Source organism: Apaloderma vittatum, unplaced genomic scaffold, assembly GCF_000703405.1.
Source record: "Apaloderma vittatum isolate BGI_N311 unplaced genomic scaffold, ASM70340v1 scaffold19792, whole genome shotgun sequence".
Taxonomy (NCBI): Eukaryota; Metazoa; Chordata; class Aves; order Trogoniformes; family Trogonidae; genus Apaloderma; species Apaloderma vittatum.
In genome coordinates, this window is record NW_009702196.1 from 1 (window position 1) to 53,192 (window position 53,192).

The window sequence follows — 53,192 nt, forward strand, 5'->3', positions numbered from 1 at the left end:
GCTCTGTCACTGAGGGAGGTCAGGCTCCCACCGCCCTGCCAAGGGGGTGGCTGCGGCCCCTTCGCAGCCTGAAGCAGCAAAACCGAAAAAGCCCTTTTAGTTTATTTCCAAAGGGTGCAGATGGCCTTGTTTTCATTTCTAGGAGCTCTGGGTAATAACGTGCGGCGCTGATGTAGCACTTTTGCGGTCGGAACGTTGTAAACTTACGGATAGCTTTTATAATACTGGTATACAGCGTGCGTGGGATCGTCCTTCTCACCTGGAAGGAGCTCACGGTGCCTCCTTGCCTTTCCCATCTTGCACAGTGCAATGGCCGTGTGGGATTTTGACGTGGCTGTTGCTCAAGAATTAGTTTTTCCGCTTTGGCAATACTGTAGAAGCTCAGAGGCAGGCGGGGGAGCTCCTTGTGTCGTGGTGAGACGTTTGTACCTGCTGGCTTTCCCTTTCCAAAGGGTATTAAGAATTTAAGATGGATGGTATGCTTCGTTGTACCTCTTGTGGATAATTCCGAGGCTGTATATTGAATGAACAGACTCAGAGTAAGTATTGCATCCAGTAAATTTTCATGCTGTACATTCTTCCTTGAGAACCTGAAATCTAACTGTAGGCTGCTTCAGATTTAGCTTGTGACTGCACCCAGTACCTGAGAGGAGTATTAACAGTGGCAGTATGAAATCTGGTTTGAGACATGCTGGTTTTGCTTAACTAGTTACATTAATGAATACATTTTTTCCTTTCACTCTGTGGGGCACCAATAGAAAAGCCTTACAGCTTTTTTGTGTGTGTTTGTATTAGATGGCATTGTTGAAGCCATGTACTTAAAAATTTCAGGAAAAGGAGACAGAACTGTTGTTAAGTGAAGCTTGGAACTAATAGGAAATTGCTTCTCGCTGCACAGAACTATCAAAAGGAAGTATAAAATCTTCTGTCTTTAATCAACAATAATCAACCCTTTTAGCTTGCCTTTTACCTAGTGTTATTTAACTGTTTATCATGATTTACAGTAAGGAACAGGACTATAACTGAATCATTACAGCGAGACAGGTTGATGCGAGTAGGATGAGCTGGGCTTCTCTCTCTTACTGCTCAGACTGCAGCTTGCACTGCTGAGGATGTTGAAGAAAGGCCTTTTTTTTTCCCCCTTGTTGCTTAGGGTCTGGTGTGTTTGGAATTTGGACCTTTGGTTGCGTATGATTGTATATTAACCCAAACTGTTCAACTTCAGGGCTAGTCAGATGTCTGAATGCCATGTTCGGAACAAAGCCAGGGTTGCGAAGAACACGAGTAACTCTGACCTTCATTTTAATTATCTCGGTCACATAATGAACCAAAAATAAGTGATAGATGTTAGTGTTTGGAGATAAAATTCTTTTTCTACTCATTTCTCGTTTTTGAACACTTACGGAGAGAAAACCAAATGCAGTTACAATCCCTGCCTAGTGTTGCAACTCCCCTGGTCAGGCAGGCCTGAGATAATTGAACCCAATTAATACAAACCCAGTCAAGTCTGGGCTTTTTTGTTAGTTTGTTTATTTGCTCAATATTCTGCTTTGGCAAATCTGACAAGGTGTTTCTTGCTGTAATTGCTGAGGTCTCAACTTTCTTTTCCATTCTCAGTTTGACTGTTTGGGTTAGCGTTGCTATTTTTCAGAAAATATACCAATACTTGGGCCATTCAGTGTGTTGTTATCGCTCTTAGGGCTTTTTGAAACTATAAAGGTGCAACAATCAAATCACCTACTAAGTGACTTTTATCTAGAGGATATTGTTTACTCTCACTTGACTCAGGGTTTTAGTCAAGATCTCAAAACTCTGTTGAGATTTTTCTTTTTTTATTTGAATTTGATCTCTTACTTTCAATGTCAGGTACCACAAGGCAGGACTGTAATTTAAGACACACTAATAAGAATCATACCTAGCAATCAAAACCACGCGGAGAATGCTGGCCTGCCTGCATTTGTGATCCCTTTTCCCTCTCCTGCTTATTTCCACTTTGGAGTACCACTGACACGTGGCTGCCAGGCTCGGTAATCATCCAGGTGTACTCTAGTTTTTGCATTGTGACTGCTGGTGGTCTCGGGACATGAAATACGTTTGCAAAGGGAAGGATCCTCCCTCTCCTTGTGAAGGCCTGAAGCACGTCAGACTTGCACACAACCTAATTTAACCGTAGCGAAACGAGTCGAGCTGAACCGACTTGCTTTATCGGAGCAGTGTCCAGCAGGCTGCTGCTCAGAATTATCTTTGCTTATTCCTGACCAAGCTGACTGGCTCTGGTCTGCTTTCCACAAGCTTTGTGATGGGCTGTCTCTCCTGGCATAGTGGGAGAAATGTGTAATTTCAGGAGAAACAGAAAATCAGCTATTGTTGGGACAGCAATGAACCTGGATCCGTGAAGGGCTGTGCTGGTACGGAACGGCTTATGGGATTTGGCTTGGAGTTGCTGCCTTGTCCATCTGTATTGATTTAAAACTCGCTACGAGTCCGAGGTGCTGTTATTTATAGATATTGCCAATCCCAGCATTAGCAATGGAGAGGTGTTAACGGTTTTGTCACCTCAGGAAAACGTCCTCTGGTAGTTTCAACCCCTTCTCTCTGGGGAAACCAAGTGGGATAATGGCTTTTTAAATTCATCTATGCCTGCATACTGTTGACATCTTGTGTGAGTCCTGTTTCTGAGCTTCCTTTTGCTGAGATTCCGTATCTGAGGCCTTGAGTAATTTCCTGCTTGCTCAGCTGCTTTGGCCCTCTCCTCTGCCGCTTTGCGATACAGTTGTCAATTGATTCTTGATTGATTGTTATTTTGGCAAACGAGGGAAGTGTCGTACGGCTGCTCGGAGGTTAGAAATCTGCTGCCGAGGCACAGCCGCCGGCCTGCCCGCGGGGGAGCGGGCACGAGGAGCCTGTCAAGGTCTGCCTCGCTGCCCGCGTTGCTCTTGCGTCAAATCGAGCCAGTGCTTTTTCCTGGGCTTTCCGAAAGAAACATTTCAGAGTGATCTGGTTCCTGTCCCCGGGAAGGGAGACGTCGTGTTTTAAGCACTAATCCCAAAGAGTCTTTTTTTGGTTGGTTGTTTGCTTGGTTTTTTGCTGTTTATCAAAACCTTCCTTGGAGGAGAAATTGTCCGCAGGCGCACCAGGGGATTTTGGTTGGTTGTTTCAGGGATCAACAAGCTTCTTGCCCGTCTCCTCAGCTGTCTGGTGAGGACCCTTTGCTCTGTAGGCTTAGGGGTTAAAGTATAAACATGTTTCAGGGTACGACTTTTTCCTGGCCCTGATGTGATTCCACTAATAGTTCTTTACTCACAGCTGCTTATCGCTGTAGCAACTTATTTGCATACAGGTTCAAGCAGTCCCAACTATGTTACACTCACCCGTGGTTGTTTACATGGAAATTTTTTTTAAAAAAAGAATAGATTCTCTTTACCGAATTTTTGGAAGTTTTCAGATCCCTAAGAGCTGTATGGTTCCTGCGTCAGAGGACTCTTACGTGGTACCGTGGCATTCTTGCCCTCTCACCTTTTAACCTGTGTAGGGTCTTTCACATCTTAAGGTGGGAAAACATTGTACTCTGTATATTTTTTCCCAGGCTGCGGATTTTGTTCTCATTAGCACGTTCTCAGCTCTTCTGCATTATTTAAACCTGCTCTTTTAAAAGCTTTTCTTAAGTGTATTTTTGGCCTGGATGACTTGTCTCTTAATTTCTTCTAATTTTCTGATTGTCTTCTATAATATTTTCTAATATTCTACCAGTATTTTCCAGTATATTTGAGGAGGTGATAATATCCTTGCTGTTGTTTAATTTTGCCGTATGGGAATGGGACTAGCACACTAAGAGCTGTGACTATAACTAATGCTAAGCTTTGCCTTTTTCCATCCTTCATTTAATGAAAATCTGGTCTGGAAGACTCTGTTTTCCTCAGCTACATGTTAGCAGCTTTGCCTTTTGGAAAGATACTTAAAATCCATTTACGTCTATCTTGCGCAGAGGTGAAAGGAAGGATTTTTATTTCAAGTTCTTTCAGGAACCTGAAAATAGAATCACTTGGTTTGTTTTGGGCTGTGGTTTAAGCATTTTATCTGGAAGTTATTAGGGAGAAAAATCTCTGGGACAATTTGCTGCTCTTGCTGCCTGTTTGGTAATAACAGCAGTGATAATATTCAGGCTTAGGGCCTCTTGTTTGGGCTGTTCTAGCTCGTAGAAACGCGAAAGCGTGGAAGGAAAGTGTGGTACAGCCTTTGTTGTGTGGTTGTGGTTGCAAGCAGCAAAGATCTGGTGAGCAGGGCTGTTAGTAAAGCCAGCGGTCGCTTTGACACACGCCTGCTCTGTGCAATGCGCTCGACGTTTAAACGCCGCTTAGAAAAGTTTTGTAAAAAAGTCTTGTAAAACTGCGCCCTAAAACGTGGGAGCTTCGGCAGCTCGCTTGTGCCGCTTGAACTCCGGCTCCGGGCTGGATTTGCCAACTTTTCTGGTCTGGTCAAGCAGATGTCTGGGATCCTGAGCTGCCCGGGCGAATTCCTGCCGGACAGACGCAGAGAACTGCTTCTGGGGTGTCCATCTTTCATCTCTGAACACTGGCCCGTCCTCACGCGTGTCTACGTTCGCTCGCTTTGCTGTACACCAATAAAACTGTGGCTTCATCTGCCGCCCCCTTTCCGTGTCGGGGTGGGTGTCACTGGGGCTGGTTCTGGGGTAACTCGTGCTCTGTCTCTGCAGCAGGATGTTTGGCTTCCTTCAGCACCCGCCTCTAGACACTGAGCAGCGATGATACCTCAAAACCGCGGGCGCCCGAGTGAGAAGTGTCTTGCTGCTGCCTTACACTAGGAGAATGCGGTGGACTTTCTGCGAAATTTTATATTTCCAGAAGGAGCAGTATGGGGTTGGTTTTGAGTTTGGGTTTTTTTCCCCTCTTTAGAAGTAAAGTGTAAAATTCTCCAGCTTCTGGCTTGGTTGCGCCTTTTCTTTTTAATCTTTTAATCTTAAGCTTCATAAATTGCCCGAATTGGTGATTGTTGACTGAGAAGCATGTTACTAATTATCAGAGATGTAGAAAAGAATTTCATACTCAGATTTTATTAAATTAGAATTGCCTTTGTTTCAGATCCTTTCAGATCCCTTACGTACTGAAGGGAGGCTAGTGCAGGATAATGAAATATTTTGTAGCATTAACGCAGTTGTAATATTTTGGGAATGAACAAAAACGATAGGCAAATACAAACGTTTGGATAATCCTTTTATCTCATTTTGCTTTCTGATATGTCATTTACAATAAAAGACAAATTGTGCTCATACACTGAACTTCACTGGCTGTACAGCTGGGAAAGTACCGATATAATTTTAGAACTCTGTGATTTGGGGAGGGGGCAGGTTAGGATGGCTGGAGAAACCACTCAGGGCAAGAAAGTGCTCGTGGGGTCGTTCCTTGGTGCTCGCAGTAGGAAAGGTCGTGGAGTGAGATGATGTTAATGCAGGCATGAGGTTCATTTTCCTGCAGAGAGAGGATTTTTCTGCTACTATCCAAAGGCCGGAGCTGTGTCTCTAACGTGCAGTGACTGAAGGGACAAGCCTGGTTCTCTTCTGTGAGAGTTTCTTTTCAGACTGGAGGAGTTTTTGGTCGGCTTTAGTTAAATGATGACGTGTATGTATCGTTGGAAAAGACTTTCCTGTTGGGGTTTGTTGTTCTTTCTGGATTTTTTTTTTTGGTTAGAATCATATTTGTGGGATGATGTCGATCCTGCCGGTGCGGCAGGTGGTTACGTTACGCGCGTGACTCACGGCGTCGCGCCCCGTGGCACCGCTGCCGTTGCCCAATTGGCACGAAGGGTTTCCCAAGGGCCTGTGGTAATGGGCTGTTGGATGACTTAGTCTAATGAGCGATGTTTTGGCAGCCGGGCCGAGTGCAGTCCTTACCTTTTCCTCCTTCCTGCTGCGTGCTGCTCCCTCCGGAGCACATCCTCGGGGTCAGGGTGGGCAGGACACGCGGGTCTCTCTGATGATGCTCTCGGTTGAAAGGAGCGATCCTGTTCTTTCCTTTCCTCCAGCTCCAGCGCTTCTCTGAATCACAGTCAGCTTTGCTAAACCTCACAGAACGCGTTTTCCTTTCTTTTGTCGGCTGGGCCTTCCTAACCACGGATGCTGAAACGCTTCCCTCCGCGCTCCGTGAGCACCGGAGTCGTGGTTTAAGCCAGAATAATTCAGGCTCGCTGCAGCTGCCCCAAAACTCACCCTGCCTCACTGGGAGGGAACTGCCCTGTCACCAGTGTTGAGCACATGCCTGTTATTTCTTTACAATGAGCACTGTTCTGGCCCTTTCAGGGCAGCTTTAGGTTGTGGCTTGGTAAAGCAAAAAAAAAGCCCCAAAATCTGGGTTTCTCACAGTCTCTTTCTTCGTAATATTGCAACAGGCACCAAAGTTGTCACTAGTTCTACAGCTGTTTTTTCCTGTCTTCAGTCAAAGGTGTGTAAGAGCTGAGCGACCTGTTACTGTTGACCTTTAAAAAAAAAAGAAGAAAGAGATGGATGTAGCTGTATGTCCTGTGTGGAAGGAGCTTAAATAAACTCTGACGAGTTTGTGCTGCCAGCTGGTAAATACAGTAGAAGTGCAGGACATGCTGGGTAATGAGGCACCATTTATTTGCTGTTTGAACAGACTATCAGAAAAACTCTTGTCTCTCCATAGAAAGCAGTCTCTGTCTAAAGGGGGAAAAGAAGAATGTTTTCTGGAGGTGACAGGTTAGGAGTGGAGCCTACATGTGTGGATCTTAAAGATACTTACTCCCAGTGGCTAAAAACCAGAGACTGGCTATTGCTCTTAGGATAAATTCAGGAGTTTGGGGCTCTAGCCCATGTGCTTCTTACAGTAACACGGATGTCTGGCAAGGGTGTTTCAGCTTAGCAAGAAATACTGGATGTGATAAGAATAAACTGAAGGGTAAAAAAAGCGTAAAAAAAATTTCCCAGGCAATACTTTGTTTGATCAGGACTGGGAACTCTGAGTTTCAGGGAGGTTGGCTGGTTCTTAAGGGATATCCTAAAGCTACTCCCACTTGGAATTTCTGGTGTGACTTTTTCAACACCCCCTGTCACTTTGAAAGACATCTTTGAATTTTGAGGAGGTTTTCAGGGGTTTTAGGCTTGATTTCGGTAACTTTAACACTTGGATATGAACCAGAAAACAAATAGCAGTAGAAGCAGGAGTAAAATAATTGTGAAATGACTGTGTTATTTATACGTTTAGGTGGCTGTCAATGCACACATCCCTCCGGATTATCTTCTTAGGATCTGTGAGAGGCTTGGACCCCTTTTAGACAAGGAAATCCCACAGAGTGTCCTGGGTGTGCAGACCTTGCTCGGTGTCGGCCGCCAGTCTCTATTAAGAGCAGCAAAAGGTAAGATTCTCCATTTATGTGCAACTGAATTTTGTGTTAATGATCAAACCCTCCTTTTGATTTGATTATTTTACTTTTTTGTTGCATTTACACATGCCTTTGTCTAAAATAGCCCAGCTTTCTATACATTGTTTTAAGGCTGGTTTGTCCCATTTGGTCTGTTATTTGATTCTCTGGCTGTGGGGGCAGATGTGTCAGCTTCAAGGGTAGGGAGACATTTAGGGCAGCGTTTAGAAGGTGGCAGAAGGTGAGACTGTGTTTTTTTCCCAGTGAGAATTCCTGCTTGTCCTTGCTTAAAGTTAATCTGAACAAAAGCCATCCTTCCTTTCGGTCCTACTCCTTTTGAAAAACTGCTCTGCTTGCGATAGTGATCCCTAGAGCAGAGTTTTGTGTTGTAATAAACAAATCTGAGAGCCATCTGCTGCTAAAGTGGTTCCTCCCTTCCCTCCTCGCTCCGTGTCCCTGCCCCTTCTTCCCCGTCGGAGTCGGAACTCCTTTGCCCCTGCGATGTGCTGATTCAGCGGCCGAATATGTTGCAAAATTTGTTATCGCTGTGGTAGTGAATTCGATGAGCTGGCGGAAGGATCGGAGAGCTGGAGGTGACGTAGGCAGCAGGAGCATCGCTCTGGGAGAAGAGCAGGAAGCAGGACCTTCCTGTTTCAGGGGCAGTTGAGCACTTAATTTACTGCATCCTGTGAAGTCACCCTCTGGTGCTGACTAACAAGGGCTGTCGCATTCTGCTGAGCCACTGGCTGTCACCCCTTTGCAAATGCATTTCCATACACAAAGTTTGGGGACCGAGTCTTGTTTTGCCTGCGCTTTGCTGTAATTGGGTGGAGAATTTCAGGTTTCCCGGGAGGCCTGCAGAGAAACGCTCCTTCATTTGACATTCAGGTTGCATCTTAGAAGAAAACAGCAACGTGATGGAGAGAGAAAATTAACATTTTTGTGCAGGGAAACGGAAGTTTCTTAGATGAATTAGGGGACAGAGGATAGACGAATCGCTGAAAGATGTTGTGCTTCCTAAGCCATGTGATAAATTTATTGCAAAGAGATCTCTACTAGATTTATAAGGGTTTTTTTTCCCCTTCAGGAAAAAGATGCTGTGACATTGTGCTGTTTTGTGTGTAAGTCGCGCTGACTAAAATGAAACAGCATAGCTTTTCCAAACCTGACATACATGGGTTTCCTCTCCCTCAGGTTGTGGACCAGTATGGAGTTTCCATTTACCATGAACACTTGTAGCTATTTTGATCTGTTTTAAAAAGCACAAATGCTGTTTTTAACGTGTATCATCGTGATACTCTGTGGTACAGTTTGGGATTTAATCAGAAGATGCTCGCGGAGTTTGAGTCGCATCAGGTCATGCGCTTCATGTTCCGAGGTCTGAAGAGTGATGGACAGATCCACCAATCTGTGGCACTGTCCTTCTGTTTCAGCTCTTATTCACCGTGGAAGCTCATTTCTCTTCTTCCAGATGGCCAGAAATGGAAGAAGTCCAGGTCTAATTTCTGAGGCACTCTATGAACAGTCTCAGAAAAATCACTATTGTTCTGGAGAGAAGGCTCTCTGAAGCCAGTTGGCAGCAGATAGCTGGAGAGCCTTGAAAGCCTTATTTTTAAAAACAGTCTGATTTTTTTTTGGGGGGGTGGGATGCGGAGGAGAATCTGAAAGGAAGCCACGTTGCCACCAATTGCAGGAAAAAGATTTACTGAAAAAAAATAAAAATAAAAAAATCTCACTTCTGCTTTCAGGGAGCAAATGTGAGTGTGTATGGGTGTTTCTCAGATGTACAGCTCATAAAGAACAGGTCCTGTATATGTTGGGACTGCAGAAGGACTAAAAACAAGCTGAAGTAAGTTCAGCCCTGCCTCGGTACCAAGTGCACCCACTTTTGTCGTTCTCTTTTTCTTTCCATCAGTTAAGCCTCCTCAGTCGCCAGAATGAAGCAAAAATATGCCGAAACCATTTACAGTCAGATTGCTTAGGAACTAGAAATCAGAGCAGCAATCTTCTTGAAGTGTTAGATCTCTGACGGGCGGTTTTAAAAAGCCAAATCTTGTTTTGGGGTGCTGGGAGGGGTGCTTGATGCTCAGGGTTCTAAGAAGAGTAGGTCAGTTGGACTCGCTTTGGCCGATTGTTTCACTAACCTGCCGTTACTCTTGCTGGTGCAGACTTCAGACACACGCTATGGAAGGGATCTGCGTTTGCAGCTCTTCACAGAGGCCGGCCTCCCGAACTACCTGTAAATTATGGGAAACCACCAAACGTGGGTGAGTTTTGAAACACATTTAAAGTGGTTTGGGTTTTTTTTTTGTCTTTTCTTCTCTGTATTTTTATTACTCTTCCAGCTGAAAGTTGTTCTTACCGACTGAAATGCTGCTGAGGGTTTGCATTAATGGCTTTTTTGACATTTCACCATGAGTTAGTCTAAAAAAAGGTTTCTCACTGACAATAGAATCACCCTTTTTCTATTATTCAGGCTTGGCTCCTCTGTAATATGTGTGCACATGTTTAAAACATTGTGGCCACGTTGAAAAGCTTTGCATGTCGGCTTCCCGTTTGGAGCGCAACATGCTTGAGTATTATTATTTTCTTGCTGCACCTACTTAATATGTACATATGCTTATAAAATTGAATAGACATGGTCACAGGAACACGTAGACAATCTTTTCCTTCAGGAATCCTGGCCAGAACAAAGCGCCTGGCTCCTGGGGAACTTGTTGGAGTCCAGAATTCGTTTTCGTTTGATTATGACGGGGAAAACTGCTTGCAACACCCCTCTCCAAAAAGGAAATAATCTCCAACCCAACATTTGTGTTCCTTCAGTTTCAGTTGTCAGATAAAGCACTTGTATGAAACTCAGATATCTGTAGGCATTCAGCTCACATGTCATCGAAGAGCATTTTGCTCAAACTGAAAAATATTTTCCTTGTATGGTCTGAACTTTCATTAACTGTTCTTACAGCAAACAAATTTCATTCTTGCAGGCATAAACATAAGTCCTGCGGGTTGTGATTTGTTTCTTATTAGGGTATTTTATCTGTATTTACTGTCTAAGTGTTTGTGCCAGTGTGTGGACTGGTCCTGGTTTATTAGGGAATCCGTCCACGTACGTTTCTCCAATCCCTTTGGAGATGTAGGGGTGATGATGATGATGATGATGATGATGATGGGATGGCAGTCTGCCGTGTCTGTTCCTCTGTTTGCGCTTCTGCACTTTCTCCTTACTAGAAATTAACCTTCGTCAGAAACAAAAGTGACGGAGCCTGGGCTGTTTGGGATTGGAATCGATAGGAAGCTTTGCATAAGCTCCGGGGTGTCGTGGTGGAACAGCCAAGTTAAATATGGGTCACCTGTACAAAAAAGAGTCGGCTCTTTGCCTCAAACTAGTGCGCAGGGACCTCCTGCTTTAGTGCTCTTCCTGCTTGGGTCAGATAATTCGTGAGTCATACTGGGGACGTGAAAAAAAGAATGATTTCCATATATTACTTGTGTCTAGTTACCCTTTTAGGCAGGTTCTGCAGTTGGTTTGCTGTTGGCTGATGGACTGCTAATATGCTAAATTATATATTGAGTGCAAGCACTCAACTTCTGAAGTTGAATTTCTGTAAGGCCTCCTGGGTTGATTCTTTCCTAAGAGGAGAATCAGACCGTGTGGTTTTGGAATGTGTGGTTTTATTAACGAACGATCCGAAAGATTGGAGTTGAACATTGGTCATGCCATCCTGACAAAGGTCTGTGCTGCTTGCGTGGTGACTATTTAGTGACCTAGAGAGCAGAATGATTTGTCTGTGAATTTTTAAAGATGTGCAAAGGTGTTATATGGAAAAAAGGTCTTTTGTAGTCACGGATTAATTTTTGTAGGTACTGGCTCCTGAAAGAATACGCTCCTCCTTGGTGTTAGTACATAAACTACTAGTGAGAGAGGAAAACCTGCATAAAGATTGACAAAAGTTCACTTTACTTAAGGTATACGGGAGATGGGAGTTGGGGTTTGGGATTCCCCATTATTAATCCTGACGGGGAAGTCCCAAAGGTATTTTTGTGCAAAATGGGTGCTTTTTTTATCAGGTGAGGAGTAGTAGCCCCATTGTGTCTTATTTTAAAATACGAGATGAAGAAGCAGGCCCAACCTCTTGAATATTTTGACGTGATTGCGAATTCCCAACTTAGTCAGACTGAGTTTTCCGGAGTTACTCGCTGAAGTAATGAGCACCTGTAGTAATGTGTGTCCGGGAACGAGATGGAGCGATCGTGTAATTGCCCCTGTAGACTGGCAAATAAGGTACAGAACTAGCAGCTAAAAGTATTCTTAGATTGTTTCCCTTCAAGTGATAAAGATTTAAGCTTCTCACCATAAATATGTTTTTCTGCGGTGAGAAGGGAATTGCTTGAGGTTGCCCTCCCAGCTGGAAGAGTCACCAAGAATTATTCAAATATGTCAAACCCCTCCTTTTGGATGCTACGATTTTGTCGGGATTTATTTGGTTGGTTGGTTGGTTTTTGCACAAAGTGAGTTGGAAAGAGGGCTGTCTTCCCTCTTCACTGGAGCTGTTTTGAGTAGGAAAATCTTTATGTGGGTAACTTGTTGGTGAAAATAAAATTGGGAACCGGAAAGCTCACAGCACCGTCTCGGTGAACAAACAATTCAGCTGTACAAAAATGTGCAGTTAAGGTGATCCAGCTGCCGTCGGCCGGCCAAAAAGCAGTGCCGGCGAGGTCAGAAATCGATGATATTTCTCCGCTGTGAGTGATTTCCATGAGGTCAGCAGCTCGGGAAGCTGGAACCCTTTGTTCTTTTGGTACTTTTAGTGGGTCTCGCTGGCTTGGTGGCCGCGCACCCACTCTGTGAGGAGATATTTTACACATGTGAGCCAACCGTGTTTATTCCTCAGCGTTCTTAGGAAATGCAGACTCGTGTTAGTTCTGCGAGCTGCGAGTGGTACCGGGGCTTCCTGAGGGCTCAGGCCCCACAGTGAGGCCACAACTTACTCACCACGCGGAAATTGCTCTGTCCTCACGACAAAGTCGCAGCGTTTATTGCACAGGGTGAGATAGTATGAGGTGAAGTCACCGCCCCTAATGCTACAGAAACTAGTTTTAAACCAACGTTTGTACCAATATTCTGTTGCCAAGTCTTCTTGCAAAAAGTGGAGGGAGGCGAGGAGGGAAAGAATTCAAGCAGTTTGAAAACTGCAGCAACTACATGACTTTGTCCGTGCTGAAATGTTTTAATTCCTTCTGAAGCTGTGACTTAAACTTTGAAATTCGTGACGCCTGAGGATGGTTTTTTCTTTGTTTTCGCTGATGGGTGGCATCTCTGCAGCCAGGGAGTGGCCGTTCTGGCAGCCGGAGGTGAGAAGCTTCGTCTGAGAAGACAGCCCTTCTATTTTGGGGCCAAACAAATTGATTTTTCTTAACGAGAAGACCAGATACTTTCCCTTCTTTTGTGTGTGTGAAATAACACCAGTGCAGTTTGGAAAGTTTTTCCTTGCAGGGGATAGCAAGGAGGTGGACGAAGCTGTTATGGCAACTATTTAGATGGGTTGCTTTAATGTTTTTAGGGCTGTTATGGTTCTAATTCTCTGTGTAAGAATTGATTTATTTTTTGTTTTTTAAGTGCTTTTAGGCCTTACGAGTACAATCGCTTCATTGTACCAAAGAACACAAACTTCACGGGGATTTTTGTCACGTGTGGATAATTCCCTGTTTAGATACTGTGCATTAATCTTCTACTGAAAAAATATGAGAACTGAAATCAGGGATGCTTGCTCTGTTTCACGGCAGCTTTTTAACTTTGGAGTTTCTTCTGAAGGCAACAATAGCTTGTGGAGTGTGAGAAGACCAAAATCACAGCTTTGTGCGTGTGGCACACCCTGAGCGTTTCCATAGCGAGGGTCACATACGTTAACTTCTTGCTACTTTTTTGTTCAAAGGTGCTGTTGCTTTGATAGAGATGGCACAGCAGTAGTTCTGGATTTCTCTGAAACTTGTGCTTGAAGCATTTCATAAGCTGTGCTTTTCATTTTGTCGTTATCCAGCGGAGGAGGCTTGGCCTCGTTGCGCAAACGGGGGAAACGGACTCGGGAAAAAGTGAAAAAATCGCTTTCGCGTCCTCTGAAGCTGAATCGATTGCAAGTGTGGGAATCGAGCGAAGCTCGGTGCCGCGTGCCAAACTGAAGGAGTTGGGTGCCTGACTCTTCGTGACACTTTTCAGGGTTTCCTTCGTGTGATTTATAACAAACATCCCTGGGAAATTTTCGTAAGGATTGCACGGGGATGCTGTAGCCCCTGGGAGGTGTTGAGATTATTGGGAATATTTTGAAATGCACGTATGCCTTTTTGATTCACGCAGTTCTTTGCGTGGTTTGGGAAAAAAAAAAAGCTCAGAGCTGTTTGAAATAGTTTGAAGGCAGGTATGTTGTTATTATGGATTTAAATGAGAGGCACAGGAGAATTAGCGTGTAGTTAAACGGCTACGGCTCTGTGTTGGCATAAGTGTCCATGGTGGGGGGGAAGGAAGCTGTAATATTTGTTAAGAATTTAGCTTTTAAGCTGGCATACTCTAATAGTAAATGAAATAATGTGTAGGCAGGCCTGGTGGTACCTTTGTGCAGCATTTATTGCCACGGGATCTGTGCCCTCCTGTAGTAGGTGGGGGAGGAAAAGGGATTAAAGATTTCATTTTTACTTTGTTAGGGGAGACAGTTTCATTTAACTGTTCCAACATTGTGTATCAGTTGAATAGTAGGTAGATAGTAAATCAATTTGGTTTAGTTACTTCTTTAGTACTGCTAAATATGTGGTTTTTACATGACAGACAAATATTGACTGAAGGTGAGGTCACGCTGAGAGCCTGAGGAGTTTTGCAAACATCTACAGCTTTTATGCGACTTTCTTTTTTTTCTCCTACGTTGTGTTTCAGTTGCATCGAGGGCTTGAAAACGGCCCAAATTTGAGATCGTAAAACTGAGAAACAAAAAATACTTTCTGTGAATCTGGAAACAATTTATTTTCCTTGCCCAGTTATCTCTTTCCTTGTGTATAAATACTTAAATCTTAGAGATTTGCAGAAGTGTGTTACGGGTTCGTGACCCTTTGTAATGGTGCTTCTTGACTGTGTAGATTATTTTTTTTTTAACCTGTTCCATAACCTTTTTTTTGCATAGATAGGCAATGATACGACCATACAGTTAAGAAAACGGATCGACTTGTTCACTGCATTTTTAAATTAAAGTCCTGAAAGGCACTAAAGAACTTGTGGTTCTCCTGTGAAGCCCGGCCCACTCCAGTGTGCAGGAGACAAGATAAGAGGTTTCTTCAAGGAGACCCAACAAAACCCCCGCTGATAGCGACTGGGGCTTGAAGTGCCCTTGAAAAAAACCCGTAAAACTTTAAAATCAGAAGGTCCAGTGGTGTGAATTAGGATGGGTAAAATTAAATGCCCCAAATGATCTCAGATTATGCAGTGATAAAACATTAGGATGGGAGCTGTCTGTGTTCTGTGATCCGTGTTTGCTCCTGTTCTTAACTAGTTATCACCAGCGAAACTGCTCCCGGGGCTTTGTTACGCGACGGGTTTGGGCATTTAGATTTCGGGCTGTTCCTGTAAGCGCTCCTAGGTTTCAAAAATAGGAAATAACTGGGTGGTGTTGCAGTTTCTTCTTGTGCCTGCCATTCTTTTGACTGGGGCTTTGTTTTTTTTTTCCAATCACGTTGCAGTAGAAATGCAGCGATGTTCCTGCTGCTGATTACGAGAAAGGTTTTGGGAGGAACGTGGAAAAACGTGGATCCTCACGTTTGACCCAGAACCCATTCCAAAGAAGGATTTCTAACACAAAACACTCCCACTTTGAAATGATTATCATGCTCCAAAACCAAATTTGTTGTAATTGTCTTAAGGAAACTCGATGTTGCTGCTGATAAGTTTTCCAGATCCATATAGAATAAATGTTGCCTGTTCATGAACTGAACGCTTGGAACAACTTCTAGTTGTGATGAGAGCGATATTTTGCTGTAATTTTTTGCATAAAAAGCAGGTGCAGCGTGGTAGGTATTGAAAGGCTTCGTCAGGAGTGGGCTTTCTTCTTACAAGACTGTACAGAATGTTCTAATAAGGTGGAAGAGGCTCAGATTTCTGGATTATAATAATAAAGCTGCTACCAAATGTGTTTAATTTTTTTTAACTTGGCGTTCTGGACAAAATTCATATCTTAGTTTCTCCTCGTTTTTGTTTTTCTCTCCCAGTAAATATAATTTCTGCCAGGCAATTAACTGGTTGTGGACGTTTCAGCCACTTGTTTCCAACTTCCACCTACCAACACATGAAAATGCACAAGAGGATTTTGGGACATCTGTCATCTGTTTATTGTATAGCCTTTGATCGCAGCGGGAGAAGGATTTTTACAGTAAGTTTAAAAATCGTACTTCTCATGGAAGCCTTTGCTGTACGTGGTTTCTTTCTTTCTCGAGTCCTTGCAGCAGCCCTGTAGTCACTCATTGAGCTGCAGACACAACTGCCAGAAAAAGAAGGGAAGAAAAATTGCGAAATGCGCAGGAAACCCATCTCTTTCTGTGCCGACTTTCACTTCTCACTTGTCTTTGTATTTTCAACTCGCTCGCTGCTCCAACAGACTGAAACTCAGTCAGCGATTTGCTTCGCCACGTAGAGCCTTACAGCCGGGTTGTTCCGGGCCAGGGCTTTCAACCCCGCCCAAGACATGAGCTCGTTTTTCTTTATTTATGATCTTTATTTATGGCACCTGCGGTATTCTGGGGTTTGGAATTAATTTGCGTGCTGCTTGCTGGGTTGAAATCTTAACAGTTCTTTCTAAAACTACATTTTACCTTGTGGTAACCTTGGAGATGCTGGCAATCCTTTCCTTGCATTTCAGTAAAAACTTGATGATAAATGGAAGACCTTGTTACCTCATTGGCAATTTGCTAGGTTTGGTTTCTAGAATTTGTAGTATGTCAGTGAATACATGAATATTATTTTTCAGTTTTTCTCCAGAATGTATTAACATACATTTGTGTAGTGCTGCCTTTGCTTTTTGTTGTGCATATTTAAAAATCAACGGATTTTTCAAATTAATAATGTATCTTTTAACTGTTAAGGCTGATCCCTGCCTTGTCTTTGTCCTTGTCTCTTGTCAAGAGTTTAGAAACAGATTACCTGGCAGACTAATTGCTGCTTTTGTGTTCTTGCTGGCTTCTCCACTTTTTATAAATCAGTCAGATAGAGATGTTGTTAACGGTAATTACTCTGGGTCATAGTCAGGGCCTTTCTGGTTTTGTTTACACCATTAAAAAAAAGCCTTTCTCATCTGCAGTTGGATGAAGAACCCAAAGCGGTTTGTGTTTGAAGTGAGGCGCACTTAATAAAATGTAATTTAAAGCCAAATGGTGTCGGTATTGCTGTTAGTTTTATTGTGTTACGTTCCTGAACATCTAGTGCCAATCCTGGCTACTAGTAGTAGTGTTCTTTGTAGTATCTGAGTAGTGGAAAGGTCTCTGAACTGTCTAAAAATGCTTGGCAATATTAGCATTGTCAATATTGAGCTCTGGGAGCGTGCAGAGACTCTGAGCTTCTTCAGACGCTCGAGTGCTCTTTTTTTCTTAAAGCTGAAGTCTTACGGTCACTTTGATTTTACTTCTGGCTTGATCCAGCTTGCACAGATAAATATGTCTTTTGATAGTATGTAATGAAACATTTTATCTGCTTAAATGGACTTTCATTGTTACTGAAGTGCACTGAGAGGAGTTGCAGAGCAGCGATAATCCCATCTGAGTGTGAAAACATGAGACGGTGGCTTCTGTTTCATAAATATCTAAATCCCTGACCCCGCAAGATGATTCCCAAACGCCGATAGTTGTGTCTCTGTGGAGTCCCACTGAAATTTTTCTTCTGGCACATTCGAGACACAAGGGTCCTTCAGATATTTGTTCTCCTACCGCGCACCTGTGTGTTACGAACCCATAAACCCGTCATTTTTCCGTAATCCTTGGAAATTTTTGTGTGGCCTTAGGGGTCAGATGATTGTTTGGTCAAAATCTGGGCTACGGATGACGGGCGCCTGCTCTCGACGTTGCGAGGCCACTCGGCTGAAATTTCCGACATGGCCGTTAACTACGAGAACACGCTGCTCGCCGCGGGCAGCTGCGACAAAGTCGTCCGAGTGTGGTGTCTTCGAACCTGCGCCCCCGTCGCGGTGCTGCAGGGCCACTCAGCTTCCATTACTTCCATACAGGTAAGGAATGACTTCTTGAATTCTTATTTTTCCCCCCTCTCAGCCTTTAACTGTGTGATCCCATTGCTGCTTCCTCAGATCTAACGAACACACGGTCGCTCAGCGATCACCCACCTGCCGACATCTTCGGTGGTTCATAGAATCATCGTAGAATGAATCGTAGAATGATTTAGGTTGGAAGGAACCTCAAAGATATCTAGTCCAACCCTCTGCCATGGCAGGGACATCTCCCCCTAGATCAGGTGGAGCACAGCAGCTCTCCCCACGGTCGTGTGTTTGTGGAGAACAATTATTTTTCAGAAGAATGGCATCAGCTAAAGATCCTCACTCCATGTTTCTTACTTGCTCGTTGTCTTAATGTGCAAGGATCTGCTTGGGCTATCGTAGTGTACGTAGATGCTGCAGCAGCCGCAGGTGAGGGTTTGCAGAGAGTCTATGCTCATGCCCCTGCAGTTTCGGTTGTGAGCAACAGCAGAGCAGGAAAAAAAAGAAAAAAAGACTAAACTGCCAGCACTCGGCTCTCTGCTGGTGGCACAGTGCATAATGGCTGGTAATTTGCTGTTTATTTGCTTTTAAAAAGCCACAACTGCCAGGCAGAAGCCTCCAACAAAACAAAATTCCAGCCTAAAAAAGCCAGTTTGGCAGGTTATGCCGGTACTGGGGAGGACGAGTGGTGACATTTGGCTCCCAGTCCCTCTCTTGTGGAGCCTCTCGCTGCCTTTGGTTCCCAGCACTCTCCTCCATCACGCCCTGAGTCCCCAGGAGTCTCATTTCTCCCCCTCTTGCCTCCGCTTCCACCTTTGATTTCAGCTGTGTTGCAAGTTGCTTACTTTAAGGGGATTGTTCTGGAGACACATTTTACAACCTGGAGTTGTGTTTGTGTATTATTTGTATGCATCCCTCACAAGCTTTTGGTAAAACTGGTAATTCAGAGAATAATCACAGTCAGTCCTGCCTTTCTGAGGGAACGGTGATCCAAGTAGCAGGTGGCCAGAGGATTAGAGGTGTCGCTGCAGGGATGAAGGTAAAGTGAGAGACTTCGGTGTGAAAATCTTTTCTGCTCCTCAGAGAGGACGAGAAGAGGGAAGGAGTTGGGTGCCCTGCTTGGGCGTGGATGCAGGAATCTTTTTTTGTCTTTGTTACCATGTTTGATCCAGTTCTATCCTTCAAGGCAGCATTTCCTCATCTTGTCGCCCCATTGAAAGGGTCTGGGTTGTTTCATCTCTCCAATTTACTAACTTCCCTGTGGTAGAAGCAAAGACTTGCTAATCGAAATGTAGCATTGTCCGTTCCTCGGCTTTATTTTTATGGAAGTTCAGATTCTGCGTTTCTCTCTGTAGAAAGCTACAGAAAGTTCTTGAAAAAGATTCTTGTCCATGTCCATTTAGGAGTTTCCAGCATGCAAGGGGAGAAAGAAATGAGCTTGTTTAACTGCTACAACTTTTATTTTTAGTTCTCTCCAGCAAGGAAAGGAACAACGCGATACCTCACTTCTACTGGTGCTGACGGAACAATCTGTTTCTGGCAGTGGCATGCTAACACTATGAAATTTAAGTAAGACCCTTCAGAAATTTATCATTATCTTAAATAAGGGACGAGTTTATTTTGAGTTTTAGCATGGAGGGGAGTGCCGAGATAATTAAATAAGGGCATGTTCTGTCTCAGGAAACGAATTTCTTGGGGTATGTTCTCCCACAGACAGTGGGAGCTTTCCTGGGTGTGTTGGGGAATCCGTGGCCTTAAAACCCAGAGGAAGGCAGAGACCAGGGCTATTATTTCTGGATTTTGTGCTTTGCAAGCCAGTGGTGTGGAGAAGCTTTCGACTTTTAGGTTTGGGACTAAAGCCTTGTCCAAAATGTACAGGCAGAAGAATTTATTTTAAATTTGCTTTTAAACAGAAGAGCACACGTACATAGATGGCATCAAACCCCCTCTTATCAGGGAGTAAATGCTGTTAGATTAACGTTTGCCAGGTTCTGTTTTAAATAGGTTTGGCTGGGTGGGTATCGGGGTAAATAAGTTCAACAGTCTTTTCAGTTTAGAAAAGGATGGTTGAGGAGGAAAACTACTAAAGTGAAAATTCCAAAATAAAGAGATTTAGGATGATTGTCCCTGACGTGCTGAGCTGCAGTGCGCTGTGCTTGTAGAGTGGCATCAGAATAAAGTCATGAAAAGTAAAAATTTATTTTATTTTTTTTTTTGCACTTAGGGATCGCCCTGTAAAGTTTGCAGAGAGGTCCAGGCCTGGCGTTCAGATATCTTGTTCGTCTTTCAGTTCCGGTACGTATGCACTGTAGGGTAGCTGGAAGCATTTTGTGAACTGTAATTCCTTTGGTGACAGGTTTTTTTTTTAAATACAACTAGTATTAAATCACAGTCTTAACCCTTTTTTCAGTTCATTTATAGTGCTGTCAGACTGGGATTGCTTGAAATTTTCCATGTTAAGCATCTGCCCTAAGTTGCTTTTTCTTTCTTTTTTTTTTTTCCTAAAATTTAATTTAAAATGTCTTGACCAGACTGTGCTTTGTTTTTATTTTTTCACATCAGAGATTTTCCTGTGTTCCCATCCTTTTAAGGTTTTATCTTGTAAGGTTTTGAACAAAAAGTTCTTGAGATCTGGCAGGCAGGTGACCTCTGTTCAAAGGCCAAGTTCTGGGAGGATCCGTTGAAGCTGTTCGAAAATGTCAGCTTAGAATTTTCAAAAATAGTGACTTTTATGGAGTTCTGTAATTTCTCATTAATTTTTACTATTTGGAATTGTGAGCTCCTCTAGAGCTGTGTGAGCCTTGCCCACGTGTAATAATTAAAATAAATAGTTAAAACTGTTTTGATCCACTGAACTACTTGAGTGCCCTTTTTGCAAGAAAGGGGTTTGATCGCTGGCTCCCGATTCAGCAATAATTCCTGTTGATGTCAAATAGATACTGAAAATACGCTTAAATGATTTTCTTTGTTATTTACCAGTGAGAACGTCAAACTGTTCCCCATCTGATTCTCCCTGTAGGCTGACGGGGAGCGTTGTGGTAGTTTCTGAGGGGAAGCAGGATGGTTTGTTGGATGAACATTGTGACTCGCAACCGTCTCTTCCTTGGGTCAGAGAAGTTTGCAGCTGGAAAATATTGTAGAGCTCATGGTTACGCTAAAGATGAGAAAACACAGATCAAAGCAAAAATTGTCAGAGTTAACTGCTTAGTTCAGGGCGTATGTTCTGATGACGTCGAAGTTTTCTGTTTGTAACTGTACTTTGCTGCTCTGACAATAAAGCAGGAATTAAAATGAGCTGTTCCTCAGGTGGCTTTTCTTCTTCACCCTGTCTTTCTTAGGTGGCATGTTCATTGCAACAGGTAGTACTGACCACGTGATACGAATTTATTATTTGGGCTCAGAATCTCCAGAGAAAATGGCTGAGTTAGAATCTCATACGGTAAGAGACAAATTAGAAAGCAAATTAATTTCTTTTTTTTTTTCCCCCACACTCCTCTTTTTCTTATTTCAGGAGCTTAGGTTTTGTGCATCCTATTCGTCTTATTTTTTGTTTCTAGAGTTGAGCAGGCTCTCAGTGCTGTGGTATTTAAATGCCTGGAAATTTGTGGTATGTTTATTTTCAAATTCCTCTGAGGCAGGAGATGCGTGCAAAAATAATGCTTTATGTATTTCATTCCCCCGGGACACGGAGGGACTAGATGATTCTGTCCTATTCTTGAAAAGGGTCTGCGTTGGAATGAGAAATTAAAGCAGTTTTCGTGCACGATGTCATTTTTCCTCCCAAAGTTAATTCTGGTTTTAGAGTGTGTGGTGAAACTTTAGTTGACGATGGTAATTTCATTTCAAAAATGAAGCGAGCTTGAAAGCAGCCTTCCTCAGGTAACACTGAGAGCTTCTCGTAAAAACTCAAACAATTTTAAATCGCTGTACAATGACTTTCAAGGTTAGATTTCAAGCCTGAGTCCTGGTTGCTTTTATTAAAACCATCGAATGTCTCATTTTTAATGAAACCCCGTAAAGAAGAGTCACTAAAACCGTATCAGATCTTCATTTCTTAGTTGTTCCGACGATTGCATTATTTATTACATTTAAATTGATTCACTGAACTTCAGCTGGACTCACGGGTCTCATGTTTAAGTCTCAGAGTTCTAAGCCAATGAAATTTAACAAGTATTTTGCTCAGAAAAGGAAAAAAACTTCTATACTCGGCAGTTCAGGTCTGGAATAAACTGCAATTCCTTTAAATTTTGAAAGTCTACTCTTAATGCCACAGGCTACTCTTAATGCCACAAACTTCCCAGGTTGGACTCTTGGTGATCAGGAACTGGAGACACGAGTGGGAGTAGAGATACCAAGTGCTTGTAGCCAGCGTGAGCACTGAGCGAAATAAAAGAAGGCAAAACGGTGCCTAAACATAACGTTCGTTTCTCGACAATTTGAAAGTGGGAACGAAGCCGAGGGTTGCGTTTTGGGATGAAACGTTTTGACGCGCTCTAACGTGAGGTGTGAAAAATCGCAAACGTGCTATGGTGGTGTCTTTGAGCTCCGCTTCCTCGGTCCCGTTGAGTGCCCGTGAGCTCCTGGGGTTCTGTTTCAAGGTTTAACACAGCGTGCCTGGGGAAGTTTTACCTCCCAGCGTGACTTTTCTGCTCTTGAACTGGTGCGAGAGCGTGGCGTTGGAGAGGTGCAGGAAGATGCAATTTCCTAAATAGAAGCTTCTCCTTAAGATCTTTGGATGAGTGTTTCGCCTCACAAAGCACTTACTGCTGTTTTTTTTCCTCCCTCCTAATTAGGACAAAGTGGTTGCGGTCCAGTTCTGTAACAATGGGGACAGGTGAGTCGCTCTCCTGGCATTTTGACACAAGAAGCATGGTATTTAATTTCCCAAATAACTTCTCGGAGAAAATTCGGTGTGCCCCGACCAAATGTTTAATATTATTTCCATTATTGCAAGAGGTGTATCATACCCACAAACCTGGACTTGCTGTCCTCTGCCGTAACAGCAGAAACGTTCCGTAACTGTGCATTTGCTTTGTGGTTTTCTTAAACTGAGTCGAGTGGAAACCAGATTTTTTATCTTTTCTGTGTTGTTAAGTACAGAAAGGGGTAGTTCTGGAGTAAGAGAGTTGCCATAAGTGTACTTGTAAGCAGAAGTTAGAACATCAAAATGCTGAGGATTGTGCATAATGACAACAAGGGACTGTACAAACCTTTATTTCATTTTGGGGTGTTTCGTTTTCATTAGTTCTCTGTCCTCTGATTTGTAATCTGAATGAGAATCGTGTGGAAGCTGCTAGGGTTGTTGATAGGTTCTGTATATGTTTGGGGTTTTGTTAAAATTTACTTCTCTTGCATATGTTTTCTGTATCTTTTATACCAGCTGGGGAGCAGAAAGGAGCCAACGATTAGCATAAGTTGAAAACATTTTCCAAATGACACGACATTGCTGCTGTGTTGCTGAAACATAAGGCCATCCGCCCTTTGCTGTCTGTCTCATTTAATTCCTTGGTGAATGATTTCTTCTCTGGGCACACTGAACAAACAAATTGTCTCTTTTGATGCTCAGGGCTCTGGAAAATACGGAAAAAATTCCTAAACACACAATTTGTAAGAGCTCAGCCTCTGAGAGGGTGATAAATAGGGTGTGATGGATAACCAGGCCTTCAGCCTTCATCTTTTTATAAAATTTAAAAAACAAATTTAAAAAAACCAAAAAAGGTCCTGATTTATTTCCAAGGGGTAATAAGCCAAGAACAGCCCCTTCGATGGGATGTAAAAGTTGATCCTCATGGATCCAGTCTACTTAGTAGATAGAATTCCCCTGTTGAATTTGTCTGCGTTTGAGGTGAAGACTTCCCTTTGCGCGTGTTCTTCCCGTGCGATTGTTGGAGGGTGGCGTGAGAAGCTTTCCTTGGCGATCAGCATCTTCACGTCAAGGGTTTTACGCCGGCTTTTGCTTGTATTTCTTCTTGCCCTTGGCAGAAGGTGTAAGGGATGGGGGCAAGCAGGAGCCTTGCGAGCAAAACTTGTCGTTTTGCCAGCGGAGCTGCACCTGCGCTCGAGGAGCTTTGTCCCAGAAAGTGATGTGGGAATGTACCCGTGTGATTGCGCTCACGTGAGCCAAACCAAAATGAGTCTCACGAGGGGTCTTGGGGCACGTAGTCCCTGAAAACTAGATGCTGTAGGGCTGCTTTTAGGGAAGAATCGATAGCTTTTTATTGGCATACAAAGAAGGAGAAATAAAAAGAGAGCTTGCTTGCTCTAAGCATTTTAAAACGCTTTTTCACCGTGATGAAAAATTCACATCAGGGAAGCTGGAAAGGTGGAAGAATCACCGATTAAGATGACATAGGCTTGCCTTTTTACACATAATTTGGTATATGCTTGGAATATTCTTCCAGAGGTGTTGGCTGTCTTTTGAAAAAGTCCTGCTCGAGGAGCTTTTTTAAAAAATTCTCAACAAAATTAGCTCCTGTGACACTGATAGCCAAAGCATTATGATGTAGTTAAATGGGTTGGGTGCTTGATTAAACAAGGAGCAGTTTTAAATATGAAAATACTCATGTTCACCTTCACAGGCAGCATTACCTGCTTGTGTTCACTTCGGGTATTTCCCTTCCCTGTCTTCGCCCTCTCCCTGAGTTAATGTATTATAATTTATGCTAGACTCCTGGCAGTGCAGATTCTTTTTCTTTGCTGCCACGATGAACTGCTGGAGAGATTTGCTGATGTCATTAAAAAGGGAACGCGCAGCTCGTACGAATTACGACATTGAAGTCAGTCCAAGGCCATCTGCTAGCTGTAGCCAAATGTAATTAATGTGGTGGGATATCAACTCTTTTGTCCCCTACAATATCTGATACGAAAATGGGAACCTCGCTGCCTTTTAATTACATTCGCTAGATCAGAGATGCGCAAACAATATAAAGAATTAAGGGCTGAAGAAAAAACTAAATTAAACACGTTTTAGCTTCCGTGCTGGTGCGAATGGATGTGCTCCGGGCTTGCCAGCGTTTCCTGTGGCAGGAGTTTTGTATTTTATGAGTTGTTAAACACACATATATAGAGTAAGCTAAGTAGTATAGCCAACTGTACATTTCCAAGTATTTATACACTTGTGTACGTGTGCATGTTTGTTGCGGAATAACGTAAAAATAAGTGCTGGTAGCATCCACCTTTCCTAAGGCGAAGGGCCGTCTTCTGCCAAGCTCCTAAATACTTTTGCCATGGGATTTAGTGTGCCCGCACTGTTCCTGAGGATGGAAAACTCCGGAGCAGAGGTACTGGATAGTGAGAAAAGGAGATCCTAAGGTGGACATGTGGGTACTGGAGGAAAAGCAGCAGTGATTTATCCTTATTTAGAATTTCACAACTTCCCTCCCTCCCCCCCCCCCTTTTTTTTTTTTTTTTTTTTTTTTTTTTTCTTTTTTTTTGGGGGGGGTTGCTTCTTGCTCTCTGGAAGAAAAAAGCATTTCTTTTCCTATAGCTTAAGATTTGTCAGTGGGAGCAGAGATGGAACAGCGAGAATATGGCACTATCATCAGCAAGATTGGAAGAGTGTGGTCCTGGACATGGCTACTAAAATGACAGGGTGAGCCAAACCAAAACAGAACACGTTTCACAGTAGCATTTACACGCAACCCAGAGTCTTTGGTCACGTTGCAAACTGTTGATTTACTTCCATTTGGAGTTAATTTCAGTGCGTGTTTCTTGTGTATTGAAAATGCCGTGGCTTTATTTGCCAAGTCACACAGTTAATTAGCCCTCAGGAGAAAATATTAACACGTTGGTAGTTCTGGGGTGATTGGGGAGTGTTTGTTATTTACGTACAAAGTAAAAATGTCAGAGTTCATCTCATGGAAAGAGGTTTTAGTAGATCCTCACTAATTATATGCTGATAGATATGACCAGCATGTTTCTTAACGTTTTATTTTTCCTCAAGTTTTCAAGCAAGAGGTGAGATGTGGTGATTTGGTTCTTGGGTTTCGAGTTTTTAAGATCCTCAGGTGACCTCTGCAGGTGGCTTTCTAATTGAAAATACCAAAAAGCAGAAGTGGAGAAATCCATTAGGCATTTTGCTTTGCAGAATTCCTTATATTTCGTGTAGTTACGTTTTTAATAAGTTAGCTGTCCAAGTATGGTTTGGATGTATTTAGCAGGTTCTTGCTTGTTACAGAGTTCACTTGTATTGATTACTGAGAGGAAAGATACCTTGTAGGAAAAGCTTAATAGAGCAGAACAGCTTGAAAGAAAGAATTGGGGTATGAAGCGAGGATCATTGCTTCAGATCAGAGGAGAAATTTGTCCTTCGTAGTGGTGCTGAATATTTTCTGCGTTTGGTTTTTACTGCTGCAGAAGCCAGCATTCATCCTCCGGCCTTAGCCAGTAGCCACAGTGGTGGCAGCCACGCTCTCCCTGATTTCGCACTGAATTAATGCCGCTAAATGTTTCCATTTGTAGTTATCAATTTATTTCTTCTTTAAATTATTGATTTCCTTAGAAACAATGTAGCGTCTGGGGAGGACAAGGTGACTAAACTCAAGGTTACTATGGTGGCCTGGGATAGATACGATGCCACTGTCATCACCGCAGTCAACAATTTCCTTCTCAAAGTGTGGAACTCGTCCACAGGGCAGCTGCTTCATAGCTTGTCTGTGAGTAAAATTCAAGTGGCTCATCCCAAATGCTTGTAGTTCAGCTCTGGAATTGGTCTGAGGCTTGGCTGTGTCATCATTGCCCTTTACAAGGAGTTTTTTTCTCTTATGCTTACTGGGAGGAGTGTGTGTCCTGGGGAAAGGAGCTGATGACCAAAAAGCTGCTACACCCTGCTGGCGCCAGGCGGACAAGGGAGCCCTTTGAAGGCCACCACTCGTCCCCACACTGGAGTTGCAGCCATTCTTGCTGCTACTTTCTCCTTCCTCCCCATCCCTGTCCCTCTCAGCTGTGCCGAGCTGCCCTCCGAGGCGCTTGGACAGCGGGCAGTGATAATGCCCAGCCTCCGACAGAAGCCTTGGCTATGTGCACTTCTGGTGTAAGATCCAGTAAATTGAGCTGTCGTGGGTGCCTGAACTGAGATGTCGTCACAGTAAATCCAAGCGTGTCTGGAGATCCTGTGTATTCTTGCTTTCTCACCCTGTTTTCATTGCAGGGTCACGACGATGAAGTTTTTGTTCTGGAGGCCCATCCGTTTGACCAAAGGATTGTACTTTCAGCAGGTCACGATGGAAATATTTTTGTTTGGGATATAGACAAAGGAACAAAAATTCGCAATTACTTTAACATGGTACGAACAATCTGGGAAGGAAGGGTTGGAGATTTTTTTGTGTTTATGTAAAATCGATCTTGAGGCAAAAGCAGATTTCCTGTTGTGTTCAGTGTTGCATCAGAAGTAGGGGCAAACTAACTGCTAAAAAGAGAACTGTGCTCGTCAGTAAGTGATGCCAAAGTATGCAAGGTTTTGCTTCGTCTTTGAGTGAAACTTTAATAACTAAGCAGAAAAAATGTACGTGTATGTCAGTCTTGAGCGAGGTGAGAAATTACACAGAATTAGGATTACAGACTTGAGGCCCAGGTGGAATTTCTGTGCGATGAACGACTTTTTGAAGGCGCGGCTGTGAAAGGAACGCTCTGGGCTTGTGTTGCAGATTGAGGGCCAGGGCCATGGAGCTGTTTTTGATTGCAAGTTCTCACCAGATGGACAGCATTTTGCCTGCACAGACTCTCATGGACATCTGCTACTATTCGGGTTTGGATGCAATAAATATTATGAGAAGGTGGGTTAAATGGATTCTAAACTCTTCTGTGCCTGATCTGATTTTGTCTTAGAAGTGTCTGTGTTGCAGTTTATTCCCTCGCCCTGCCCCAGACAGAATAGTAATTAGATCACGAAGCGGTTGCTGTTTACCTAAATCAGAAAGATTTCGACAAGAGAATCTCTAGGAAGGGGAACAAAACGTAAACCTCTATCTATTCACCCCTGTTGGCGTATTTTACTATTGCATCAGGGTTTCTTAATAAACCACATTCGTGGTAGGGATCTGTTCTCTCTTTATAACATTTCTTCTGCTGATCCTAAGGGTAGGAGTTGTGGTTTCTGGCTACGGGACCCGTTCCAAAGCAGCAAGACAGCTGCAAACGGCCATTGATTTATTTACCAAATTGCTTTTCCTGCAGATTCCGGATCAGATGTTCTTCCATACGGATTACCGACCGCTCATCCGCGATGCAAATAACTACGTGTTGGATGAACAGACTCAACAGGCTCCGCATCTTATGCCTCCTCCGTTCCTGGTGGACGTTGATGGAAATCCTCATCCCACGAGATTCCAGCGGCTCGTACCGGGGAGGGAAAATTGCAAGGACGAACAACTTATTCCTCAGCTGGGATATGTAGCTAATGGTATTCTGTCTAAACCTCATGCATAATGCATGTATTTATTGCACGGTGGTGAGCACCAGCTCAGCAGGATGGTACGATGAGGATTTGTTTCAGTTGTTTCTGAAACCAGTGGTTTAGAGAGGCAGAAGAGAGGAGGTGGGGTGGCTTTGAGACATGGAGGAGAAGTGTAAGGGATCCACTTGACTGGAGGCAAGATGAGGAGGCTGCAGTTTTACAAAATCTGTGGCCTCTACCAGATATATGAGAGAAGGCTTAAAGAATCATCCCGTAAACCTCAGTGTAACTGTGCGTGTGAGCAAGGAAGGGGGAAGGTGGGAAAGTCTTGGAAAAAATAGCTCTTGTTTGTTGAAACATACTTTTTCTCATAAACTTTTGCAAAATGGTGATCTTGCGAAGAGATCTTCCCTTATGAAGCGCATTTTTTTTTCTGCTGCTTCTAAGAGTTTGGTTTTATATTTTAGGTGGGGCCTGCAATTCAGGTTTTTATTGTAGCTTCTCTTTTAAACTTTTCCACCGTTTATTACATGAGAGCAGAAGGCCAGCTGGTGATCAGATGTTACACAGATGAACAGTTGGGTGCAATTTTGAAGTTCCGTGGTCTCTGGTAAAACAGAAGTAAATCATTTTATGAGCGGTTGTGGCTTTGTTCTTCTCGAGGTGATGGCGAAGTAGTTGAACAAGTCATCGGGCAGCAAACTAATGACCAGGATGAGAGCATCCTTGATGGAATGATCAGAGAGCTGCAGAGGGAACAAGATCTGAGGCTAATTAACGAAGGAGAAACTCTTCCAAACCCTCCGCTCAGCAGATCCCACTCTGTTAACGGGGGTAAGGCTCCCTTCTTCACCTCCCTCATTTCTTTTCCTAAAGCACACTGAGGTACTGATGAAAATGTGTTGATGTTAAGTTCTGAGACTGTGTCTTTGAGCTTTTCTCTCCTCTTCTTATACACGTTGTTAACCTCTGTGGAGCAGCTGAAGGTTCTGCTGGTGCTAGTGGAGGAATTAGAAGCTGAAGCTGCAGCTGAGGACACCCAATGCTCTCACAGGGCTGTAGCTGATTACCTGGGACTCTTAGACTGTAATTATTCCTGTTACACACCTTTCCAAAAAAAATAAAGCTCACTGTATTGTCTTGCTCTCAGTCACTGCGGAGGTGATACTTCGCAACTGCATAATGTCAAGATAACAGCGTGTAATTAGAAAATGTCAATGGAATACCACGTTGTGACAGACTAAGGGCTTTCTGTTGCAGCGTAAATGTTTATAAAATGAACATGTCTGCTCTGTCTCAGGGTTTCCTCAGAAAGCCTGAGATTGTTCTCCTGGTAAGTGTTCTGCTGCTGTGATTTTATTTTTAATACACAAAGTAATTAAAAATTTAAAGCAAACGCAATCAGATGCGAACAGCTGACTGCGAGACAGCTGATGGAGCGCAGCTGATGTAGGACAGCAGAGACTGCGGCCTCCTGCTGCAAGTCATCCTCAGCTTTTAAAAAATTTACACCCGCTAATAAATTAGTTGTAAGTGAAATGACTGATTACATGTTTGGGTTAGATTTCCTGGCAAAGCTCTTTGGGGTTGCTGGCTTTGGTGTTGCTTGTCTTCTAAATTAAAGAAGGAAGAGGGAAAACATTGGTGGAAAATGTTGGAAATATATTTTTCTTAGATCTTAATTAGTATTGTCAAGAAGGTAGCCTAGAAGCCAGCTTCAACTCCCAAGAAGTCTTTTCTGCTTCTTAAGATAGGCTGATGTGTTGTGCAGTCCTGGTTCTCGGCTTTATTTGTGTGTCCCTGTATTTGTGTGAAAGGGAATTTCTAAGCACAGGTGGTTTAAAAACTAAATTACAGAACTTGCACTGATCAGCAACTTTGCTACATGAACTGCCCCTTTGTGTGAGTTTGTCAGAGTATGTATAAATACCTGATATTTCAAGGTATTTTTATATAGGTCTGCACAACTGTGAATGCAATTTACTCATCAAGTTAACCGCGTTGTGAGCGTGTGGAAGTTCTCTAAGACAGAGCAAGCCCGGTGATGTTACAGCAGCACGCGCAGCCCTGGCAGTGCAGGGCCAAACACAAAAATGTTTGTCTGAAGCACGGGACAAAACCACCTGCCAGAAAAGAATCTCCGTGCAGTGCTTGAGCTTTAAAATCTGGATTTTATTGATGGTTTGTAGAAGTGACGGGAAGTCTTTTCCTTCCTTAAGCTCTTCGAAGTCCTGGTTTGGATGTCACGTCTCCGCCAAACGTCGGTCTGCGGAGAAGCGGCCAGATCGAAGGCGTCCGGCAAATGCATCACAACGCTCCCCGAAGCCAAATGGCAACGGAGAGAGACCTCATGGCGTGGAGCAGGAGGGTGGTGGTGAACGAGCTTCCTCCGGGCATCAGCAAGTAAGATCCTAAGTGAAATTAATTCCACGTGCTCAGCTAATGAGCTCGTTTCCGTAACTTGTGATTCCTGGAGTAAAGTTTGAGTGAATGCTGCCAGCCAGACTCATGTGCAGATTTCTTACAGCAAGGGAACCAGAAATATTTTAATGTATATATTAATGGGACTGTCAAGTGATGTGATGACTTAGTGAATAAAATGGGTGTTTCCTGTGTATAAATAGGGTCCAGGAAGAATGTCGAGCAGCCAAAGGTGAAATTGAAATTAATTTATACACTGTTGAAAAGAAGAGAAAGCCATCCCACACCTTGCAACGGGTGAGTTCATTCAGCAGAAGAGAGAACCTGGGTGTGTAGCGATTCTGAGCAATGAGTGAAAAAAAAAAGACCAAAAAATAGTATTATTAAATAATTTAGAAGATCGACAGCACTGATTGTTTCACTGGCTCTCTGTCTGCCTTCTGTAACTGTAATTTGTCTGACTTTATATTCCTATATGCAAACAGCAACAGTAAATCTCTCTCCTTAAGGCTTCAGTAGTGGAGAGATGCTGGGAAAGAAGAGCAGAGCCACAGTGGTGTTGAGTTGAACTTGTGGAAACTAAGAGAAATATTTTTTTAAGTGGCTTGCTTTAATCTTAACCAGAGGCTGGACGTATTTTGTAGAGGAAATTATATTTCTCCATAACTTTCTGAGAACTGCCACTTAAAAAATAGACAGTGAAGCAAAAAAAGAAAGGGATCCTCTCATTTCTAAATCAAGATTCCCTACTCGTCATTTGTAAATGGGACACAACATACAGTCACTGTGATGAGGCATCTTTTAACTATGGAATTCATTATTAAATCTCTTCTTTTTGTCCCTCCTGTCCTGTGATAAAAGAATGATTACCAGCCAGGGAGCGGAAGGTCTTTGAGGAGAAACCAGCGCAAGCGGCAGCACGCCTACCAAACGCGCTCCACCATCGAGCACAACCAGCAGGGAGCGAGCCAGAGCGCACGGGCGCGGGAAGATTCAGACAGCTCTTCGGAGGTCAGATCCATCACTCGATTCTTCTTTTCCGTAGGTTCCCTGCTCACAAATAGCACAGTTTGATACCAGCTGTGCTGAGAGCAGTGTTAAGGCTCCTGAGTTTCTCTGTGTAGGAGGAAACGCTGCGATCTTTGAGTCTTTTGGTTTCGTGGCGTTGCTGTTGTGTGTTGATCCTGGAGACTAAAAGCTCGTTTACCTCAATGCCAGTACAGATTCAAAACTGGCTTAAAACAGGTTGGCTATTTTGGGAAACCTGAAAGATTTTCATGTGAATTTGGCTGGGTTGTGTTAAACCACGTACTATTTTGGGATTTCGTACAGCAAGGGTACTCTAGGTCATATTCAGTAGTTTGATTCCATCGACATCTTTAGACTGCTGTTGAAAGAGATGGAGTGTTGGTGTTAATCATTGATATTGGCAAGGGAAGAACTGAAAATGTGCCAGCTTAAAGATAGCTTGTTCTCATTAAGGAAGCACACAGAGTAAAAAAAGACTGAACTTTGTCCCTTTGGAAATGCATTGGACGTACAGAAGAGCTATAAGTGCTTGACACTTATTAATCAAACGCTTAAATACGAACTCGTTCTATGGGTCCACTACTGCTAAAACCCACATCTCTTTCTGTAAGATTTATGTAAGCACGTAGTATAGTGTTAATTAAGATACAGAAAGAAATCTTGGACTTATTTAAAGCTAAACCAGTCGTTCAGTACAAAATGAAGCGAGACGACTCACCTAACTTTCTCGCAAACGAAAATGACGCTTTTTAAACATGGCCCAAAACCAAAACCTTTTTTATTAATACAGGAAGATGAGACTGTTGGCACGAGTGACGCATCTGTGGATGATCCCGTGGCAGCGTGGCAAAGCGAAAGCAGTTCCAGGTAGCTTTTTTTGTTGTTGTTGTTAATCCGTCTTAATTAAAGTAAGACAGTTACCGTGGTGATGCTGTGACTACAAGTCAGTGCAGATTTGTTACTCCTGCTGACAGGTTGAAGAAAGGTGTCGGGTACACTTGTGTAGTTGAAAAGTTTTCCGATATCAGTTTGTATTTGTGTACAATTTCCTGTCTCTTTTCTTCTTAACATTACACTTTAACGGCGGGAAGGGCCGTGAGCTAATAAATCCTCTGCATATGTGTTATTTGGATATTAAAGACGTCAGAAGTGTATTTTTAGAAGAGTGCTCTAGTTTTCTAAATTTTTCAGCTATTTTGTACAGTCAGTTCTTGTGATGTCAGTTTATGAATCAGTGAGATAATCATTAAGAAAATAGGTATCAGCCATAACTGTAGTTTTACCTTGAGTTTGCAGTGGATAAAATACTTTGGTGAAATACACAAATCGGAGGGAGCTTGCGTGAGAATGAAATTTTCTCTTAATCCTGACATCTGTTCCACATAACCAGAAGAGCAGGTTGAATAGTTGGACCTTTCCCTCAGTTGTGTGAAACCTGAAGTGCTGTTTTTTCGTTCTTACGACTTTTTCTCATCGACAGTGATTCATCCAGTGAATATTCTGACTGGACAGCAGATGCTGGAATTAATCTCCAGCCTCCAAAGAGACAAACCAGGCAGGCAGCTCGGAAAATCTGCAGTAGTTCTGAAGATGAAAATATGAAGGGAACAAAAGGACTGGAGCCAAAACGAAGGAAACTTAAACAGCCTAGAAAGAAGGTCAGCGTTTTTCATTTTTTTAATGTCTTTTTTACTTTATAAAAGATTTATCCCGGCTTTCATGCTCTTTGCTGCAGTTAGATTTACTCCAGGGTCATTTTGTTCTAAAATTACAAGGTGTCTGTAGTGTACCTACATTGTCAGATCTCTTTTTCCTTGTTGTTTTTGAAGACGGTATTTCCAAAGAAATAATATTTGTGAACGTTTTAATCATCTACTCTGTTTATTCCGAACTCGCCTTATTCCCTATAATTGAGGTTTCTGGAGGGTTGACCTGCCAGCGTTTGCTTTGCCCTCACATCTAGTTTTCTTCAGGAAATGCCGTAGAATCGGTTTTCTGAAGTTCTGCCGTAGTCGTTCCGGCTTGCATTCTAAACATAATGTCATATATTTAAGAAACCGAGCGGACTGCTTTCGATGGAGGGGGAACCCAGCGAGGAGTGGCTCCCCCCCCCTCGCCCCGCAGTGGATTTTGGACACCATTCCCCGCCGCTCCCCTTTCGTCCCGCAAATGGGAGACGAGGTAACGATTCCAGAATTGCCCAGGAGCTTGTTTTCATGAGGCCTGTGGTATCTAGCAACGTTTTTCATGAGTTGTGCTCGAGATAGGCTGAGTTTTGGTAACTTTTATTGCATCAGTTTTTTCCAGATGGCTGTCATGTCTCTTTTTGTGCACGTGTAGCTTAATACTAGTGAGAGGAATTGATTGTGAGTCTCCAGACGACACTTCTTGATGGTCTTAAGCTCAAAAGCACAGAGTAGGTGCTGCTTTGGGGGCTGGTACCAATATTTTTAAGGAGAAGGATGCTTCGTAATGAAATAAAGAAGTGTGTGATGTGTTCTGAAAGGGATGATGCCTGATGTGTTCATAGAAGTTTTAGAATAAACAGCAAACTATCAGGAAAATACATATGTTAAAATTTATTTATTTCTTTTAAGATCATATACTTTAGGCAAGGCCATGAAGCTTATGTACGGGCGGTAAGGAAAGCAAAAATCTACAGTATTAACATGCAAAAACAACCATGGAACAAAATGGAACTCAGGGTAAGTTAAACAAGTACTTCAAAGAGCTTGGATGTCTCTGTAATGTTAAATCGACATTAAAAACTAGTATGAAAAGCAGGAAGAAAGCGTTCCTTTAAAATGGTAATGTCAAAATAAAATCAGTGTTTTCCCTAACACAAAGCCTTTACATCTCTGCAGTTCCTGGTGATAGGAAGCCAGGAGAATATTAAAGAATGTGGAAGTTTGTCTAGTGTGTTATTCTTGCAAGACAGATTAAAAACATGTAGAATAATAAATGAAATAGCAAGTCAGCATGAGAGCAGTCAAGTTGCCCAGAGAGCGCAGGGGTTTCCAGCCCTGCAGACTCCTCAGAGCTCAACAGGTTCATCTCACTTGGTCGGTAGAACTTAGCGATTTCTTGGACGTGATGGTTCTCAGGGGTCACTGTCGCCCCAAATTACTGTGTGACTCTGTTTGGTTTTCCTTCCTTAACACGAATTCGTTCAGAACCCACTACTTAAAAACTGTTTCTAGTTCTGCCAAGGCTCTACAACGACGTAAACGTCTGGGTTCTATCTGGTGTAAGTAAGAAGTAAGGCATCGGGGTGTAAAGACCTAACTGCATCCACTTAAACAGCGGATCTAGCTAAGCACATAATGGTGTATATTCTGAAATTCTTGGAAAGGCAAGACACTATCTTACAACGTATTTGCACAAAATAACAGTGTTGTGGATTGCTTGGGTAGGTGCTAGGTTTACACAGCTTGATTTTTTCTTATCCTTTTGCTCTGAATTACTGAGTCCCTTAATACTTCATCCATGGTGTTGCCGTATATTTCCTGCTTTCGTATCAAGAGAAGAGCACATATACATCCTAATATACTTATATATGTATGCCAGGGGTTCTGTTAATGAAAATAATCAGTTTACTGGAAAAATATGCACTTGGTAATCCGAGGTATTCAGTGATTTCAGCTGTAGTCTCGAAAGGCATCGCCAGTTTATAAGGCAGAGGAAATAGCATCGCGCTTAGGACAGAGATCTTACCGCCAGCAGATGTTTGACAGGATGTGAACCTGAAGGCTATTGTTGAATTTCTGCTCTAAGAGGAAGGATTTCCTTTTATTTTCCCTTTTTTTTTCTTTTTTTTTTTTAAATTTTCCCTTTACGCTGCTTTGCGAGGATGAGAGGCCCTGGGGTTGCTCAGGAACAACCTCTGGTGCCGCCGATGCGATTAAAAGCAGAACGAGTACGTTCTGTAGAACCTTCTTATAAAAGTTAAGCAATTTGCAGGCGTCCTGTTCGTAAATCTGCCAAGGAAACGGGCATCTTTATCTTCTTTGTGTTTCTTTTTGAGGTGACTGTGGTTGATTTGATTTATTTTATTTTTAGTATTCGGAAAAGAAAACTTCAATGAGCGAAATCACTTGGGCTGTAGAGCGGAAGTGTGTTTAGTATTTATTAACCGGTGGATGTTTTTGTTGTTGGCCAGTTAAAATAATACCGTCCCGTGCTTCTTGATAAATAGGAACAAGAATTTGTGAAGACTGTAGGAATTAAATATGAAGTTGGGCCTCCTACACTCTGCTGCTTGAAGCTTGCATTCCTAGATCCGCTCACAGGCAAAATGACAGGAGAATCATTTTCCATAAAGTAAGTGACCGCAAAGCTGATGACATCCTTCAGGAGATTTTCTTGCAGTTTAGAAGCTTCCACACCCCCCTTCCTTTTTTTTTTTTTTCCTGCAAGGCGTGATGATGGCATTAATTAGTTGTTAACGCCGAAGTTGCAAACAAAGTGCATGAAGTGTTATGTTTGGAGACTGTGTTGTACATGTGGAACTATGTTTCTGGGTGATAGAAGCAATTTTCTCTGTCTATTCCATGAAGGTACCATGATATGCCAGATGTTATTGACTTCCTTGTGCTGCATCAGTTTTATAATGAAGCCAAAGAAAGGAACTGGCAAATAGGTGACTACTTTTTTTCCACTTCCCTATGTTTTCCAACGTTTCTGCGGCTGTTTAGTGGGATATACGGCATCTCTGGTGTAGGATGTAAAGAACTATCACATGTGATATTGTAGAGATCATTGGAAACTTTATTTGCTGCAATTCCTATAGTAGAAAAAGAAGAGAAATAAGAAAACTCTTAGAAGGCTTGTAGTAGCAGAAGGATCTACTGTTACACTGTGGTTTGTGGCAGCGGTGACTAGTTACTAGGGATGTGAGTATCCTCCATTTAGGAGAAGGGTCGATTCCTGCAGAGCGAGACACGAGAACTGAGGTAGCGCATTTACAGAAGGTGAAGCTGATTCTCTAAAAGAGAAGTATCTAACAGTTACTGATGTTGTTCCTCTGCTGAATACAAATTTATTTATTTTTTTCCTTACAGGGGATAGATTTCGCAGTATAATAGATGACGCTTGGTGGTTTGGAACTGTGGAGAGTCAGCAGCCTTTCCAGGCAGAATATCCCGATAGCTCCTTCCAGTGCTACTGTGTTCAGTAAGTAGTCACGGTGCCATAATGTATGGCGTGAATTTACATGCTCTGTGTCTCCTCGATGTTTACGTGCAACTTAAATGTGTACCTCAACCACTAGGATCCAATATTTGCATTTAAATACATTATCAGCCACTTTAGTTTTATGTATTTAATGACAAATGTAGTGAATAGATAGGAGATACAAGAGAAGAATAAGGAGTTGGAATGTGGCTAGTGACACATCTTGTTTCTAAATCTGTTTTAAATCTGATGGAGAAAAGGTGTTACATTCAGCTGTAACTTATGCATTTGAACGTATTTCTTTTAATAGCTGGGACAATAATGAGAGAGAGAGGATGAGTCCGTGGGACATGGAGCCAATTCCAGAAGGAAGTAAGTGTGTGTTGAATTCGTGTCTGTATTCAAATAAATAGTTGTTTGGTTTGATTTTTTTTTTTTTCCACTGCTAGTACTTACTGATGTTGAATTCTTCATCTTTAGCTGCTTACCCGGAGGAGGTTGGTGCTGGAGTTCCTGTGACTCCAGATGAGCTGACGGCTCTTCTCTACAAACCCCAGGAAGGTGAATGGGGAGCCCATTCCAGAGATGAAGAATGTGAACGAGTAATCCGGGGGATCGAGCAACTTCTTTCCCTTGGTATGTTCGGAGAGGAGAGGTGGAAGGATCAAGAGTATCAATGGGGTGGCACATGCCTGAGGAGTAGATAAGATGGAGTGTGGGGAGCTGATGTGGAATATTTGAAACGTGCCCAACTAAATCATCGAAAGAGCCTTTTAAATTCCGTATGGTGTCCTCTTCAGTTATAGTCCCTTCTTTCTGGGTCTTGATCTGCTTCCTTTCAAGTTAATAGGGATTCTCTGTGAGTCATATCTAAATATGAACGAGCAAAACATTGACTTTTACCCCTTGAAGAACAACCAACAAACTGTCACCAAACATCCTCACCGACAACTACCTTGTAATTAGTTTATAGCTATTCGATAGCACGCTGTGATTTAACTTCCGTCCTGTATTTATGCACAGGACATGTCTGTGTTCTCAGTTTGTGTTGCTGGTTGTAGTATTCCTGTTGTGAGGTGCCTATGCCGTGTTGCTTTTTAGCAATGCGGTCGGCTGCTGGCGTGCAAATCTCAAGATGTGATACTTAAATAAAAAAATGCTTTTTCAAGAGCAGTTAACAGATGGTACACGAAGAAGAATCCCACCCTTTGGGTAATGACATATCCAGCTGTAGATCTGTATTGCCTTTGCTGAATTCTTAGAAAACCCAGAAACTGTTAAGAGGAATCGAGTTTTTTTAGAACTTCCCTTCTGGTGTCTTCTCAGGCCTCTTAAATCATGTTGATCTTTTGTCTTTCAGACATTTCTAATCCCTTTGCTGTTCCAGTGGACCTTAGTGCCTATCCCATGTATTGCACTGTTGTTGCTTATCCAACTGACCTCACCACGATCAGGAGGAGACTTGAAAACAGGTTTTATAGGTCAGTCGGGTTTTTATTTGTTTGCAATTACATTTGCTATAGCCCCTTCGAGGCCAATATGTTTTGCTGAATACTGTGTAACGCCGCTGCAGCAGTGTGTTTCTTGGGTAAGATCAGTTCTATTTGGTCTTGGGCAAAGTGAGTCTCCCTGGATAATAATTACTTTTGGCCATGTTGTTAAGGCAAAAACTGCGATATCTGGATCTGGAGTGTCGTTTTTGGTTTAACGTACTGGGCCTTGCTCTCTGGGTGCGTTGTAGGCAGAGCACATTTGCTTCATCTGCATCTGTCCTACCTTCACTTGTACTGCAGTTGCCAGAGGTGAGCTAGAGAGTGCTTTAAACTGGAAATCCCTTTTTTTTTTTTTCCCCCAGATAACTTGGGGCTAAATAATGTCCTGCTGGGGTTTTTTTCCCCCTCTGAAGACCACTTTTTCTCTAAAGCTTTTTTTGAGTGGGAGCAGTCAGCAATCTTTTCCAGGAGGTTTGTTTCCTCTTTTTCATTCCAATCAGTGGTGGTTCGAAGAGGGATGGCTTTTTTCCGCCAAGTCATCTCAGCCTGGTGCGTCGGGGCAGTACGTGAACAGAAGCCACTTACCTTGGTCTCTAGCAACTTATTTGTCCTCGATCTGGATTACCTGGTTCCTTTTTCTTTTTACTGACAAATCCTACTGAACTCAGAAGGAAAATAGTGCCCACTTTCCTCTCCATCCTTCTCCTTTTGTTGTTGTGGTTTTTATTTTTTTAGGAGAATCTCTGCACTGATGTGGGAGGTACGATACATCGAACACAACGCCAGGACTTTCAATGAGCCAGACAGTCCTATCGTCAAAGCAGCCAAAATTGTAACCGATGTCTTACTTCGCTTCATTGGGTAGGCACCGTTTTTACTTTATAGACCTGACGTCTTGGGCATCTGAGAGATCTGGTGATGCATTTTGGCTTTTGTTACTGTCCTGCAGGGATCAGAGTTGTACTGATATATTAGAAATATATAACAAAGTGAAAGCAGAAGACCTAAGCAGCACCGATGAGGAAGAGGAGGTAAGACCATTAAGTCTGATCATCAGAACTTCTTGCCTTTCTAAAGTCAGAACTGGGAAGAAATTTGAGTGGAGATGTATGTGGAGTTTTTATTTTGTGGGTGGTTGCAATGAGCTTTGAAGAAGTGATCGGTTACAACCTAAGTCTGTTTTTTCAGTGTTGCTTTCTAATACATGAGCTGGTATAAGGTTTAGTTAAGAGGTTTCTTCCCTCCTTCCTTCCCCAAGACACTACTCCATTGTTACAGTTTTGAAATATTTTAAGTCAAACCTGATGTTGCTTGAACACTTCGATGCGTATGGCTGGTGCTAGTGGCTTGGATTTGTGTTGAAAATTAAAATCGACACCGCAGTGTAGTAATTTAATTGCTTTTGTAAAACTGAAGATATGATAATGGCATCTGTTTTCACAAACTACTCGGAGTATTTTGAAGAAAATGAGTGATTTCCTTGACTTAAACAGCAGACCCTCCTTTCCCAACTCAACTTGCTTCTGTCAGTTGTGGATCTCAACCTGTTCCATGCCCAGCACTGATCAGGAGTGTCCAAAATTGGTGCTGTATCACCCCTCCTCTTTTTTCTCCAGCTTTTCGAAGAGCTGATTTACAATATATTTTAAAATAAGAAATCACTTTCACGTTCTTTGTAGGAACTTCCTCGTCCTCTTAAAGTTACTGATTTTTTAGTACAGGTAGAAAGAGCTTTTTGGTTTTTTGTTTGTTTTTTTTTTTTTTTTTAAGGCTATGTAAGTTCTAGTTTGGAGCTAAGTTCTGTTTGGCTTGAACTGTTCCTGGAGTTTGGGTCATTTAAGATTGTGTTGGTTGGTTGACTCTTGATTTTTAACCCTTTTTCCATCGCTGAGGGTACTTCCGAGCCTGCACGTGGATGTAACCGTTCCCTTTGCCTTTAGGTGGCAGAAGTAGATGTAGATTCAGACGCTCCAGGAACATCCTCTGGAAAAAGACGAGTGAGTAAAACATTTCTGCGTGGTTTAGCTGGTGAAGAGGAAAGAGAGCAGGTACTGAAACACTCCTTCAGGTCTGGAATGTTCAAATTTGTCACAGGCTGTAGGACTACATGAATTCAGTTGCGTGTGTATGGGAGCGTCAGCACACTAAGGAAGTTACTGTGCAGGAAAATTTACTTAATTGCCAAAAAATCTTTTTAAAATGTATTTATTTGTCTCAAAAGACACCTAGAATGATTTCAATTTTCAGTCCAGTTGGAATGAAAGCTGAGAAAAATAGCAAAATGCTGGATCTGAACTGTTGCGGACCTCTCACACAATATAGCACCCGAAAAGGCATATTTCTGCAGTTTGCGTATTGTTGTGCTATCGGCTACACTTCAGTCTTACTGTGGTTCAGTTTTTAATTGGGGTGATCTTCCTTGAATCTGAATGCTGGTAACTTCACAGGAACTCGAAGCGAAAAATCTGAGTATTCTGAAAAATTATGAAAAACATCTGTTCCCTTGCAGGTAAGACGACGAATAAAAAGACAGCCCATGAAAGCAAGTCCCGACGCTTGGAAGGAGCAATGCAAGCAGTTGTTAAACCTGATTTATGAGCGAGAGGACTCTGAGCCTTTTAGACAGCCAGTTGATCTCTTCTCCTACCCTGTAAGTACAGCTTCCTTATTCAAAATTAAACAGCTCGTTGTTCATCTTCTGGCAAAACGTCCACGCTGGGCATGTTTCTAACCTCTCCCTTAATGAGGATGCACCGATGTTTTCAGTGAATTGTCTGCAGTAACTCTCAAGGAGAAATAATTACTTGTGGACGAACATTTCTGGTGGGTTTGTCACATCCGAAAAAGGATTTGACAGCCTTTACTCTTGTCTTGTGTGTTCTCCCAGGATTATCGAGACATTGTAGACACTCCTATGGACTTCAGCACTGTGAAAGAAACCTTGGAAGCCGGAAACTACACTAGCCCCTTGGAATTCTACAAAGATATTCGCTTGATTTTCTGCAACTCTAAAGCTTACACTCCTAATAAAAAGTCTCGAGTAAGTAAGAGATTTGAAAGCCTTCTTTACAGAGACCCTAGCCCAGCGTGTGAACGCAGTGCGTGAAATAAGGTCTGAGTCTGAAGAACAAAGTGCTGCCTTGCAAAATAAAAATATGTAGTAGGTGTGAATTCTAGGACCCATGGCTATAAGTTTGCTTTGATCTGCTTCTCTGGCCTTAAAGCTTCTGGGAGCTCGTATGGTTACTGCTGGAACTATTCCTCTGAATATTTGTAGCAGAAAACTGATCACCTTTAGTCACTTTTATTTTTTCAATAATGTACTCCTATCAGCTGAAAAATGCAAATATATATAGCTATACATACATATATATATAAGGATTTTTTTTTAAATCTCATTAAATCAAGCATCGTGCAATATTTTCACTACTGGAGGAGATGAGAGTGTTATGCCCCTTAATCTTTTCTCTAGTTTACTTGGTGTACTTGGCAGGACTTTTGCACAGTGTTGCCTGTGTTTCTTAGGAGCTAACGTTCGGGTTGGGTGGCTTTTTGCTGTTTTTTTTTCCTGCGTGCAGCAATAGGAATCTACGTATCCAGAAGAGTTGTATTCGATTGGAGCTCTAAGCAGGATATGGCAGGGGAGATTAAAATGTTAGAGTCTGGTTGAATCGGGGACGTGGGTAAGCCCTGAAGATAGAAACCAGGAACTTTTGAATAGAAGAAAAACGAGTAGAGGATTGCAAGAAGACAAGCGATCGGCGGGTGTTTTGTGTGTGCTTGACATCAGGGTAATCTTGGCGAGTTACTTACTGCTGCCCGCTCCCTGGGAAACTTCCCTGGGTATTAATAACTGAACAGCTTGTGAGTCAACCCCTAAATTACTTTAATAGAGTGGCCTATCAATATCCATTTGCTTCAAGGCAGCGAGGTGCTCCTCGCCGCAGGGCTGGGCCGGCTGCTGCCAAACGCGTGCTAATGTCCCCGGCAGGTTTTCCAGCTCGTTGTTAGCGTCTTCGCGACAGCCTGTCCCGGATGGAGGCGAGAAGGGCAAACCAGAGCTACAGAAAGAGGCAGCGTGAAAATACGAGGGTTTGGGCAAAAAAAATGACCTTAAGCAGATGTAAAGCAAGAGCTGTGAGTGAGTTTGAGGATGAGGCTATGCAGGGGTAAGGCCTAGAAAGAAGGCAGGAAAAAGGTTTAGGAGTTTTGTCATCTGGCTCGCAGGAATTGGGAATGAGGACATTTTAGTTGGCTTCTGTGTGCAGCTCGGTAGGGATGGGGTGAGGGCTCGTCACTAAGGAGTTAAACCAGAACACAAAGGTGAGGGGGAAACAAAGTTCACTTGGTTTTCCATTAGTACTTCAACTTGTCATATGATGTGCTTCCATGCCGTAAGGAAGTTACAAAAGGAGGCTGTGTTTTAGTCATCTAGATAACCATTCTCCTTTAACTCACTAAATATCATAAGTAATTAAATCCTTTCATGAAAACACTTTCTGTTGTGAGAATATGCACGTACTGTGCAATGAAATCGTCTGTGAAGAACCTCATAGCTGAATGTCACCATGAATTTTTCTTCTGTGTGCAAAGTCTGGGCATCTTTGTTATTTTTTTTTAATTGTTGTTGTTACTCTGTGGTTTGTTTGTGTTTTTTTGCTCATCTACTAGTTATTCAACTTCTAATAAGCACGAGCGTGCTTTCTTACTCCAGATATACAGCATGACGCTTCGACTATCTGCCTTATTTGAAAACCACATGAAAAATATCATCTCCGAGTACAAGTCAGCAATGCAATGTCAGAAAAGGAAAAGGCCACGGTACCGAAAACGCCTAAGAAGCAGTAGCAGCTCGCCCTCCACGAGCAGAGCCTCCAGGTAAGGGAACGATAGCGAGATTTGGGATTAGTCCTTCGGCAATAACCCAGTCGGTAACGGCATCGCTCGCTGCCCGTGCCTTTAGGAAACAGAATGAAAATACGATGATTTTTAGTGTTAATAGACCTGTGCAGCCAGTGGGAGAAAGAGATCAGTTGTGTTCTGCACGCGCGGTGAAGAATGAGGCACTTCACAGGCAGAACTGGTTTTGTGTTTGAGTCTGTTGGGACTAACGGTTTTATCTCTTTGGGATGTTTTGTGTCTTCAGCCCCAAAGGGAAACAGAAGCAAATGAAGATTCAACCTAAACCAAACCAGAATACCTCACTGCCTTTGACTAGGACTAGTTCTTCAGTTTCATCTCATGGTGAGGAGACGTTTTCTTGAGTGCATCCTGCTTCTTGCAGAGGCTTGTTTGGGGAGGTTAAAGCTTATGTTCGTGAGACACTTGCAAAACCTGCCCTATTGGGAGATCGAGTAGCCGGGTCGTGGAAATACATTGTCCATAGATTGAGTTAGCTGAGCTAACTGCAGAGTGATTCCAAATATTTATCTGTGTGGTGATAGGCTCTTTATATGTATAAATGTAAATATATATATATTTATACCCTCCAGCTGTTGGTAAGTTATTGATAAGGGCCAGAGAATAGGGAACCTGCCTCCAAGCTTGGTAAGAGTTAATCTGGCGACATGAACCTGGCCTTGTGGTGTAGAGGCTTCTCTCATACAGCGATTACAAATACATTAAGCTTACTTTGGCTTTACACGCTGGCAGAATTTGCCTTTTTAACCTCCTGACTTGGGCTGTGTTAACTCAGGGTCTAGAGCACCTCTGCGGAAAGCCTTGCGTTGCAGCCCTGTAAATAGAGGGTAAAAATGACTCTGTCGTGTTCGTGGTGTTCCTGTCTAAAGTTTCAGATACAGCAGAAGAACCCCTGGGTTCAGCCACCGGGGAGGAGATGGAAGGTCAGCCGTCTTCCTCGGGCTCAAATGCACAGAACCGGAGTGGAAATACCGTTGATCCAGGGAAAAGCAGACCAGTCAGGAGTAAATCTACACCAGTGAAACAAGGTGAGAAATATTAAGTGTTCTGTTCTTTGAATGACTGGTTTCACTACACATGAAAGATGTTTTCTCTGTCTGATGCTTGTAATATTCTTGTCTGAGTCGAGCATTATACTATATTCACAAACCATGCCAAACAATTGAATTTACTTTACTTCTTATGGTTCCACGGCCTGAAGTGTGTCAAGCACACGATGCCACATTCACTTCAGGGAGGCTCTTTAAAATTTCTCCGAGTGGAAAAACTTGATTGCTCTTAAACTTCTTGAGAATTGGCATTCCTTCAGGAGTTACATGAAGCAAACCAAACCGAAAAGAATCCCCACCCCAAAACCTGAAAGCAAAGGTGAAAAAGAAGTTTTAAAAAAATTAAATATTTGTATCATAATCAAGACAAAGTGGTTAGAAGGGAAGTGCTGTTTGAAAACTGTGGTGTTTTGTCTGTTGGACATGATAATCCGATTTTCCACTGAGCTTTGGCTGAAACCCCGAAGCCTTTGTCAAGTCCGCACCGCTGTGCTGTGCCAGGGGTGTGTGTGGCAGGTGAGCTTTTCATATCCCATGTTAAAGAACATCATTATTCATCATTATCACATTTGTAACTCTGAAAACATGTAGTATTTGGGGTCCCAAGCCAGTGAGATACTTTATGTACATCTTAAGGCGTTGAGCAACCCTAGTGAGCTTTCTCAGGTTATTTATTGTCTTGAAATTGTGCTTGCCCTGAGTGTTCCCTAGACTAAGAAAGTGCATTTGATGGGGAATAAATACCGCTTGCAGAGCATTATTTTAATGTGTATTGGGTTGGGTGGATTTCAGAGGTTTTGGGGAGGATTCACCCGACTAAATGTTAGATATTGGTGTCTAACCTGGTCCCTCTGGGCTCCTTTTATTGGCTGGCTCTTCACTGAACTCTTAGTTGCGAGAGTTTGCAGTCTTTGCTTCTAGATCAGATGAACTGTGGGGGTTTTTGGCCCGATAACTATTCCCCTCAGAGCACCCATTTGTCTCCACAGTGTATAAAAGTTGTCTGTGGTGAGTAGCTCGGAGCTGGATCATCCCCAGCACACACCTCCGAGGCAGACGAGGCGAATCCCGCTTTTTAAAGTTTCCTGTTTGGCTCAGGCGTGATGGTGATGATGATAACCAAGAGGGTTATTTTGTGTTTGCTCAGATCACTCTCCTGATGGACCACTCACAAACGGGGATGGCAGAGAACCTCGGGCGGGAGTCAAGAGGAAGCTGGTGAGCGCGTCGGAAGAAGATGAGCGTCTGGAGGAGACGGAGGAAGAGGAAAAGAAGAAGAGAGAATTAAAGGAAAAATCTGGTTTGTCTTCATCGGAAAGTGGGGAATCGGGATCCAGTTCAAGTTCTGACAGCAGAAGTGGCTCCGATTCGGACTCCGAGTCGACATCTCGGACGGACCAGGATTACATCGACGGAGACCACGACTACAGCAAAGTTGTGCAATCCAAAAAACCCAAACGGAAAATCAAACGGAAAATCGCCGGGGGCAAACGGAATTGGCAGGGCAGAGGGACAGGCAGGAGAGGTAGATGGGGGCGGTGGGGGAGATGGAGTAGAGGGGGAAGAGGTGGCCGAGGAGGACGAGGCTGTGGCAGAGGAAGAGGCGGCGGCAGAGGAGGCAGAAGAGGCCGAGGAGGCCGAGGAGCCTCGCGAGGAGCCACCAGGGCGAAACGCGCCCGGATTACGGATGACGAGTTTGAAAACCTGTTTGGAGGACAGTTTGGTGAAAACGTGTTTGGAGGGCGATTCAGCAGGCCGCCGCGGATCAAAACGAGGAACGAGGGCAGGAGGACTGTCTTGTACAACGACGATTCCGATAACGACAATTTTGTGCACACCGAGGATCCTTTGAACCTTGGTACTTCCAGGTCAGGCAGGGTGCGGAAAATGACAGAAAAAGCCAGGGTCAGCCATCTCATGGGATGGAATTATTGACAGATTGATAAAAAAAAAACAAAAACAAACTTTGGAACAATTTTAAAAAGAACTTCAATGGCCTTCTACTGCAGGGATTTTACCAGAAAAATCTACCAAGCAAGTTGTGCGGGGACTCCACTCACGTTTTCACAGTGGTGCTTTTCCATTCTGTCCGTTTGCGTTTGTTTCGAAAACTTCAGATCGCCACACTTCATTGGTCAAAACAAGCCTTATTCATTAGGCCTTAAATTGCAGAAATTCTTCCCCACACACTACAAGCTCATCCCATTAAAGAGGCTTCCGGCTTCTCGATAAGAACATGACATTTCTGAGTCACGATCGCGACTTCTCTCCCTCGTTTTTGTTTTTGTATTATAGAAATAGCACCTTCTTACAGAGTTTTTATGTGGTTTCTGCCATAAATCCTTATACACAGTAATAATTATAACTTTTGCACAATACACCAATCCTAAAGGCAGCTATAAAATGTTTACAGTTTCTATATTGTAAGAAGGATCTGGATTATTTTAATCTTCCCAGGCCAAACGTTCATGAATTGTGCTGAACTGAAGTATGTCTATACTACAGTTACACGGGGGTCCTGACGTGCTTTCTATCGGTTCTTTATTCGTGTAAAAAGCGACAAAGGGTTGGTGCCTTGTAAATATGTAGCAAACCTTTGATGTGGTGTGTCCTCTGTGTGCATTAACTTTATTAAAAAGAGAATACTTGAGAAGTACGAATATGTAGACGAAAGGTGCCAAATGCAAAAGTTACTCGCATCTATTTTCTTTTTGTCCTCTCATATTTTTGTAATAGTATTAATAGAGATTGTGCAGCTAAGGGGTAACTTGGACATTTGAAAGGTTCCTCCTCTTCAAAGCATAACGTGATTTTTAATAGTAGCTCGGCTACCTCTATTTACAACTACTGGAAACTGAAAAGAAAATAGATGCTCTGAGTCAGGACGCCTTGAAGAAGAGGCGAGAAGGAGCGTAGAGGGCTGGAATTGAAGCCGTAGGGCGACTAGATCTTCCTTACATTGGCGCGATGGAAACGAACCTGCGGAATTGTCCGAGTTTCCAGCAGGCGGGCTGGCCGTTCCCCACGTGTTTCTGCCGCCGCTTGCTCGGCGCGAATCCGCGTGAAGTTTGTGTTGCCCCGTGAAGGTGCTGAGGGAGCTGGAGGGAGCTCGGGGGTGAAGCTGCTCTTCGCCTGCTCCAGTCCGCCTCTGGCGTCTGAAGCTTCCAGAAGAGAGTTGGCGTTGGGCTGTACTCGTGGTTACCCTGCGGAAAACGCTCGCTTGTAAAACAGGAATCCCTGTGGTAGTCGCCGTGCGGGACGGGCTGGCTTTGGTGGTGTCGCTCCTCGGTGACCAGAAGCAGGTGTTTGGCGTGGGCTGGGCTGGAGAGGAGCAGCCTCCGGCGTCATGAGGGTCTGGCTGCAATGTCGGGGGGGCTTTTCTCCCGAATCTGCCAGTTTTAGCTTGGTTAAGAGAGTGAGTTCGGTTACACAGAGAGAACGAGCAAACAAACAAACAAACGGAGACCAGATTTGGTGGAGTTTTTTCAAGATGCTTTTGGGTTTTGAACTTTCATCTGATAATCCTTAAGTTCTTCTGTGCACAGCTTGGTCAATAATTCTGGAAAACCTCAGGCAGCAGAGAGCGACCCGTGTATATGCTCAGACGCGGAAGGAATTGAATTTTTTGACTTCCTATATTAAGCACTAGCTATTATATCTCGCTTTCCAAAAATTCTAGGTAGATGCAAAAACGACTTGAAGAAACGCAGAGGTTTAGTTTTGTGACGGAGGAGAGGATATTCTAAATTTCTCAGAGCATTAATGTGAGTTTATGGTACAGTACAAAAATCACACTGAGAGTTTTTTTAAGGGATGTTTGGAATCGGCCGTGACCCATTTCTGGACTTGATTGGGTTGTGTTTTGATGTGGGGGGAGGAGAAAAAAAAAAAAAAGGCGCAGAGGCTCTGCTAGTTCTGTATCGGGCTTTAAAATATAAACACCTGTCCTATCATCTCTCTCATATATATGTATATATTTACACACCTATATATTTATAAGAAATGTATTATTTCTTTGACTGATCGGTCCTTCTCCATATGGGAACCAGGAATAGCATGTGTGCATCAGTTCATAGTCAGAACCATTCCCCTTTTAGATCAATCCTGTTGAGCTAATTCATGTAAAACACTACGGTTTCTGTCCTAAAGCCTGAAAATCTTGAAATGCAAAAGAAATGCTTTTCCTATATTTCTCACTGGCTGGAGATCCACTTGCTTATTTATTTTGTGTAGGGGTTGGGGAGAGCTTAAAACATGTGGATTTCCGGAGAAATCATTTTATAAGTTTGTGTATTTTAGCAGCAATTTAGAATAATATTAAATATGTTCTTAAATGTATCTTTTCTATGTAAATGAAGTACTGTGAAGATAACAGTGAAGCATCACTTTGCTGTGGCGTAAGTATTAATCAATGTGTTACATGATTAAGAGCTAGACAGCAGGGTGTGCTAGAACAACAGAACTATTATTGTAAAAAAAAAAAACAACCAAACAGCTTTTTTTGTGCATGAGAACCTTTTAGAAGCATGAAAGAAATAACTCGGGTTTAGAGATGTTGTTTTTACTTGGTTTTGTATCTGGGTTCTTTCTCTGAGTTAGGCAGTCGCTTGCTCATAGCTTCGTTCCCTGGACTGATTACCGGTTCGTTAGGAGCTTGGGCGCTTTCTCCCAAACCCCAGATCCCGTCGGGAGCCACTGTGAGGGTTCCAGAAAGCTCAAATTGACCCAAAAAAGGTGCAGCAGAAGCAGTAACATGATTTAAAGCTCGCACCACCGCGCTGCCCGAGCCCAAACCCGGCATCGAGCACCTCGCTGGCCACCCTGCCCATTGCAGAGTTGGGACCATAGTCTCTCTCCTCATGCTTTTAACCAAAATCCCTAAAATTCTGCTTAAATAAAGAGTTGGGAGGCCTGGTTGTGGATCGGGTACCCGAAGGCTGACGAGGCTGGGGATTCCTTTGCTGCCCTTGCGTGAATTCTCGGGTACTGGTGCTCTCGAGGTTTTCTCTTGCTGGATCTTGCACGCTCCCTCTCCGAGTCGCTGGGGTTCTCGGGGGGGTTTGGGGACACCCGAGGTGTTTTCCTGGCAGCATGTGCTGGCCCCACGCGCCCCGTCCTCCGAGGAGATGGGGCCGAAAGTCTCGTGTGTGTCTTTGGTCTCAGGTTTGTCCTGGCTCCGAACTCGCTGCTGTTGCTTCCCGGGCTGGGGCGTGAGTGACACAACTCGTTTTGCAGTTGTGATGTGCTGTTGTCTCGGCTCAGCCTCGCTTTTTATTTGCTTCTTTCGCCGTGCTCCATCTCTCTTCTTTAGCTTCCCTTTACTGCCCCCGTACATTATTTAGGATACTCTTTTGGAAACTTAGGTATCTCGATGAGTTTTGGTTTGGCTGGACTGGCAGATTGAATTCTCTCTCCGCCTCTTCCCCAAGGCTTGCCATGGTTTTTTCTATCTGCCTTACTTTCTTTCCTAGCAACGACCCCAAATTGCTGGAGGTAGGTGTAAGGAAGGTGGAAGGTTTGAGGGCTGACTTTTTCCGCACCACCCGTACCCCAGTTCCCCGGCCGCTCCCTTCGTGCTGCCTTGCACAGCGCCGTAAAGCCGCACTAGTTCCACCTGCTGCGCTCCGTGTCCCCCGAATCGCTCCTTTTTTTTTTTCTCTTTTTTATTCCCCCTTTCTCTATGACTTGCAGGTGATACAACCCTTGTAGAAGTCGTTTGCTTCCAGCCTCACGAGAGATTTCTGCTCTTAGTAACCTGTGAAGCTTTGGCGCTTGAGCTGGAGATGGGTCTGGGCAGTTTTATCACTCCTCTCTCATTCTGTCACTCCTTTCTCCATCAACTGAGCAGAGGCCACCCCCTCCTCTCCCTTATTCCGAACAAACCCACCCAGCAGATGAACAAGCTAAATAGAATTGCAAAGAATTAATTTAAAATTAATTAGCTTAAAGTTTTGCTATCCCGTTGCATGTTTGAATTTCCCCCGACTGGTTTTTTTTTTTAACCGTACGCCTCGGCTGCTTCTCCTGCACGAGAGCAGAAGGACTGTGTAGGGCCAAAAAAACCTGACCCCGGGTGCGTAGTAAAGAGAGGTTTTGAATAACTTAAAAAAATATGTAAAGACGTCTTGCAAAAAGCAAGATGAACCTTGTCGAGCGTTTTTAAAGGCTGCTCCTGGGTGTATCTGAAATGTTTCTGACAACCGTTCGAAAATCACATGGTGTTAACATGAGGGGGGAAAAAAAAAGTTTAAATCATTAATTCTTTGCTTAAATATTTCACCTTGAATCTGAGCGGTGACTGACAGGGAAAACTGACTGGCCCTAGGTTGGAGGATGTCTTGTCAGCCCTGCGTCACGAATTCCATGTTCTAAAAACTTATTTATGCGTTTACATTTCCTGGTTTTACTTCATTTTTTCGAAACTGTCGCGCAGAGCTGTACAAGATGCTGATTGTTTCCGCGATAGGCTGAAAGAGCAGTTAACAATCCGAGGATAAATCTCTATTTAATACCGTAGGGAGCTGTCGTCGTGTTCTTCCAAGTATGTATTATAGAAAATTCCTGCGCATGTGCAATAGATAATTTTCAAATATTAGTATATTGAAAAAAAGAAAAACCACAAAAAAACCCACCTCCTTTGTGTACAGTAACAGCCTGCAAAACTTAGTCTAAAAATTGTCTTTTCTAGGATTAGAAACGCCGAGACCTGCGGGAAGCTTGTGCATTTTTCCTACGTGGTGTTCCGCTCGCAGCAAACGTACACGACTGTGCTCTGAATCCCTGAAAAATTAGATTTCCAGTGTAATTGCTGTCACAGCCTTAACTCTAGTATTATAAAAATGGTGCTTAAATATGTTTATGTGCATGGATGTGGGTACCTGATAGGAGTTTGTGAGAATTTAGGGTCAAACTTGCGACTTAATGCCCCTGGTGGATGACTGCAGCTGCGTTTGGGAGTTGATAAGAGTTGGAGAGAGTTGGTAAACAGTGAAAGCGGTGGACAGTTAAGAGCAGATCCTCAGTTTTGGGGGGTTTCTTTGGTTTTTTTTTTTGTTTCTGTTTGGTGTCTTCCCGGTTTCGGGGTCTAGGAGGAGCGAGGGGAGCTGCTCCGAGGGAGTCGAGGGGCTCGTTCGCACGAGGGGCTGGTGTTCCCGCACCGCTCTGTGGCAGGTAAAATCCAAATCCTCCATTTCTCGTCTTGCAAACGCCTCCTCCGAGAGCGACGGCTGCTCAGATGTATTCTGAAATCTGAATTATTTTCTGTAGAAATACCAATAGAGGCTCTTCATTCCTCCACGAGTCCTCAGAGCAGACTTCATTTAGACACACTAGTTGATGTTTGAGCGATGAAATTCATGTGATTTAGGCTCTACAGTTCATGTTCTGGATGATTTTAAAAATATTCCAAAAAAAATGCACAAAACTAATAGAATTACGTCTACTTTCTATATTGATATTTTTGTTCCAGGTGATATTTATGCCCATATCTTCACATCCGCTATCTCAGGTCCCTTTAAATGAATACTTCAGGGATTTTGATGCCACTCGTTGGCAGACCAAATGTAATATTTATATGCAATGAGCTGTTAGTTTTTTGTATTGTACAAATGTAAATTTGTAAAGATTTTTTTTTTTCTAGAGGTTTTTTTGAAGTCACTTATGTAATCTAGGATGTTTCATTTTCCAGCTGTGGGATTGTCTTAATAAAAAAAAAAAAAAAAGAGAGAAACTCTTACTTTGGTTTCGCATTACTTACCAAATAGTTCAGACATTTAAAAAGGCCAAAAAAAAAGAAAAAAAACACATTAAAATGTAGTTTTCAACTTGGGAAGGAAATAATTTTTTGATTCAACTGGATGATTTTACATTTATAAGAAAGGAAACTCCTTGCTAAAAGGTCCCTTGGGGGGCTCGGGTTTGGATGCTTCACCTGCGAGAGGTTCAGTCCCAAAGCTGGGTGAGGCTGTGACCCCCAGCGCCCCGAAAACCAGCGGGGAGGGGCTGGGGACCGTCCTTTTCCTGCAAAAAGGCTCCTGAGCCATCGCCGGGCTCAGAAGTCGCTATTTTAAGGTAGAAAATCCAAGTAAGGGCGGTGAGCTCTGCCTCGAGCCTGTCCCACCGCTTCGTGCTCTCGCAGACACAGTATTTTGGCTTCTCCCCTCTTTACTCTCATCACTTATTTCAGTTTATTGCGCTCGTCCAGACGGGCCAAGTGGGAATTCATTTCGGATGCGACTGGATATCTCCTTTTTAACGCAGCGCTTGTGCTCCAGGCCCCAGCAACAGAAGGGCTTTTTTTTCCTTTTTTTTTTTTTTTAATGTTGGCTTTGTCGGTTACAGAGAACACAATTAAACCTGTATTGCGCAGAGGCTGAAGCCCCCCCTGCTAAGCACATCCAGCAGCTGGCGTTAGCGAGAAGAAATTCCGTTTTCTCTCTTCAGAGCTGCTTTGCCTTCATCAAACCACCCTTTGCCGTCGCTCCTGTAAGTATTAAATCCTAGATGTTACGTACCTGACATCGTGTGCTTAGGTTGTATATGAGAACACGTTAGAAAATACTTAAAATATTGATGTGGTGTAGAACAATTCAGCTGTTCTTCCACTGCGCTTTGGAAATGCCTTTTGTAGAGGTATTCTATGGGTTTTTTAACGGTAAGTTTTGCAGATGCTTTAGAAATAAATCGTGATTTATTCTTTTTTTTTTTCATGCATTTCAGCAGTGTGTGGGCTAAACGCTACCTTGCCCTGACGGACAAGGCAGCCGAGCTTTGCCCCCAGCCCATCTTTTCAGTTCAGAATAGGAGGATTTGCCCTTCCCCTCACCGGGACCCGCTTTCCGAGGCAAATGAAGGGCTCTGTGGCATCTGCCACAGACCTTTGGGGACTTCTCTTCCCCTGCAGCTCTTCGAAGGCTGGTTGTGGGGTGCACGTGGAGGTGTCATCGTGTGGCAGGAGGGCGACCCCCTTCCCGCACCCACACCCTTGCCATGAGCCCGGACTTTTGGGCTTTTCTTTGTTTCCTCAGTAAATCAAAAAGCTCTTTGTCCCAAAACCTGGAGGACGGGACGCCGAGCCAGGAGAGCCTCTCCC

At 43.2% G+C, this 53,192-nt stretch overlaps 1 protein-coding gene across 1 annotated transcript; it reads left to right on the forward strand.

Annotated features, from left to right (window-relative positions):
* The first annotated feature begins 7,241 nt into the window (after positions 1-7,241).
* On the forward strand, positions 7,242-46,957 carry BRWD3 (bromodomain and WD repeat domain containing 3). The gene is given in 37 exon segments (XM_009879467.1): positions 7,242-7,386; positions 9,561-9,659; positions 15,637-15,797; positions 17,418-17,639; positions 19,093-19,193; positions 19,849-19,919; positions 20,963-21,063; positions 22,418-22,458; positions 25,111-25,215; positions 26,125-26,278; positions 26,773-26,907; positions 27,269-27,397; positions 27,798-28,023; positions 28,681-28,851; positions 30,237-30,420; positions 30,642-30,735; positions 31,300-31,449; positions 32,258-32,334; positions 32,948-33,125; positions 33,522-33,569; positions 33,571-33,648; positions 34,065-34,172; positions 35,663-35,787; positions 36,024-36,106; positions 36,528-36,639; positions 36,950-37,011; positions 37,120-37,275; positions 38,000-38,120; positions 38,868-38,993; positions 39,082-39,163; positions 40,073-40,129; positions 40,642-40,818; positions 40,990-41,172; positions 42,847-43,010; positions 43,279-43,376; positions 43,922-44,080; positions 45,249-46,957. Coding segments are annotated over 35 exon segments (4,950 nt in total). The 5' UTR covers positions 7,242-7,386; positions 9,561-9,659; positions 15,637-15,713; the 3' UTR covers positions 46,037-46,957.
* The last annotated feature ends 6,235 nt before the right edge of the window (positions 46,958-53,192 follow it).